Consider the following 72,089-nt stretch of genomic DNA (forward strand, 5'->3'; position numbering starts at 1 on the left):
TTGCTTTCTTGTAAAAAAAGTTTTTTCGTTCTGTCCAACAAAGATGTAGCCCCTGTCGTTAGTCCTCTTGTTACTGAAAAGATGAAGCTGCGTCTCCCAATGGCGTGTTTTTGTTGCTTCTGAAGTTAGCTCTTTGTTGTATCCAAAGACTTACGTGATTAGTTTATATGAACGTTACAGAATAGAGAGGAGTGTTTTCCAATTATCTCCCATGTTTTTGCTTTTAATAAACACGCTGCAGCTATCATTGTCGTAGTTTTCATCTTCAATGTATACCATTGAAAGAATTTGAGGGATTCGGAAGAGGACAAGACTCTAGGTTCATGTCTACCGATAAATCCTCTGATGGGGAAGAAATCCCTTCAGGTGAAGTACGTGACAACAGTAGTTGCAGTCCCTTTCGTAAAAGTGAAAAGTTTTGAAACCTAGTAAACAGAAACGAAATGTTAGGAAACGACGAATGATTGAATACCAGATGTTCAAAATCTTAAGTGAATAAAAGAAATTATGCCGAGTTACCGGCTGTGATAGTGTGTGCGAGTATTAGTTTTTCGATGACAGAGATCATCTGTAAGGGCACATGTAGACTCGGCCCATAATTTATTGGTAATGAACTGTAGATTAAATCAGAAGAAACTGCAGAAAGATAGAAAATTAAGGAGCTCGGACATAGATAAGAAGAAATTATGTGAGTGTCGTGAGTTTCAAAGGCAGCATTAGGCACGGATGGACTGAAACACTGGAGAGGAATACAATAAAAAACGAATGGGTAGCTTTGAGAAATAAAATACTTAAGGCAACAGAGGATCATACAGGTGAAAAGCAAAGACCTGATAAAATCCTTGGATAAAACAAAAGACACAGAATTCAATAAAATAGAAAATATAAAAATGTAGCAAATGAAGCAGGTAAACGGTAATAGAGACGTTCAAAAATGAAAAAGTGAAAAATTACTATGCAGGAATGGCTGGAGGACAAACGCGTGGCTGTAGAAACACGCTTAACTAGGGGAAAAACAGATACCATCTATATGAAAATTAAAGATACGTTTAAACATTCTTTTGAATATTAAGACTTCAGGTGACAAGGCAGTACGAAGTTAATAAGAGAAATGTGGAAGGAGACAAGGCACTAAACAAGGGAAATGAACTTTAAGGCAATATTATACAAAGGGAAGATGAAGTACATGAAGATGAGATGGCAAACGTGATGCTGTAGAAAGAATTTGACACAGTACTGAAATACCTAAGTCGAAAGAAGGTCCCTGGAGGAGACATTCCCTGAGAATAATGAGATCCTTGTGAGAGCCGGCCATGACAAAAATATTCCACCTGATCCATAAGAAATTCGAAATATTCTCAGATTTCAATAACAATGTAATAATTCCAGTTCCAAACAAGACAGGTGCAAATAGATGTGATTATTACCCAACTATCAATTTAATAAGTCATTGTTCCAAAATACTGATACGAACTGCTTACAGAACAATGGAAAAACTGACAAAAGCTGACCTCGGGGTGGATCAGTTCTGGTGCCGCAGAAATATATGAACACGCCCGACAATGGTGACGCTAAGACGTATCTTAGAATACATGTCCTTTAAAGAAAGGCAAGCCTAATTATACAGCATTTTAAATTTGAAGTTTTAGATGAGGCTTTTGATAATGTTGACTGGAATACATTTTATACACTGTTCACCCGGAACACTATGACCACCGACCCACTATCTATATAAACCCGTCCAGGCGATAGCAGCGTCACCTAGCGAGGAATGAGCATGGTGCATGTAGTATCAGTGAGCATGCTGTCCTTTTGTAGACTTGGAGGGCGCGAGATCTGAGTTTGAGGGCAGATTGTGATGGCCTCGAGACTCGGCACGAACATTTCGGAAACAGCACGGCTTTTTGGGTGTTTGAGTGTGCTGTGGTGTCTTCAACTAAGGTGAAACCACGTCCAGACGTCGTGAGTTTCTGAGACCACCCCTCATTACAGATATAGGAGGTTGTAGGCTGGACAGACTGGTAAAATAGGACAGGCAGCGAACTGTGGGGGAATTAAGATCAGACTTTAATGCTGGGCAGATTACAAATGTGTGAACACACAGTGCACCGAACACTCCTTACGATGGCCCTATGCAGCCGACGACCCATGTACGAGCTAATGTTAACACCACGACATCGGCAACTACGACTGAAACGGGCACGTGACCATCGGCACTGGATGTTGGTGCAGTTGCAAAGCGATGCATGGTCCGATGAATCCCTGTATCTTCTTCATCATGCCCAAGGGAGGACGCGAATCCGTCGTCTTCCAGGGGAACCGTTCCATCTGTACTGCGGGACAGACACAAGCTAGTGACGGCTCCATTTTGCTCTGGAGAACATTCACGTGGGCATCCATAGGTCCAGTGGAGCTCATGCAAGGCACCATAAAGGCCTCCCCGGAATTAGGTGGGTGTGTGTGTGTGTGGGGGGGGGGGGGGGGCGCAGATGTGGTGTCAACCCGATAAAATGCAGGAAGCGAAAATTATTCACAACTTGTACAGACACCACACTGCAGTTTTAACAGTCTGCGAACATGAAAGGGAAGCAGTAGTTCAGAAGGGAGTGAGATTGGGTTGTAGCCTACGCCCCCCACTCCAATGTACAGTTTCTACATCGAGCAAGTTAAAGAAGACAAAATTAAAACTTTGAGGTTTGCCAATGGCATAAAACTGTGAGATGGGAAAGGACTTGGAAGAGCAGTTGAACGGAAATAGTGTCTTGAAAAAGAGGATATAAGATGAACATCAACAAGGGTAATGGAATGGAGTCAAATTAAACCACACGATGTTGAAGGAATTTGATTAGGGAATCAGACATTAAACACAGCTGAGTTTTGTTATATCTGATGACGGACGAAAGTAGAGAGGACATAAAATACACACTCGCTACCGCAAGAAAAGCATTTCTTAAAAGTGAAATTTGTTAACACTGAATACACGCTGCCAAAAAAAGAAATCTTATACCTGGAAAGAGGAAGTCTATTTTGATTCGAAGATGACAAATGCCACCTGGGGATAGAAGTACTGATGATGATTTCAATGTCTTCCACCAACAGATAGCATAGTGGCATAGCTACCGGTGTGCCAGCTATGTCTGCCTTTTAATATGGAATGCTCACGGCAAACAGGCAACCATGAGTATTGGAGCTAGGCCAGTTCTATTCCAAAGTCTCAAGATTTTAAAAATGGCTGAAACAGCAACTGTTCAAATTCTTCACGGTAAATGATGATAGCCAATCCAGTCGCAGGATAAAGACTTATTAAAACTCTTGACCACAGTTTCGGTATATCTAAATATACCTTCATCCGAAGTAAAATACCTAAAATTACATCCTGCAATGGAGATTAATAAAATAATTGTGCCAAAGGCGTTGTTTTATTTATCTCCACTGCAGAATCAAGAATTTTAATAACTCTTTATCCTGCAACTGTTTTGGATGTCATCATTTACCGTAAACTATTCCGAAGTACCGTTATCCATGATGGCGGCCGTGACGTCACAGAGACACCCCCAGTGACATCATCCAAGATGGCGGCCATGACGTCACAGACACACTTGGCGCCGGTTCCTAGGAGGAACTGGCGGTCGGGTGGCTGAGGTTAGTAAAAGTGTGCTTTCTTTCCCTCAATTTTCTTAGCTTGGTAGCGAAAGCGCAAGTGACCTCTCTTCCCGCGATTGTCTTAGGTGTGACGCATTATCATGCTGGAATTTGAACTTCCCGCCATTTTCTGGGGGGAGGGAGGGGGGGAGTTAGATTGGTGGAGGTAGCCCAAGTGTCGTATCTTCCCGCCAAAATTCACCATCTTGGATGATGTCACGGTGGCACTCTGGTGACGACGATATGAACTAAGCCAGTTGGAGCCCAGACCCAGTGGCGAACACACATGCTTGAAACTGGTTACATAAGAAAGAGAAGCCCATTTTTCCCGCCATTTTACTAGGTGTGACTCATTATGATGCTGGAATTTGAACTTCCCGCAATTTCCTGGGGGTTAGGGAGGGTTACGTTAGTGGAGGTAGCCCAATTGACCTTCATACCACCAAAATTCAAACTTCCCGCCAAAATCAACCGTCTTGATTGACGTCACTGAGGGTATCTGTGACGTCTCGGCTGCCATCTTGGATGACGTCACTGGGTGGGGGGGGGGCTGTCTGACGACTCGGCCGCCACCTTGGATAACTGTACTTTGGAATAGAACTGGCCTAACTCCAATACTACCACGCCACAGACACACACATTGTTTACTGCAGCCAACTGAGGGAGTCTGAAAGGGGCCAAGTTGTGGCCTTCTGTGTGATGGGGTGTCCTTTTGGAGAACTGCCACCCAAGTTGGATGTGCTGTGTCATTTGTGCAACGATGCTGGTATCAGTTGCCACGTGACCATTCTCAACCCATAGAAGAGGTTCTGGACGCCGACGCAGCACAGACTCCCGCCAGGGCAGCAGTGGCAGATCGTACAGCTACCACAGCACAGGTAAGAGGGCTTGTGATCCCATACGTGTCAACACGAACTACTGCGAAACAGTTATTAGCAGTAGGGATGCGGGCATGCACACCTATAGTCCGTCTTCCACTCACGCGACGGCATCGACGTGCACGGCTCGACTTGTACCGTCAGAGAATCACTTGGAAGATGATAACACGCGCGCCATTGTCTACAGCGATGAAAGCAGATTCTGCCTGTATGCAAGTGATGGTTGTTTGCGCATACCACGTACACCTGGTGAGCGATGTATGGTAGAGTGCACTCGTTCAAGACACACTGGCGCCACCCCAGGCCTCAGTCTGGTGTTCCATAAGCTGCAACTCTCCTTCACCTTTGGTGTGTCTGGGGAGGGAGTGCGGGTGGGGGCGCTCGGTACATGCAGAATATTGTTAGACCCGTTATTTTGCCGTTTTTGCAACAGGAAGGTGATGTGGTTTCCCAACAGGTCCACACACTGCACATGAAACTCCATGTGCTCTGCAAGATGTGCAGCAACTTCCCTGGCCAGCATGATCTCCGGTCTCCACTTGAGCACGTGATGTATATGGTTGTACGAGAAGCGACTAGTGCGACTTGTCAACCGACAACTCTTACAGAACTGTATGAACAGGTCGAGCAGGCGTGGAATAACGTATCCCAAGACAGCACTCGTCATCTGTACGATCGACTGGATGCCATAGTCAGTGCCTGCATTGCGGCCTGTGGAGGATACACTATGTACTAATATGGGTGTTTCAGCATGGTGCGATACCTGGTAACACAGAGCCGCTTGCGTTATTGATCTGTAAATGCACTCCATATGCACCGTTGTAACAATAAATCATAAGTGAATTGGAAAGCTGTAAAACGTGTACGGATTTTTATCCTGACTGTATACTCAAGTGCTAGAAAGTCTCTTCTGAAAAGTCTCTTCTGAATGGATTTGTCTAGAGTGTAGCCTTGTATATAAGTGGTGGATAATTGGCAGCTCAGAGAGAACAAAACAGAAGCTTTTGAAGTGTGGATACAGATAATTTTCACGATCGGATTGGTAGATAACGTAGCTCATAAGGAGAAACTGAATCTTATTGTGGTGAAAGATTTATAGCACGACTTAAGAAGGGTCAGTTGATAAGACACATCCTAAGGGAGGAAGTAATCATCAATTTGGTATTGGAAGTAAGTGTGAGGCTAAAAATTGTACATGGGGAGCAACGGATACGTTGCAGTAGTTATTCAGAGAAAATGTGTTTCACAGGATAGAGTACCGTGGAGAACTGCATCGAACCATCGTTCAGACTGAAGAGCGCAACATAACTGATCATGAAAAAAAAAAAAAAAATGTTCAAATGGCTCTGAGCCCTATGGGACTTAACATCTGTGGTCATCAGTCCTCTAGAACTTAGAACTACTTAAACCTAACTAACCTAAGGACATCACACACATCCATGCCCGGGGCAGGATTCGAACCTGCCACCGTAGCAGTCGCACGGTTTCGGACTGAGCGCCTAGAACCGCGAGGCCACCGCGGCCGGCGATCATGAAAAATTATACCTACAAGATTTTTTATAAAAACAGAACCAAAGTAATGTCAATGAGTTGCAGGAACAGTGTTCCACGATCCCAAAAATGCACTAAAGTGGCCAGCAGATTTGCGATGCTATTCGAAGTGTTAAGTGGAAAGAGCTTTGTCAGAACTGATGGCAGACCAAAAATACTAATGGATAGCCGACGATTTAACAAATTTAAAACTACTTAAGTCTTTTTTTACAGACACCATCGAACTGATGAAGTGTGATAGTCACAATGAGGGAAACAGCGACCCAATATTTACAATCTGTGTAATTGAATAGTCTCTGGTTTGTAGACTTGAAATTAGTCTTATCGCACAGATTAACTCCGCGATCAAACAGAGCTTTCAGTTTTACAGAATCATCGAATCACTGGAGCGAAGAGAACATTTTCAGCCAAGTACATCTGGTATCTGTTATCAGCTACCTTTTTCACGTCCGTACACACTGCATAACAACTATTAAATAGTCAATTTTAGCTGCAGAGAACTTTATTTTTTAATTTGCGTAAGCGGCCGTTTTACGACTTTCTTTCGTATGGATAAATCAACTGGCGTCACAAAACCCCTTGTTCCAGTCGGCTTATTGCAAAGGAGATACATTTAAAGTTTTCAGAAAATATAATCACATCAAAAATGTTATGTAATTTGAATCTTTCTGGCAGATTAGAACTACCTGCTGAATCGGGACTCTAACCTGGACCTTTGCTTTTCTTTGGATCTGTTTCTTCATCGCAATGTCCTCAGTGATTCTTTGCGCATGTCGCACGAAATATTTCACATTCTATAGATGAGAACTGCACCCTTTTTTTATCATTACATGGGGAGTCCCGTGACCGAATATGCTGAGCTACCGCGCCGGCTGCCAAGTATCAAAGCAAGACTCACGGCCCGCAGTTACAGCTGTACTTATATCTCCCAAACTTCACAGAACTCTCCTGCATACCTTGTGGGACTAGCTCTCCCAGAAGATATGATATAGCAGAGACATGGCTTAGCCAAGGAACAGGAGGAATTGCTTCACTTTAGCAATTTCCCGTGAAAGGCAAAGGTCCCATGTTCAAGCCTCGGTCCGAAACAGTTCTGGCAAGAAGCTCCAAATCAGTGCACATTACGTTGCTGAGTGAGAATTCATTCTAGATTTTTTTTTCCCTTTGCAGTCCTGGAACGCACTTATATCGCAAGCGCCACAGTACTGTAGCAAGTCGCTAGATGAGCAAAAGCAAAATGGCGCAATCCACCTCCATTTTCTCAGCTACGCCATTTTGTTTGGCTCCTCTAGCGGCCTGTTATGGAACTGTGGCGCGAAGATTCCAGTGAGTACCAGGACTGCAGACGTATACCTGGAAAGAAAAAATTAATTCTATACATATCTTAGTGGTGTTTGTTCTATCGATCCTGTCTGACAGAGATATCGTGATGACACGGCTGGTGCTAGGCTACACGTAAACATGAAATGTAGGAAGGGGAAGCAAAGGGAAAGGATGGGTGGGCACTTTGGCGATGCAGTGGCGAAAGTTGAAAATTTGTCATGGACCGGGACTCGAACCCGAATTTACCGTTTCTCCTGAGCGGTTGCCTCAAACGCTTCGGCCATCTGGCCAAGGACCCTGACCGACTCAAATTTCCAGCTTATCGCACGCTGCAATGCAGTGTGCCTCTTCCATTCAACTCACTACTTGCAGATCCTGATTCCCATAGGCAGTCTGACGATATTTGTGCATTCGCAATGAAACAAACGTCTAGGAGCCGTCCCCTTCTTTTTTCAGAAATGTATAAATCTGACTGGTGTCTCTTTGGCGACTATGTCCGACACAACATACATCACTCGGAATAATACGGCTCGAAGTTTCTGTACCAATGCACAAATATTGTCCGAACTCCTACGGGAAACAGGATTTGCGGGTAGTGAATTTAATGGACGAGGGACGATGCATTGTAGCGTGCAGTTATTTGGAAATCTGAGTCGATCAGGACCGTGTCAGGATGGCCGTAGCGGTTAAGGCAATTGCTCATGAGAAATGGTAGATCACGGTTCCAGTTTTCATCTGGCCTGGCACAAATTTTCATTTTTCGCCACTGCATTACTACAATGCCCCTTGCGGCTAGCCTTCATGATTTCCCTTTCATTCTTGACCTTTCCTTCCTACATTTCGTGTTTACAAAAAATTACTAAACCATTTTTTTCGAGGAGGTAATTAAAACAACACGACTATCCCTCCTACATGAAGAATTAATAATGTGAAAGTTTGGCGCCTTGCTCGTTCATACGAACCAAAAGCAAATGCGAACAAGTTTTTTTGTCAAATCTGATCATATTTAATACGGTTGATTTTGTTCGCCGATCTGATATTGCGTATGAGACACGAATCCACTAATTCACACGACTTCATCCCAGAAACTAAACAGCAAAGTGTAGTATGAAAGACAGTCCCCTTTACCAAAGAATTTTACCTAATGAAAATGTTATGGCCAAGATTTTATGGTATGCGTACGGGATTCTTCTTAGTTACGTTGCAGAAGGTAAATGATTTCTTCTGGGTCGAATTGTAGAAAAAAATCCAGGAGAAACCCCTCCAGCACAAAAGAAAAGTGTCTTTCACTGAAGGCAATACTGTCAGACGCGGTTTAGAAATAGGAAAGTTGAGGTATTTGAAGTAGCAAATATGAATTATTATAATATTTTGGTCAATGGTACTTGGTATGCTCTGATTTAAATACCGTAATTTCAACATTTAGAGAAATCTGTGGCTGAGAAACCTTCGAGTTCGGTGTAGAGCTTATAGGATCCCAACACGATAATTCTGCAATCCTTTCAGAATCGCACTGCAAGGATTGAAAATTCTGAACGAAATGCGCTGATCTGAAAAGGGAGTACGTAGAAAATTAGGGGCAGTTCTGACTTAAAGTATAAAATACTATCACTGACACGCAGGGAAATTTTCTGCAGGATGGCGCACGAAAAACTGGTCCAGAGAACAGACTTCTCGCCAATTACGCACGAATTGTTGCCCGTCACGAAAAGATGCAGCAAGAAATGGATGTGTTGTGTCTAGACCATACAGCCTAGACACAATGCTGTAGCCGATAGGGCACGCAAGGCTAACGCAGACGGGCGTGAAGTCTGGAACATGAGAACTTATAAATGAATAAGAAGAAAAGTACGTAGATGCTTGTTACTTAACTTTTAATTAGTCCTTGGAATACATCTCTCTTGAATATTAGTAAGCTATAGGCACTGATACAAATGGCGCCTTGCTAGGTGGTCGCCAGTTAACTTAGCAGAGGGCTATTCTACTGTCTATCTCTCGGCAAATGAGAGCAAGGCTTAGCACGTCCAATCGCTAGCTATGTTGTCCGTACAACTGGGGACGAGGTCTCCTCAGTCTCTCGAGACCTGCCTTGTGGTGGCGCTAGGTTTGCGATCCCACAGTGGCGACACGCGGGTCCGACATGTACTACAGGACCGCGGCCGATTTAAGTTACCACCTAGTAAGTGTGGTGTCTAGCGGTGACACCACAGGATGAACATGTAATAATTAGACTTCCGTAGTGACAATACAAAACCTAGTCGCAACAGCTTCGAAACAGATGACAAGTGGCGGGCGACAATTGGCAGTCTATAGTCTGTTCATCATAAGAATAAACCTGATGTAAAGAAACACAAACGCGATGATTGGTCAGCAGCCGCGTCAGCAACCGTAACATACATACGCTCGTGTAGTGCAGCTCTTGGAAGTAGGTCCTACTTATGTATTACATGTCTTTTACGGTGAAGTAATCTTTAATATACTCTTATGTGTTAACAGTCATCAATGTCTGTCTTAATCATACTTCAGCTATTGAGATTTTATTTTTAGAAGCATGTCTAATCGTAGTGTCTGTACCGTTGTGCTCTGACTGTCGCGCTACTGATACGTAGTGGGAAAACTGCCGACGCTGCTTTCCTGCTCCGTAGTGAAACACGCCGTCGAACACTGTTAAGAAGCGGCGAGAAACTGATTGCTCGCAAAGTTTTTCACAAGTTTACAGAAAAAAATTGGCTTTTAGTTTCCCCAAGGGCGTTTTTTACTAAATTTAAGGTTTTGTTGGACAAGCGATGCAGAGCTGAATCGCTATCGATATAGATTCGTAATATGGGATAGCCAATAGATCGCAAGCATGTCCATTATTTTATACCACGTATGTAGTCTCTCACGTAGCAGAGTGACAAGCGTCGTAGAAACAATTTTCACATCTAGCATTCCATATAAATGCCACAGTATCACTAAAATATGAACCAACAGAATTGATCTGGAGCCAAGTTAAGGGATACATCGCGAGTAATAACAAGACATGTAAGCTGCCTGACGTACTGGAACTAACGCAAGAAGCTTTGTCACACGTCACTGCCAAACAAACGCACGTTATAAAAGGAGACAAGGCGGTGGCCTCATGGATTCTATTGTTGGTCGACTTAACGTCAACGTGGCAGATGCTTTTCAGTACTCAGATGCATGTATCGGATTCGTTTTGGAAGCAGTTCAGAAGGCGAAGACCGTAAGCAATACCTACAGTGGCTTCAGTATTTAAATATACAATGAAATCATTGCAATACGCTTCTGCATCTCACACAGTTCGAGCAGAAAAATTAACGTGTATTCAACTTAGGCATTTTCATTACTCTTGTTTGTAATTTCAGTACTGTGTTAGTTAAGAACAAGAGCATATTACGCTTTCCGTCTGCTTCCCTAAGAAGCGTATTACCTGAGTTTTGGCGTATATCATTTAATTCTGTTTAAAAATTAAATGACATTCAAAGCTATATTATTTATATGCTCGTTTCTTTCTACGTTGTAACTGCAACTGCTGACATCTGCAGGTTAGTTGGTGGACCAGCTGGCTGGCCAATGCTGTTGAAGTTAAAAGCGCCGGTGAGCTGTTCTTACATATTATGGCTCAGACGATGTGCGCGTAATTACAACATAACCTTACAACAGTACTTGACTGTATTCGAGGCAGCTTGGATCCACATGAAACGAAATCTAATGAGATTCCAGCAAACGCGGAAGAAAACACGGTGTACTGCTTTCTTCCGATTTACTCTTACTATGAACATGGTCTAGTACTCGGGGCCGGTTTTTCGTGCGCCACCCTGTACTAGGGGAACAAAGCACGGCCGGTGGTGGTCCCGCTAACAGGTCTGTGCCTGTCTGGCCGGGGCGAACTCTCAGTACGGCACCTTCCCCAGCTCCGCCGCAGCAAAAAAATATCCTGCTCCGGTTGTCTCAGTCTCCGTTTAGGCGCTATGTGACTCCGCAAAGGTGAAGGACACCGCTTTCTCAATCGCAGGGGACTCACCACGTAATAGGATGTAACGTGACCGCTTTCACCAGCGCGAATCCTTGTCTGCCTGGAACAGAATGATACGGGAAAGGTAGAGGGGGTACTGGGTAGGAGGGATAGCGGGGAATGGGAGAGGGAAGCAACTATATGGAGAGGCGTGTCTCGGCCTTCCCCACCATCTTCCAGTCATGTGATTCGAGCGCGACATCCGTCAAGACTAACCTTCCCGTGACTCACCGGCAGCTGAATTGCCTTATCTGTATGTCGTATGCAGTTCCGTGTCCCCATTTCATTTAGTCCGCTCTGACAAGAACAATGGTACAGACAACAAAGACATCGTGAACTATAATATATATTTAAGGAACGTAGCATGTAATTTACATCAAGTCGCTTGTTTCGAGAGTTCCGCATATACACACACGAGGCGACTCAGCTATAAGAACAATAAATGCAAATGCTTGGCGTACGCAGTAATGTAACTGATATTGAGAAAATGCTGATTCATAGCAGGTTAAAACTGTCCCAGCACGGGACTCAAACGAAGGTACACCTAGCCATACGCAAAAAAAAAAGAGGCAATAAAAGATGACCGACTTGTTATTCACCTGCCCTAACATTGTGTTAAATATACTTCAGAGCAGTAATGAAATTCACTCTGCCTACTGTACCACCGATTATCATTCAGTCATTAAAAAACACCTCTAACTTTCCTATGAACTAAACCAACGTTTTTACTGTACCTTTAACACATACAGTGCCCAAGAGACGGACAGAATTTGATCGGAGACTGATATGCCAAGAACCAGTGAACACCCGATTCTTTAAAGAATCAAACTCCCATGTATAAAAATGCTTCAAAAGTGTGATTATTAATGTGTTACATATTTAACTTTGGGCACAGAATCGAGAAACAGTTTAGGGAATGCTTGAAATAGTGTGTAAAGTTTGCTGGAAGTCGCGAAGTACTTTCGTTCTCAAATACTGGATGAATATAGTCAGTGTATTTGTGTTCCGTAAGTTCTGCTGCCTCAGCACACGCGGTTTGTAAGTGTAATACTTGTCTTATATCAAAAATAATGCGAAAAACACAAAATTTTTTGTTGCCCCCGGAAGCCTTCAGGCAACATGCAAACTGATACAGGGTTTCGGGATAGCGTTATATCAGTATACATCAAAAATCATATCCATCGTTTTCTTTTCGAACAACCCACTCCGGCATCTGCCATAATCGGTTAGCGTAAACCGGATTTGGAGGACTGAACGTAGATTTGAAGGGCTACCTCCTCTCGACTGCAGCAATACTCTAATAAGCAAGTTAGGTCGACACACAGCCCTACTTCCTACTCTGCGACACAGCTTCTGTGCAGACACTACACTCCAGAGTCCCGCCGCAATGGGGGACCATTCATTCGACGAATTTTCAACCTGCAGAGGATTTAGGTTGGCCACCTGTTTAGACACACTGAGGCATATCAGTTACTAGATCACTGGTCATTTGTCCTCATATCAGTTCCATCCTATAGCCTCATTAGCAGTATTTTGTCTTCCAGCTGTACTAAAACTGAAATACTTCGGGGGATGGAACTGAATACACTTACGCTCAGTGACAATGTAGTGTCCAGCGTCTACGATGTCCGACAGAAATATGCATCAAAGACCACCTTTTTCCCCTTATCAGAGGTTACTGGTAAGCTCTCACGCTGTCGAATGTAGTTGTCAGTATTCGTAGTATTACAATCTTAGCATAAATACTTTTCACTCGACGGCAGTAATCTAGCGTGCTGAAACTAGCCAATTAAGGTTCGGCTCCTCAATCAGTAAAAACAGAATCATTTCAGGATCATCTGGCTGTTTGTCCGTCTTTCTGACTGTTAAAAGCCTTTTTCTCAAGAACGGGTAGTCGCATCAGTTTGAAACTTGTGCCACACATGTCTAACAATCACTGGCGGAGTAAAAATTGAAGCTTAAGAGGAGGAGGAGGAGATTAGTGTTTAACGTCCCGTCGACAACGAGGTCATTAGAGACGGAGCGCAAGCTCGGGTGAGGGAAGGATGGGGAAGGAAATCGGCCGTGCCCTTTCAAAGGAACCATCCCGGCATTTGCCTGAAGCGATTTAGGGGAAATCACGGAAAACCTAAATCAGGATGGCCGGAGACGGGATTGAACCGTCGTCCTCCCGAATGCGAGTCCAGTGTTGAAGCTTAAGTCAATGAAATCAAAAGACGTAAGCATTTGCGTCATATTTTGATATTCGCATAGTCACTCATCAAAACTTATAGGGTACTTCCCTTTGGGCTACAATAACGAAATTAAGGTTTCACACTACAAGTAGAAGACTCTGAAAATCATTAAGTTGAAATTACATCACACACAAAATTTGTCATTTGCTAGCCGATTTAACTTAAAACATTCTCGAAAGTCTTGAAATTCATGGGACCAATATCATGCCATTATCAATGTCGATAAGAAAATGTCTGGATTCTCGATTCCCAGGATCGATGAACTGTCTATATACGTAATTAAATTCTACGGAGTCCCCAGAGCGCGTTTCCTACTTGCACCTGCCCTCTTTTTTAATTCTCTTTTGCAAGTAATAGTGCGGGTTGTTTTGACATTCGGCCCCTTTGCAGAGTCTCATTCTTTTCGGAAAAAATATCCAAAATGGGCTGGAAGGGTGGCACAGGGAATTCCAATTATGAATATTTGGAAGAGACTTCGCATATTTAGCATGTGTCTGATTAAGGGAAACTCCCAGAAACTTTGCTGGAAACCATGAGATTGCAATTTAAATTTAATGATTTGCTGTCTACTGAACCAGACAAAATTGTGTATACCTGTGCACAGGAGCGTGTGTGTTGTATGTATGGAAACCTGTGAGATCTTAAACGAAACTTTATAACAGGCGGGCTTCAGCTCAACTATATGCATTTCATAATGTTTCACCCGTTTTCTAGCGAAGGACGTCACGAGCCCCAGTGTAGCGTTTCAACCAGTCGCTGGCGTATAGTTAGGTGTAAGAACAGACGTCAAATTTCCAGCTCACTGATAGCTTCTGATGCGTCAAATTCTCGGTATAGCTTTTAGCAGTTTGAGAAAGCGCTCGCACTACCTGTCAATACTTTGCGTTGCAGTCTAATTAAGCGATTCGCGTAAGGTTTCCGGAAGGAAGATTGAGTTTGACGTCCCGACGACATCGAGTTCATTAGAGACGGAGCACGAGCTCGGATGTGTCATGGATGGGGAAGGAAATCGACTGTGCCCTTTGAAAGGAAACATGCTGGTATTTGGCAGGAGCAATTTAGGGAAATCACGGAAACCTAACTCTGGGTGGCCGGACGCAGGTCTGACCGCCGCGCCGTCTTCCCGAATTTGAGTCCAGTGCTCTAACCACGGCGCCACCTTTCTCGGTGCGTAAGGATTTCGTAGATTTTCTACCGCTGGGGTGCTGCGAAGGTGGCGTTACCTGGAAGAGAATTTTGTGACTGTTGTACAGCGCTGCATAGCTTTTGTCGCTAAGTAGTGAACAAGTTTTACGGTTTCGAGTCTTTTCGGATATCGTCTGGTCATAAAAAATTTGGCACTGCATATATTCTGTAATTTCAATACATATTACGAAACTAAAGCCATTAAGTACGCAGTATTGCATGGAAGTCCTTCGACAACTGTATCGGGTCGCTACTCGCTGCAAGATACATCGTGGTGCACTTGTTTCATCCAGATGTTCAAAGAAGGCATTACTGCAAATTTTCTGAAGATACGTCGCATTTAAAGTAACTGCAACGGAAGAAGTTTTCCGAAGCACAGAGAATGTACTTATTATAACATGCAGAACCAGAGTGTCTTCACAGGTTCCAAATGTAGTTTATGCACTCTTTCGTAACTCCGCTTTCCTATTCCTCAATCGACACAAGGCTGAAAACTACTAATCTATGACATTTTTTTCCGGTTGCGGGAGTTCTTTGCTGTCATAATATTATCGTCAATAATTACTGATATATATATATTGCAACAATGTATCCGTCATTGATTGTATCGAATTCGAGTAGATGAAACATTTCAGCGTTCGTTACCTACCCTCTGTGGTTCATCTTTATCTTCGTGGATAAAGGGGTCCATTATGGAAGCAGAGCCAAGCTCACGACAGGAAGCAACTTGCTTCCTCCACAGCCATCTCTACAGTAGGTTTACGTAAACGGGTGCGCAATGTATTTCGTTAATTCACTCAACTGGTTGTTGAAAACGTTTCTACAGAGTCAAATGCAAAATACATTTTGCCATTTTAACAGCAACCGTTATTTCATATCTCGCATTCCAAGGACAGTTGTATGTTGTGCATCTTCCAAATGTATTCTAAACACAAAAACGGTTTCAGCGAGTCTCTGTGTATTCACATAGGGTGTCAACAGCACGTCACGTCGCACAGCTGGGCTTTTACGTCGCTTACAGGGTGTTTACGCAGTGTACAGTTTTAAATGTTTCAAAATGCAAAGAAACAACAGACTTTGGATGCCAATGAACACTGATTTAAATCAATGGTGAAACTTGAAAATTTGTGCCGGGCCGGGATTCGAAGCCAGGTCTCCTGCTTACTAGGCACACTGACGACTATGCCATCGGGACACTATAGTCATCGCAACTGCACGGACTACCCTAGCATGCCTCCTGTCAGACCCACTATTCTCATTGCTCGCGGCATTTCGCCAATGGAGGTGTACTCTTTCGGACACATATATTAAATGTTTCTATTCTGTCGGGTACCTATCGTTGAAGGAACTGTTAAATATTCGCACTGACATGAAAACAAGGAAGCATTAAACAAGATTTAGACGTCACGTCACGAACATCAAACCATGAATAAAGGCAACGAGAGCAAATTAACCTGCGCATGTTGAGCTGTTAGAGACGCGCCAGTCATAGATGAGGCAGTAACGCGAAGCCACCGGGACCGTCCGCAAATGTCACAGCATTCTTATAATACTCTATATGGCGCCCCGTTGAAAGCTGGAGTGAATGGCATTCGGATTACGTTGCGGTAATACGTACTGTGTGAACCGACTTCATAACTTACGTACGTATTACGGGAGTCCGTGTTACACGCTAACGGCTGGCAACACTGCGTGACGCATCGCCGAAAAGGAGTACCGGTATGGTGTTTGTGTTGTGCCAGTCGGCGTACTGGTATGTTTGTAAACTAGGATTGTAGTTGGAAGTCTCGGATCAGAAATCGTGTTCCTGTTAAAGAGGACTCCGACAATACTATCAATTTAAGGCACCATTATGTATTTATGCCTTTAGATATCTTTATATACAAATGAAGTGAACATGACCTAACCTGAGCAGGCCTTTATGGTATAAATCTCATGCCACAGAAGAACCTACGATACAAGGTACGAATACACCTGCGCGTTCTTAAATTTATACGCACCTTCATACTAAGTCAGCAAAATATCAGTTTTTTTCTCATAAATACTACAAAAATACATTACCTGATATGACATGGACAACAAACCCTCCCATGAAAGACATTAGTTTTAGGTACGATTGTGCAATGTTACACTGGTACAATAGACTTCTCCCCCCTTGCCACGAAGTGAAATTTTGGTGGCACAACGATATGTAGCGTAGACTGCGGTCTACCTTCATTGCACATTTAACGCGTGTCTCTCCATACATAAAATACAAGGTGCAGTCAGAAAAGCTTCACTGTCCCGAGACAAATCTCCGACGCGCATTTTGGTTCTAATATACATATATGGAAAAATAATTTTATGGGCCTTTTTTTACGTCTATGAAATCACGACAATAAATAAGAGACTTGTTGAAATTTAAAAAATACACTCTGTGGCGTAATTAAAGATAGTATCTCCGCTATATTAACGTAATCAACTGGAAGAGTGTTTCTTTTTTTCACCAGCTGAAACCGGAGTGATGTAGGCCGTGAATGAGAAGCGGGGTGCTACAAATGTAAGTACGTTTGACATTTCACCATAGTTTCCATGGATGATATGGCCATATTAATTTTGTACCGTAAGTACAAGAAATGCTCTGCAAAGTATTCCAAGAAAACATGAAAATTTCAGATCGACGTTTAATGTTACAACCAATATACATTACGAGCCCCAGGTTACAAATTCACATAGAATGCTTCGATAGGTCCTCCACATCTCACTGTCAGAGCGTATTTTTTGGGTAATGAAAGAAATCGGAAGCAAGAAGGGAAAATTAAAGTATTACTGACCTGGTCATAATAACTTCTGAGTGTTCACAATTGTTTCCAGAATCTTTTCAACCTCGGCACGCTCCTATTGCAAGCACCAACTCCACAGTCAGTCACAACCACCTGTACGATCTCTTCCCACCGGTCCACACAAGCTACTGCCGAGTGCCGATGCTACCAGAGACATCTACAGGCAATAGGCACTAGTTGCTCTATCGATGCCACCTATACGTACAAACCGAAAGTAGCGTCGGAGGTTCAACACTGCTCGGGTTAGGTGGCGTTGGGTACAGACATTAAAAGCAGAGATAATCTTGAAATTGAAGTGTTCAGAATCTGTCAGTATCTTGCGAACAGAAGTACGGAGTACTATGTTGAATATTGCATTAATGATCAAGCTTTTGAGATGATTTTGTACTTATTGACTTCATCATAAGAAGCCAATTCAAAAATGTAAAGTAACCATTTACGTCGTTTGTATTCGACGTATCACGGCAAAATGACGTCGATAGGTCAACTTGCACTAAACAAAAGTGAACATCAGCGGAACTGGACGTGTTCACGTGTTGTCACACTGTGGCCTGTAACACTTGACACCACATAGAACTTAAATCCAACGCTTCATCTAGCCCAGCACCAAACTGTGACAGTCAGATAATGAGTAACGTCCGTGATACGGTATCAAAATTAGGAAACTAGCAGTGGCCAAAGCAAAATGTGTACCAAAAGTTCATTGATAAAAGTTGTATAGTATACTGACAAGTGAAAAAAAAAAAGAGTAAAATATAGCCGAAAAATTTAAAAATCATGAATACTTGGTGTTCCGCAGTTTTCAGACATGAACACCTGTACACCATGGGCTGTATTAGAAATGCTTTATTTGCCAAAACCGATTTTCCGGTCTATATCTTATCGTCTGTGACATCTGATACTGAGAAATAAACAACTGTATGTACATAAATTTCCACAAATCTATAGATGTACATGCAGTAACAGTAATTTGTCTACTTACATTATGTACTTCTGTAGCAATGACATGCTTGTTAGTTAACAAGATAGGATCTGAAATCTGCCCAATAACAAAGTACACAATGTGACAGCAGTAACATACATGACAGACTGCGTACCATCGAAAACCAGTTTTGGCAAATAAAACTTTTCTAGTGCAGTTCATGGTGTACAGAAGATATCCAAAAATTTATGTCATAGAGAAAATATATAAAAACACAACCCACAATATTTATAAGGCAATACATACAGCCTTTTTTACCTTATTCATTGTGACTGTGTTTTCTTTATAGCCTAAGTACGAAATGAATTCAAAACAACTGTTTTTCTCCTTGAATATAGCTGATTTTTTCCGGTGTTAAGGATTACTTAGTAAAAATTGTTTCATCAATTTACGTATTTATTTATGCAAAGTATGTATTTTTTTCTTTGTCCAGGTATTGCGAAACTTAAATCATTTTTTGCTTTGAGAGGAAGACTACCCACTGACATACATGTCTGCAGAAATTATGCAGAGAGAAGGGGGGGGGGGGGGAAGTGGTGCAAGACTCAAAAACTGCCATTTTTTAAATAAATGAGTATTATTTCACTGCAGTCAGCGACATAATGGTGCAACTGGTTAAATGATGTGCTTTGCAGAATCATAAAAAGCCACTTTTAGAAATGGATGAGAGTTCTGTAATGTTAAAAATACTGTACTTCATCTTGCCACCTCCCCTCCCCTTACAGATGCCAATGATCAAAGAAAAAATAGATGCCTTCCCATAAACCCAAAACCCATTACAATTTCTCAAAAATAAAAACAAACTATAAAATAATGATTAAGTAGAGAAAGATGCACAAAATCCATACTGTACCTTGAGTCAATGCAGTGAGAAATTAGCAGTATGTTCCCTCTATTGTACTCTATGTGCCTCGAAGAGGAAGATGACAGATGAAGACTAAAAAGGACAGAGGTGTTATAGCTGGAGTTAGGTATCTGCAGTATAAACACAAGAAGGTTAAGACTATGAGTATGGTGGAAAATGCGTGGAGACCTTGGGAAGTAATGGTACCATCTGTAAAAGAATTTAAGGTGGCGTGGTACTTTTGTATCGAGACAGATTTCCAAAACGAAGGTGTCCCGACAGGAAGATATTCGAAGCAATTGATCGGCGTCTTAGGGAGCACGGAACATTCCAGCCTATGACCATTCCAGCCTATGACTCGCGACTGGGGAAGACCTAGAACGAGGACACCTGCAATGGCCGAGGCAATTCTTCGTGCAGTTGACGATAACCCTAACGTCATCGTCAGAGAAGTTGCTGCTGTACAAGGTAACGTTGACCACGTCACTGTATGGATAGTGCTACGGGAGAACCAGTTGTTTCCGTACCATGTACAGTGTGCTGGCACTATCAGCAGCTGACTGGCTTCCACGGGCACACTTCTGCGAATGGTTCATCCAACAATGTGTCAATCCTCATTTCAGTGCAAATGTTCTCTTTACGGATGAGGCTTCATTCCAACGTGATCAAATTGTAATTTTCACAATCAACATGTGTGGGCTGATGAGAATCCGCACGCAATTGTGCAATCATGTCATCAACACAGATTTTCTGTGAACGCTTGGGCAGGCATTGTTGGTGATGTCTTGATTGGGCCCCATGTTCTTCCACCTATGCTCAATGGAGCATGTTGTCATGATTTCATACGGGATACTCTACCTGTGCTGCTAGAACATGTGCCTTTACAAGTACGACACAACATGTGGTTCATGCATGATGGAGCTCCTGCACACTTCAGTCGAAGTGTTCGTGCGCTTCTCAACAACAGATTCGGTGACAGATGGGTTGGTAGAGACAGACCAATTCCATGGCCTCCACGCTCTCCTGACCTCAACCCTCTTGACTTTCATTTATGGGGGCATTTGAAAGCTCTTGTCTACGCAACCCCGGTACCAAATGTAGAGACTCTTCGTGCTCGTATTGTGGATGGCTGGAATACAATACGCCATTCTCCAGGGCTGCATCAGCGCATCAGGGATTCCATGCGACGGAGGGTGGATGCATGTATCATCGCTAAGGGAGGACATTTTGAACATTTCCTGTAACAAAGTGTTTGAAGTCATGCTGGTACGTTCTGTTGCTGTGTGTTTCCATTCCATGATTAATGTGATTTGAAGAGAAGTAATACAATGAGCTCTAACACGGAAGTTAAGCGTTTCCGGACACATGTCCACATAACATATTTTCTTTCTTTGTGTGTGAGGAATGTTTCCTGAAAGTTTGGCCGTACCTTTTTGTAACACGCTGTGTGTGCCTATGTTTGTGTGTCTATCAACATACCATCGCTTTCGTTTGGTAAGTTACATCATCTTTGTTTTTAGATATATTTTTCCCACGTGGAAAAATATATATATATATATATATATAGTGTGTCTGTAACTCCGCCAAAGCCGGTCCCAAGCCCGGTTGAAAAAGGAAGAGGGGGAGGAGTAATACCTCGTTAAAAAAACCTTGGTTCACCTGGCCCGGGTGATAGTACCTCGTGAGGGTCCCTAGCCAGGGAAACGGTGAAGACCTCAACGGCAGTGAAGGCGGCGATGAAGATCATCAGAACGGCGGAACTGGCGGAAGAGGCAGGCTTTTATATAAAAGCACCAGACTGTAGCGTCTGTTCCCACAGTGGGCGGCTGCAAAAGGCGTCTGTCCCACATGTTAGTGGCGGCCTCACTTATAATTCTAAGCTAAATGCTTGAATTTTTATCATCGAAAGGTTCAACTACCTTTCCCCAAACCAAACTTTAACCTAAGACATGATGGTAAATTTCAAAATGGAAACTACTCCAGGAAGTAACCAATCTTCCATCGCTTTTCATAGCGGTGCAACTAGGCCTTTGGATTCTGGAGAGCCTAGAACATCATGTAAGGAAGAGTCGGAGCTTCCTAGTACTTCTTCAAAGATAAGACCCAAGAAAAAACATCTACTGGGGACTCTGAATATCAACACACTTATGAAAGTTGGAAAACTAAAACACCTAACGGACGCTCTAAATCAACGCAACATACTTATATTAGCTCTTCAAGAAACAAGGTATCTGGATGAAAATGCATTTGAGTCAGGTGGATACAGGATCTACAAAGGAAAACCAGCCATTAAAAATTCCAATAATACGACTATATTAGGGACTGCATTTATGGTCAAACAGCAACTTACGGAATCAATAACTAATTTTAGCTCCCCATCAGAACGAATTTCATTTCTGACGTTCAAGTCAGGCAATAAACGCTACACTATTATAAATGCACATGCACCTATTAACCAACATAACAGAACAAATGTTGACAAAGTGGAAGATTTTTGGGAAATGCTTGAACACGAAACATCCATATTACCAAAAGAACATATAAAAATTTTAGTGGGAGACTTTAATGCACAAGTTGGCAAAGAAATAAAATTTAAATCAGTAGTTGGAGATTATCCAGCACATGCAAGAACCAACAGAAATGGGGAAAGACTCATAGATTTTTGTAGACAGTTTAATCTAAAATTAATGTCGACATGTTTCAGGAAACTTGCAAGAAAGAAAAAAACGTGGGTATCACCTAATCCAAATCAAGGTGAATATCAGCTGGACCATGTGGCAATAACGACTCGCAACTACAAGGAAATCTTGGATGTCAGAGTGAGGAAGGGCCTAAACATAGACTCAGATCATTATCTGACAGAAATAAAGACCATGTTCCAACCAAACAAACCTAAACCAAAACCAAGAAGATTTCCAAGAGTAAACACTAAATTTCTCCTGCAAAAGCAGGACAAATTCTGTCATATACTAAACACAAGAAAAATGGATAATTGGGAAGAAATTAAAGAAACAATGATAGAGTCAGTTAAAGAAATGGGACAGCCACGAAGAATACCAAAACACAGATGGTGGAATGAGCTGTGTGATGAAGCAATTGACAATCGACTAAAGGCATGGAAAAAATGGAACAGTAATAAGAAACACGAATACTGGGAAGAGTTTAAAGAAGAAAGGAAAAAGACAGCAAAAATCATCAGATCAGTGAAAAGAAAATATGACAAAGACAGATTAGAAGAAATGGATTCTGATTTCAAAAGGAACAACACTAGAGACTTCTATAAGACTTTCAGAGAAGTTTTAACAGGATTCCAGTCACCAAGCTTGCATTTTAAAGATAAAAATGGAAAAATGGTTTTAAGCAATAAAGAGAACTGCCAAATCTTAGCTGAATACTTTGAAAATCTATTAAATTGTGAGGAGCCTAATGACAGGTTACAATTTCAAAAACCACAACATGAAAATCCACCGTCGGAACCACCTACAGTAGAAGAAATAGAAAAGATTATCAAAGCATTGAAGAATAACAAAGCACCAGGTGAGGATGGGATAGTGGCAGAAATGTGGAAACTAGGGGGCTTATCCGCATGTCAGAAAATTCACAAAGTAATTAAACACATTTGGACAAAAGGAATCATACCCAGTGACTGGAAACAAGCATTGATCCACCCTCTCCATAAAAAAGGAGATAAAACAGACACCAACAACTACAGGGGCATATCCTTGTTACCAGTGACATACAAAATACTTTCTAAAGCACTTTTAAATAGAATAGAGGAACAAGCAGGACCTAATATAGGAGATTATCAAGCAGGATTTAGAAAAGGTAGATCATGTGCAGAACAGATTCTTAATTTAAAAACAATTTTGAGAGTGAGAGCTATACAAAATAAAAATACAGTAGTTACTTTCGTAGACTTCAAGAAGGCCTATGACTCAGTTGACAGACAAACACTATTCCAGATACTTTATGAATCAGGGATAGATGAAAACACCAGAAGACTTGTTGAACAAACGCTCACAGATACAACATCAAGAATTAAGTTTCAAGGCGAAATTTCTGAACCATTCAAAATCAAAACAGGAGTTCGACAAGGTGACGGACTGTCCCCAATTCTCTTTAACTTGGTTTTAGATAAAGTAGTAAAAACATGGGAAAACACATTAAAAAACAGAGGCACAAAGGGTATAAGCATGGGCCAAGGAAAGAACAAATTTGAAGTAAAATGTTTAGCCTTTGCGGATGATATGGCATTGATAACTGAAAACCGAACAGACGCAACAGTTATGCTTGATATGTTACACGAGATTGCTGAAAAGACTGGGCTAAAAATATCCTACGAAAAAACCGAGTATATAGAACACAAACATCATACAGAAAAGTTCATGAAAACAAAGTATGGAAAAATTAAAAGAGTTGATAGATTCAAATACCTGGGGGAGTGGATCCAAGCCAATGGACTGGATAACACAACAAATAAAGAAAGAATAAAAAAGTTGGAATTTGCATATAAATTAACACAAAATTACTACAATAAGAAATCAATATCCATACAAGCAAAGATTAAACATTATAATACAGTTATTAGGACACAAGCAACATATGGATCAGAGTGCCTAACATTGAATAAGAAAGGCGAATTAAGAGAACTAGAAAAAAGAGAGAGAAAAATATTAAGAAAAATTCTAGGTCCTGAGAAAAACAAGGAAAACAGGTGGATTAAAAGGAGAAATGAAGACCTATACAAAAATACAGAAAAGATCACAGATACAATGAGGAAGAGACGGCTAAAATTTTATGGACATTTAAAAAGAATGGAAGAAACACGGACAACAAAGAAAATTTTTAATTACGTTAGTAAGCTGAAAAACACTGTAGGATGGATAGAAGCAGTAAAGAAAGACGCCAACAAAATAGGTGTTACAGAAGAAATAATACGTGACAGGAATAACTTTAGGCTACTTATAGAAAACGCAAACTATGAAGAAGATGCGCCAAAACCTCGACCCAAGAGAGTGTGGACAGATGAGCAGAGACGAGCAGTTGGCGAGAAAATGAAGAAGTACTGGGAAGAACGGAAGAAAAAGAAACACCATAAGTCTTAAGTTGTATGCGGTCCATAGCTGGCCAAATTCATAATTAAAAAAAAAAAAATAGTGTGTCTGTATATGTGCGGATGGAGATGTGTGTGTGCGCGAGTGTATACCTGTCCTTTCCCCCCCCCCCCCCCCCCAAGGTAAGTCTTTCCGCTCCCGGGATTGGAATGACTCCTTACCCTCTCCCTTAAAACCCACATCCTTTCATCTTTCCCTCTCCTTCCTTCTTTCCTGATGAAGCAACCGTTGGTTACGAGAGCTTGAATTTTGTGTGTGTGTCTATCAACATACCAACGCTTTCGTTAGGTAAGTTACATCATCTTTGTATACTTTTAATTCTAAATTCAGTGCATTAGTATTTGTAAAATGACTCTTTCATATAGTGTTCATTCAAAAATGACGATCATTCCACTTGGGACCTGTGGAATGGTACATTAGCTTATTTGTTTTAGTTGTAAATATTTGTCATGTATTGCTGTTTTTCTGACATGTTCCACGTCCTGGAGGACCTTCTCACTATGGATCAATTGGAATGAAAGTAAATATAATCTAATTTAAAACCTACTTGATGCTTCTTGCAAAATAACACCTTGTCCACTTCTGTCTGCTTCACTTCCCTATGACTTCTTCCATCAGCTTGTGATGGCAGATTAGATTAGATTAGATTAATACTTGTTCCATAGATCATGAATACGACACTTTGTAATGATGTGGAACGTGTCGGTTAATAAAAGATGTCTGTACAAGATATTACATTACACAAAATATTGCATGACACTTTTTGCCCCCCTTAATTTATATCTAAACATTCAGCCAATGAGTAGGAGTTGTCATCTAGAAATTCTTTTAACTTATTTTTAAATGTTAGTTGGCTATCTGTCAGGCTTTTGATGCTGTTTGGTAGGTGACCAAAGACTTTTGTGGCAGCATAATTTACCCCTTTCTGTGCCAAAGTCAGATTTAACCCTGCATAGTGAAGATCATCCTTTCTCCTGGTGTTATAGCTATGCACACTGTTATTACTTTTGAACTGGGCTGGATTATTAACAACAAATTTCATAAGTGAATATATACCGGTATACAGTGAGGATCCCTAGATCCTTAAATAGATGTCTGCAGGATGACCGTGGGTGGGCTCCAGCAATTATTCTGATTACACGTTTTTGAGCAATGAATACTTTTCTACTCAACGATGAATTACCCCAGAATATGATGCCATACGAAAGCAGTGAATGAAAGTAGGCATAGTAAACTAATTTACTGATATTCTTATCACCAAAATTTGCAATAACCCTAATGGCATACGTAGCTGAACTCAGACGTTTCAGCAGACCATCAATGTGTTGCTTCCAGTTTAACCTCTCATCAATGGACACACCTAAAAATTTTGAAAATTTTACCTTAGCTACAGACTTATGTTCAAAGTCTATATTTATTACTGGAGTTGTACCATTTACTGTACGGAACTGTATATACTGTGTTTTATCAAAATTTAAAGAGAGTCCGTTTGCTGAGAACCACTGAATAATTTTGTGAAAAACATCATTTACAATTACATCACTTAGTTCTTGGTTTTTGGATGTTATTACTATACTTGTATCATCAGCAAAAAGAACTAACTTTGCATATTCATCAATGTGGTATGGTAAGTCATTAATGTATATCAAGAACAGTAAAGGACCTAAGACCGAACCCTGTGGGACCCCGTACTTGATAGCCCCCCAGTTTGAGGAACCAGCTGTTGTTTTAACATTACATGAACCACTTATTTCAACTTTCTGCATTCTTCAGATGTCCACTTGATTCGTAGTGGGTTACAAACACCAAATAGCACAGAAGTGGTACAGCATAACAATAAACTTATTACTACACTGCTTAATGGTATTCATGTTTATGCCACCTAAATTTGAGTAAATTAGAAAGAGCACAATGCCTCCTCATTTTTACTATGTAGCTGCTGCTTATCTGCAATTAATAGTTTAATATTTACTTCATTATAATGGTATTCTTCAAAAAAAAGTATTAGCTACATCTGTAAATACTGAGTCCTGTTTTCAGTGTGTTAATACTTGTCATGCAGCTTCATAACAAACACTGATACTTCCCAAATGGCTAACAAAGCTTTTGAATCCGTGAATGCCGATAATTTTTAGAAAGAGTAACTAATGATGAATGTTTTTAATTTTGTTTTTAACTGTGAGGGATACCAAATTTCTTACTTTTTGTTAGGTAGGGGTTTGATGAAAATCTTCCCACCACAGAACATAACTCTGATGTGAACTCTCGACAAGCAGGCGAAGTCAACGTGAATATTACTTTTGTCTCCTGTACTGTGTGAATCTAAAAATCACAGTGTAGCTGAAACTGACTCTCATCATCAGCAACAATAACCTGTAAGGAGCAAAATTTTTGGTAAGTAATTGTAAGCATTCCAAGAGTCTTAAAATGGCTTCTGCAAGATGTACAGTTATCTACTTTACACAATATCTTACTTCTGCTGAATAATCACTTTACATACTTCATGTGCATTGCTCAAGAATATAATTCAATAAGGCATGGGGAGTAGAACTGTGCAAAATATGCCAACACACTTCATCTTTAGGTCAATAGAATGAGATACTTCGAAGGGCACTCATTCATTCATTGCGTTCCACAGGTCCCATCAAGGAGAATCTTCATGGATGTCGAATGAGTCAAGGTACATGTAACATGAGACAATGATATCACAGAAACTTAATCTGCATGCTGCTGTCTATAATACTTACTATCATTCATCTAAATTTAATTGAGTGAGTTAGTAAGGAAGCTGCTACTTTGAAAGAAGTTGCTGCTTCATCAGTTTTATGCTGTTTATCTGCTATTAGTAGCTTAATATCTACTTGTCAAACCGTTTTACAACAACGCCTGAGCACTGTGTGCCACAAAGCTGACAAATTTTCTGTCTCTGAATCTAGATATTCAGATAATTTGTAGAAAGTGTGTTAATGAGATATGTTAAATTCATTTTTAACTGCATAACATGCTGACTTGAGCTTCTTGATTCAATTTTTATTGATTCTGTTTTAGCTTGTTATCCAATTGGACACCAAGGAATTTTACGCATCGTTATTCATTTAGTGTATGACCATTAATGCCTACATCTGGTGCTAATATAGCATTTTTCTTCTAGGCATGTTGAGCCATCATCTGAGCTGTGTCTAGTAAGGGTGAGTTTGGATCCTTGGTTTATATACGAGTACTTGTATCATCAGCAAAAATTACAGTTTTTGAGTTGCCTTTAAAGTCATTGCAAGATCATTTACATACGTTAGAAACAAGAGAAGGCCCAGCATCAATCGTAGTGGTACTTCGTACTATATGTTCTCTCATTCAGAGGTGTTTCATACCTGAGACACAGTCTGTTAAAGAGGTCTTCTGTTTACCATTAAGAAGGTACAATTTCATCGGCACAAGAAGGATGCCACTGATCCCTTAACAATTTAATTTACTAAATAGAATTTTGTGATCCACACAATTGAAGGTTTGTGCAAGGTCGCAGAATATAGCACCAGGATGATTTTCCATATTTAGCTCTCCTAGCACTTCATTTGGAGGCTTTGCATTGCTTTCTCTGTTGAGAATCTATTAAGAAAGCCAAACTGTGAGCCACTTAAAAGTTCTACCTACTTAAATGAGTCAGTATCCTATCACATGCCACTTTCTCAAATACTTCTGAAAAGATTAGAAGCAATGGTTTAGGTCTGTAATTAGAGGTGTTTGCTTACCTCCAGCCTTGCATATGGGTATTTGGTGGTGCATTTGAGTTAACGTAAATATACTGATAGTTATTGTCTACCCAAAGCCTCAATTTAATTGGCTGAACGCAGTTGCATGCTATGTATATTCTTCTTTTTTTACCACATCCAGAATTGCACGTCATTATCATCAGATGTCATAATGATTACAAAACATTGTACAGAAAGTTTTTCATTCCAAAATGGAGTGTAAATTCAATTGCACCAATCTCTAGCACTGATTACATTTTCGATAAGAAACACATACTGCTGCTTTCCTATGTACAGCTAGTTTGTATGACCACCTTGTCGGTATCCCAGTTAATGTTTAAACTATGTACTTGTCATTAATTTCAATAAGCAAATAGTGATAATGTTATTTATGTGAGGCACTTGTTCATCCTGACTACTGGACAGCTAAGACACTAGTTTGGGGATATCATCATATATAGATAGTATCCCAGTTAATTTTTAAATGATGTACTTGTCATTAAACAATGGAAAATCCAGGATGGAATGTAACAATACTATGAGAAGGAAAGTTGCTACTCACCATATAGAGGAGATGCTGAGTTGCAGAAAGGCACAACAAAAAGACTCTCACTATTAAAGCTTTCTGCCATGGCCTTCGTCAACACACACACACACACACACACAAACTGCAGTCTCAGGCAGCTGCTGGAGAGAGAGAGAGAGAGAGAGAGAGAGAGAGAGAGAGTGCATACCTGTGTATTGTTGACAATAGCCAATGGCTGGAAGCTTTAATTGTGAGAGTCTTTTTTGTTGTGCCTATCTGCAACTCAGCACATCTGCTATATGGTGAGTAACAACTTTCCTTCTACTTGTCATTAATTTCAAAAAGCAAATAGTGATAATGTTATTTACCTGAGGCACTTGTTTTCAGGGCCAATTTAAGGCACAAGCTGTCACATGGGTTGCCGAGGTGAGAGGGGCACCAGAGATGCCACAACTGTAAGATGTATACAACTAGTAGCAGACACCTGGAAAGCCAAGCTGAGAGGAGCATCAGTGACACCCAAGTGCAAGATTTGTATACAGAGTATTTGTATGAGTGTCACAATTAGTCACAAAAACTGAAACAGGTGAAAGTTTACAAGGGAGAATGGGGGAGCCAAATGATAATCACTTGCATGGAAAACTGTTTTTGATCTGAACCTGATAATTTTCCACCTGAAGGTTCACAGCGTCCTCAATTTTGCTCCTAGTTTGTATCAACATTATTATGGGTTTAACAGTGCACATTCAGTTTCTGGGTAAACATTTTGTCAAACTCACCATAATTCACTGCTCTGTGTTTGTAAAAACCCAGCTAGATACATGAAACACAGATAAAACAGAAAGAGTCTGTGATAACAGAGTGTACCGCAACCATAAAAGGAACTGTGCAGGAGAAGGTTTCAACTATTACATAGGATCCAAACCTTTATTTACTTTTGGATTGAAATCTGGTTGTCCTGATGTCATTTACATAAAACTGAATTGCAGAACTGCTTCAGTTCAGTATGCACTCATTCTACTATGTAAATGATGTACAGAGTAACACATATCAAAAAATTCATTTATTTATATTTGTATTTCTTCATTCTTCCTGTAAATCATGATTAAGTACATAGTTTGTACAAAAAATGTAAAAGAAGTCAGATTTGATATACTACATACAAGTTTGTGATTTATAAAGCAACAGTCGATACATGTTGAATACTGGTATAAAAAATAGAGGGAAACATTCCACGTGGGAAAAATATATGTAAAAACAAAGGTGATGTGACTTACCGAACGAAAGCGCTGGCAGGTCGATAGACACACAAACAAACACAAACACACACACAAAATTCAAGCTTTCGCAACAAACTGTTGCCTCATCAGGAAAGAGGGGAAGGAGAGGGAAAGACGAAAGGATGTGGGTTTTAAGGGAGAGGGTAAGGAGTCATTCCAATCCCGGGAGCGGAAAGACTTACCTTAGGGGGAAAATAGGACAGGTATACACTCGCACACACACACACACATATCCATCCACACATATACAGACATAAGCAGACATATTTAAATATGTCTGGACGAGGGCCTCGCTGCGATGGATCACCTGCCACCCTACCTAAAACCTCTTTCCTCATTACCTTAGCCAGCTTCATCCTGACCCACAACTTCTTCACTTTTGAAGGCCAGACATACCAACAATTAAAGGGAACAGCCATGGGTACCAGGATGGCCCCCTCATACGCCAACCTATTCATGGGTCGCTTAGAGGAAGCCTTCTTGGTTACCCAAGCCAGCCAACCCAAAGTTTGGTACAGATTTATTGATGACATCTTCATGATCTGGACTCACAGTGAAGAAGAACTCCAGAATTTCCTCTCCAACCTCAACTCCTTTGGTTCCATCAGATTCACCTGGTCCTACTCCAAATCCCATGCCACTTTCCTTGATGTTGACCTCCACCTGTCCAATGGCCAGCTTCACACGTCCGTCCACATCAAACCCACCAACAAGCAACAGTACCTCCATTATGACAGCTGCCACCCATTCCACATCAAACGGTCCCTTCCCTACAGCCTAGGTCTTCGTGGCAAATGAATCTGCTCCAGTCCGGAATCCCTGAAGCATTACACAAACAACCTGACAACAGCTTTCGCATCCCGCAACTACCCTCCCGACCTGGTACAGAAGCAAATAACCAGAGCCACTTCCTCATCCTCTCAAACCCAGAAACTCCCACAGAAGAACCACAAAAGTGCCCCACTTGTGACAGGATACTTTCCGGGACTGGATCAGATTCTGAATGTGGCTCTCCTGCAGGGATACGACTTCCTCAAATCCTGCCCTGAAATGAGATCCATCCTTCATGAAATCCTCCCCACTCCACCAAGAGTGTCTTTCCGCCGTCCACCTAACCTTCGTAACCTCTTAGTTCATCCCTATGAAATCCCGAAACCACCTTCCCTACCCTCTGGCTCCCACCCTTGTAACCGCCCCCGGTGTAAAACCTGTCCCATGCACCCTCCCACCACCACCTACTCCACTCCTGTAACCCGGAAGGTGTACACGATCAAAGGCAGAGCCACGTGTGAAAGCACCCACGTGATCTACCAACTGACCTGCCTACACTGTGATGCATTCTATGCGGGAATGACCAGCAACAAACTGTCCATTCGCATGAATGGACACAGGCAGACAGTGTTTGTTGAAATGAGGATCACCCTGTGGCTAAACATGCCTTGGTGCACGGCCAGCACATCTTGGCGCAGTGTTACACCGTCCGGGTTATCTGGATACTTCCCACTAACACCAACCTATCCGAACTCCGGAGATGGGAACTTGCTCTTCAATATATCCTCTCTTCCCGTTATCCACCAGGCCTCAATCTCCGCTAATTTCAAGTTGCCGCCACTCATACCTCACCTGTCATTCAACAACATCTTTGCCTCTGCACTTCTGCCTCGACTGACATCTCTGCCCAAACTCTTTGTCTTTAAATATGTCTGCTTGTGTCTGTATATGTGTGGATGGATATGTGTGTGTGCGAGTGTATACCCGTCCTTTTTTCCCCCTAAGGTAAGTCTTTCCGCTCCCGGGATTGGAATGACTCCTTACCCTCTCCCTTAAAACCCACATCCTTTCGTCTTTCCCTCTCCTTCCCTCTTTCCTGATGAGGCAACAGTTTGTTGCGAAAGCTTGAATTTTGTGTGTATGTTTGTGTTTGTTTGTGTGTCTATCGACGTGCCAGCGCTTTCGTTTGGTAAGTCACATCATCTTTGTTTTTAGATACACTCGCACACACACATATCCATCCGCACATACACAGACACAAGCCATCAGCATTCAGAATAATGTGTGGGGTCCATCAAAGACACTCTTGCAGCACTTGTTTCGAAAGATGGGTATCCTAACAACTGCCTCACACCTATATTTTTTTTCTGTGCTGACCTTTGCGTGCAAAAATTATTCTGTCTACCAGGACAACAGTAAATTCCATGGCTATAACACCAGAACAAAAACAATCTACATGTCGAAATAAAACATCTCACTCTGGTACAAAAAGGAGTTTACTACTCCAGCATTAAGCTGTTCAATGCTCTCCTACTATATATCAAATGTGCTCATACAGAACTGCCAACATTTAAACAAGTTGTCAAAGATTACCTGACAGAGAAATCTTTTTATACTGTGGATGAATGTTTGAAAGAAAATGTATACCATCCCATTCCAGCACTACATAGCCATCATTCCACCATCACACTCAGTCTTTTAACTTCCCTCCTTTTCCACTACTTCCCCCCTCCCCTCCCCTCCCCACCCCACCTCTCCCCTGCCCTCCGCCTAACCTGCAGCACTTCACTTCACTGTCTGCCAACCCCACCATACTATCCCTCCCCCTCCCTGCCTCAGCCTCCTCCTTACCCCCACTCAGTTGCCACTCCCATCATGCACTGGTGCTGCTGCTCGCAGTGTGATTTCTGTTGCCTGAAACTGCAGTCGTGTGTGTGAGTTGCATTTCCGTGTGTGTGTGTGTGTGTGTGTGTGTGTGTGTTTGTGTTTTTGTTGTGCCTATCTGTGACTCAGCATCTCCAGCATATGGTAAGTATGTGTGTGTGTGTTTGTTTTTGTTGTGCCTATCTGTGACTCAGCATCTCCAGCATATGGTAAGTAGCAACTTTCCTTTTCATAATACTGTTACATTCCATCCTGGATTTTCCATTGTTTAAAAATGAAATAAATAGTGTTTTTGTAATAATGATACGAACTTTCAGAGATGATGTAGGAGGGCAAATATATCAATTTGAAACAGGGAACCTGAGTCTTTCAGCAACTTAAAGTCATAACTGAAAGTAGATGTATTTCAGTTTTACCATTGCTCTGCTGACAATTTTAAAAATTCAAGGAGATATATTTTTTTAACTATTTTATTTATATACAACAGTTGTTCAAAATGGCATCCTCCAATTTCCAAGCAGTCATGACATCTTTGCACAAAGTGCTTTTTCTGCCTCGTGATGACTGGGTGTTGTGTGATGTCCTTAGGTTAGTTAGGTTTAAGTAGTTCTACGTTCTTGGGGACTGATGACCATAGATGTTAAGTCCCATAGTGCTCAGAGCCATTTGAACCATTTAGAGCCAAAGTGCTTTTATACCCTACCACACAGACGAGTTTTCAAACAATGTCAAAAGCAGAAAAAGTTTTTTGTCACTAGGTAATGTTAAGTTTTGACATGCTTCTTGTACGCTTTTAATATGGCTGAGAAAGGTGAAAGTATAAGTGAAAAAGCTAGCTATCAAACAGAACTTTCTTCTCCTAATATACCTTTCAGGAAATGTATGCTGCATGTGTTAACATCAAGGTGTGCAAACAGAGCTGGACCTCTATCACATTGGAGCCAGATAACATGGACACAGATGAAGTGAGATAATTTCTAATAACAGAGAGAGTATGTTGCTAAAAACATAGTGTCACTGGTACAGTAAGCATGGAGGAATCCATGTGATGTGCCACTCTCTGATTGTATAGCCTGGAACAATGTGTGCTCATGAAGAAGGTTTGTAGTTTGGTCTAAAGGTGGATCACACTTCTTCAAACTACATTCTAGCTGATATCAGCATTCCAGCTGTAAGAACTGTTGATAAATTACCATACACAATGTGGCAAATTTAAAGTTCAGATTATATATCAAAGTTTGTTTGTGGGCCTATTGACTTCAATGGTAGTTCAGAATATGATAATTCAAACGTTCAGTCACATGGAAGTGCAGCTTAATTCAAGGCCTAACTTCTGCTTAGGCTAAATACTGCCTAAGTCCATGAAATATCATAGATCTTAACACTCCTAATTTTGCTATATTTGCTAAGTCCTATCAGTAGCAGTTTTGTAGCAACTGCTTTCAGAAAGTTAGTCTTTTGGAATAGTTTGTTGAAAAAGTTTGTAACAAGCAGGAAATAACTGACAGAAAGGGTTTTGAATCAGGCAAGCCTTGGAAAGAACACCTCTGCAACAGTGTAGGTGGATAGAAAGACATTTGATGGAATGATAGTTGTATATTAGCTGTGATAGATCATACGTGGATAGGATTATGTTAGTAGTGGGTATCATACATTTGTGCAATACCTTTCTTGTTGCTTTGGTCGTCATAAGATGTAATGCCCCCCCCCCCCTCTCCACAACACCAGCTTCTCTCTAGTTATACACATGTAGATGAGAACTGTCCTTGCAACATATCCTTTGATTCTTCAATCTCTGCAAGCCACTGTCCCACAATAACCTCCACCCCTACCCCAACCCGTAACTTCACTCATCCTACAGTCAAATGCTATTCTCTGCAGTTTCCCTGTTCCTCTGTTTATTTCCCCTTCCAATCCACTCCACAACACTGTGCACAACTTCCCCTGCCTGCAGCCAGTTTAAGCTCACCAGTGTCGTATTTCTACGCCCTGTACCTGCTGCATTCCCTCTCAGCCATTAGCCACCCTTCCCTCCCTGCACCCCACCTCCTTACTTCGCTCAACACAGACTCTCAACCCAGTCAAGTTGCTGTATCATCGCAATGTAGTCGGCTGCATAGTTTTGAGTTTCTTATACTGAAAGAAAATATAAAAGCTGCAGTCTTATACAGTTCTCCATTTACACTTTTAATAATATTTAATAATAATATTCCATCTGTTGTTCATTCTTGCTGCAGCTTGTAATGTTACATCATATGTAGGCGAGCTAATCAGCTGCCTATATTTGGTACAAGGTAAGGTAAATTTGTGTGCGATGCTGTGCAGCCCCAGGGCTGAGAGCGCATTGAGGCCAGGTGGGCCATCATGGCCGCTCCAGGAGGGCAAGATGCGTCAGCAAAGGGCCGGATGTGAGTAAATCTCAGTATGGGGAATTTTGGCAATAGATGGTCACTTTGGAGGGCACACAATGCTCCAAGAAATGGTGGAGTGTCAGAAAATCTTATAGAAGGCTAAGTTACAACTCTATGAACTTCAACAATAAATCACATTTACACATGAAAGCGAATCTGAATACATTTACGACCTCAGAAAAATGACACTTATGTGGACGTGGTGTCTGTTCTTTCGGACATGTCCGAAAGAACAGACAACATTGGTGACCTACACATGTCTAGAACGAAATTAGAATTATATTAATACCTTCAGCTGCTAACGGGCGTTGATATATATCAACAGAGACAGGTGAAAATGTGTGCCTGACCGGGATTTGAACCTGGGATCTCTTGCTTACATGGCAGATGCTCTATCCATCCGAGCCACCGAGGGCACGGAGGATAGTGCAACTGCAGGGACTATCTCGTGCACGCCTCCCACGAGACCCACATTCTCACCTTGTATGTCCACACACTACATTCGTAGTGTCCCACCCCAACACACTCATTACTCCTGGAAGACATTCTTACCAATCCTGTAAGAGTTCGGAGAATATATGTGCATCTGGACAGAAGAAGTCATGGCCGGTATACCAGAACTATACACTTACATGGATATGGTGTCTGTTCTTTCTGACATGTCTTCTAATTCAGAAAAATGAGGCGCATCCAATGACACAACAGTATTGCAGTATCTTTAAAACTACAGAAGTTAATATTTCACGGCGAATAAACTTTTCACAATGAACCTCTGAATTAACAACTTATAAATCCTTCAGACAATTTCAACAAATGATATATCAGATGATAGCATTGCACAATAGCTATCATCCCAGAAAGCCACAAGTGTGTCTATTTTATTTACTGACTTATTGCATCTTTTATATATTTTGTTATTACACAAATGTTTGTCAGAACATCATATATTCCACAGTTACACAGTTAATGAATGCAGTATGAATGCCTCACATATTGTCAAAGTTGTGCAGTTATTTAATGAGCAGATTACTATTCTGCCAGTAAGTCAGTAAGTACTATTAAAAAATCTGTGGTAATTTAAAAGTGGTCAATCACACATATTTGCGAATCCATCACTGAAAAGAGGACCAAAAGACACTACTGTCAAGAAGGCATAAACAATTGTCTAAACAGTGTTTAACAACAATTTGTTGTCATTTATTATGAACACACTTGCACATGAATACTGGCTTATTTATTTATGAACCAACTATTACTTACATTTACTTTGAATGGTCTGAGTGTGACCGAATGTCTATAACATTCCTTTATTTAAATATTGTTGTAATACATTAGTTTAGTCTGAGAAGTGGACAAGTTGAATCAAATTATCTCTGCAGGATGTAAGAATGATGTATTTATGGTGGGGACAGCCTTCAGCCAAAGGAAAAGCAGACAGTAGCAGAACACTATGGGAGTCAATTGGAGACTGGGACTTTTCAAGTGAAGAGCCCAAAGGAGCTCCTCCACTTGTTTTACAGAACTGAGGATAGATAGAGTATGAGTTACTATTCTTTGTGTCACATGTGTCAATCTGTAAATCATAATGTTGGACCCCGAACTGTTTTGAGCTGGTGAATTTATCATATACTGTGATTACAAAATGGACTTAGTTTTAGCATATCTTTGACGACTATTTAGTTAGGGGATTTTGCTACAATTCTCGTTTAGTCTCAATGTCACTTTATTGCATTTGATAAGGGTATTTTCTGTCTGTATTTTAACTGAATATCATAGGATTCAACATAATTTTCTGCTATCTACATCAATTACAGACTTTAGAATTGAACCCTTATTATTAAATTATTCACTTAACTTTTAACTCACAGATCTAGCCAATTCATAGACTATCTGACTACAGGATCACAGCTACAGGTTATTATTTGCAGTGAATTATATGTGGTGCATGAAAGCAGATATGCACGGCTCAACCCTCTGACTACATCGAGCTATTTTTAAACAAAGCCATGCATAGCCTAAGTACCTAAAATATGATTAACCACCGGTAAAGACGCAACTGGTTTGCTTGTATGGCATGCTGTTTTGGAGAGAAACTAAACTTAGCATTAAATGTTCGGTATCGACACGAACTCTTTCATGTCTACGTTCATGTTCCAACGAATGACAACCAATGCTACATCACTTAGGGCCCTTTGCATCTTACTCTTGACTGGATACTCACCAAGTACATTTGCATTTTTGTTGCTTGTTTACTCGGGCATCTCTCGTAGTCTTAATAAGATATGTGACTTTTGCTTTTTTTTTTTAAAATATACAGAGTTGCCATATTGTTTGTGTTTCATCACTGTACAGGGTCTATTCTGTCATTTATTTATTTTACTAAGTTAAGAAGTTTTCTCATATGATCTAATCACTAGAAATGTTTGTGTTTGGTGTTGTATATTCCATACAATTTCCATAAGTAGTTCAGAAAATAAAGATCAATCCAGACAGGCCCTGGGTTATCTGGACAAGCATAATGCAAATGGGCTGTGTATGCTCCAGCTGTTAACTGATAACTGTTTAATTTTGACAGCAATCCAATCCTATAGGACACAACACATCTTGAGGTTGAATATTTTGTACAGTTCTGCCCCAACTTCATTATGTAAGTGGTTAAGCTGTGATTCTTGCACTCCAAGACAAATGAAATTTCGTTTTCAAACACAATGGTAGTCACTGAAGCATGCTCAGAGCTTAAGGTAGTACATAATTGGTGCTGGCCAATTCTTATTTCAGGATATTTGCAGAAGGAATGTCTAATGTAACATGTTTTTAATAATATGACATAATATGATCAATAAATGTAAGAATTAATAATTATGGGGAATGCACATGAAAAAAGATGACTGCTTTGATGAGACATGGCCTTTGAATGTAATTACTGCCAAATCTTCTGCCTCTTGTAAGAACAGAATATAAATAAAACTAAAAATAACTAATAGAAAGTTGGTGAAGCAATGAAGCTTTGGAAGGGGAATACTCACAGTAAGCATTGTGAATTAGCTGCAAAAAATACTTAACACAGTATAGTTTAGTTCCTTTGTATGCTCAGTCGATCACATTTGTAGCAACTTCTTTCAATGAGGAACATGTTGATAGGTTTACGAATAAGATATATTCCCCCTAAGAACATATGACTACATGCTGCCCATCGATGTAACTGGATTCAAAAAAATGTTAATCTACAACCTAATTTGACAAATGTAACCCAAACATTGCAGACGCTGCCTATTTAGAAATTTATCTATGGAGCAAATGATGATATCAAGCAGAAATGATTTCAATTTGCTTCTTAGACTAGCATTATATACCTTTATTTGTAAGAGTGACAGTCTTTTTTTTGCAAGAATAAGAGTGTTGTAAATAGGGAAAACTTTATAATTTACTCCTTATACTAGACACCTTATTTTTCAATTATTGCTTATTTATGTCTGAACTACCCACACTTTTCAAACAATGGAAACTCCAGGTAGGAATATCAACGATATAGGAAAGGTGAGATTGCTACTTACAGTAATGAAGAAACATTAAGTTGCAGACAGGCACAATTAAAAGACACTTACATAAAGCTTTCGGCATTCCAACCCGAGGTGCTGGAGTTGGTAGTCATCTGTGCATGAAATGTGCTTGATTGTGTGTATGAATTGTGTGTGTCTCTTTGTTATTGATGAAGGCTGTGCCGAAAGCTTTATGTAAGTGTCTTTTAATTGTGCCTGTCTGCAAGTTAATGTGTCTTCTTAATGGTAAGTAGCAATCTGTCCTTCCCTACATTGTTGATATTCCTACACACACTTCCCTTCAACAAGTTCTCAATGAGAAAATCAATGGCTCATGAAATTCAAGATTCTGTGATTGTTTTTAAGATCATATACCAATGATTTGGCTTTTACATCTTATTTGTGAATGAGCTATTGGTGTGAGTAACTTTTCACAATGTATATTCATACTGTATTCATCAAACAGTTGAATAAAATTCATTGAACCGTAACAGTATGCAAGTTTTAAAAAGTTAAGTTGCATATGATACCCAAACTGAAAATAAATTAACAGTTCACAGTATAGTGGGGAAAAAGGAAAGTGTATCCAACTAGGCTAAATAAAACTTAAGACATATGAGTACAGTTTTAGTTGTCACATGCCTTTGAAGGAAAAGTAATATTGACTATATGCAGAAGTGTTAAGTGACTTAACCAACCCTCAAGTAGACTAAAGCCCTAAGACTAAATATTTATCTCGGGACCAATATTTTTTCAGTCTGGAACCGCACAACTGCTACGGTCGCAGGTTCGAATCCTGCCTCGGGCCTGGATGTGTGTGATGTCCTTAGGTTAGTTAGGTTTAAGTAGTTCCAAGTTCTAGGGGACTGATGACCTGAGATGTTAAGTCCCATAGTGCTCAGAGCCATTTGAACCAATATTTTGTTACCAATTTACAAACATCAGCATCTTACTAAAATAGTCCTCACACTTCTAAAACTGAATATTGGATTGGATAGCATATAATGTACTTACTGATTCATTAAAGTGAAATGTATCGGCTTATTTCACTGATTACTATAAAACTCAAATGCTACATGTATGTTATTTTATTAATGGCTACTTTCCTTTTTTACAGTTGTATCATGCCACCTTAATAGAAATATGGAATTTAAAACAGCAATATCACAGTTACCATTCATCTGAAAGTTGCTATGGCCATGCGTTCTGCACCATAAAAAAATCAAATCTAGAGTCTACACAGGATACAGTGGCCGATGCACAGTGACCAATTTTCATCCAAAGCACTGGGCAAGTTTGTTCATTTATTCAGAAGGGGAGACCGACATTGCTCGACAGCTGTGAGCCAGTTTGATATGCACTGCGATGACAGAATCGAAGCACACATCCTGCAGTCTTGTTCAAATGATTTTATAGAAATTATTTGGTAAAAAAAAATAATTTTTGCATTACTTATAGCTTTATATGTCAGCTTCATGATGACATGCCCGTCATTTTGTTAATAGTCACAGTTATTGTGATACTGAATTTTAGTAAGACACTGCGCAAAATTAGAGAAACTTTGCAGTGAAAAATAGGATCATTATGATTTTGCATTTGGTGCACATTATGTAACATGTTGCTGCATATGAAATTAGGCTAATATATTGAATTTATCTTTAAACGTAGGTGGAGGTCTCTAACTGGTACCAATCTCAAGAAAATTGATCTGATGTAGCAAAAATAGTGATAAGGCCAGAATCCCTAATATTTCATAAACGGTTTGAGATATCGACATGAGATTTTAGCAAATGATAGCATGAAACGAGGAGAGTATCTTGCCATTTGGTTGTTATACAAAACTTCATTATCTAGCGTGTTATTCCACTAACTGCAGACTTTTTCAATTAAAGAATGTTTAGGGCCATCGATAGCTAGTTAAATGAGAAATGCTGTGGGTTTTGGAACAGCATAACTGAGTAGGTATTAAAATCCATGGAGAAGAAATAAAAACTTTGAGGTTCGCCGATGACATTGTAATTCTGTCAGAGACAGCAAAGGACTTTGAAGAGCAGTTGAACGGAATGGATGGTGTCTTGAAGGGAGGATATAAGATGAACATCAACAAAAGCAAAACTAGGATAATGGAATGTAGTCAAATTAAATCGGGTGATGTTGAGGGTATTAGATTAGGAAATGAGACACTTAAAGTAGTAAAGGAGTTTTGCTACTTGGGGAGCAAAATAACTGATGATGGTCGAAGTAGAGAGGATATAAAATGTAGACTGGCAGTGGCAAGGAAAGCGTTTCTGAAGAAGAGAAATTTGTTAACATCGAGTATAGATTTAAGTGTCAGGAAGTCACTTCTGAAAGTATTTGTATGGAGTGTAGCCATGTATGGAAGTGAAACATGGATGGTAAATAGTTTGGACAAGAAGAGAATAGAAGCTTTCGAAATGTGGTGCTACAGAAGAATGCTGAAGATTAGATGGGTAGATCACATAACTAATGAGGAGGTACTGAATAGGATTGGGGAGAAGAGGAGTTTGTGGCACAACTTGACAAGAAGAAGGGATCGGTTGGTAGGACATGTTCTGAGGCATCAAGGGATCACCAATTTAGTATTGGAGGGCAGCGTGGAGGGTAAAAATCGTAGGGGGAGACCAAGAGATGAATACACTAAGCAGATTCAGAAGGATGTAGGTTGCAGTAGGTACTGGGAGATGAAGAAGCTTGCACAGGACAGAGTAGCATGGAGAGCTGCATCAAACCAGTCTCAGGACTGAAGACAACAACAACAACAACTGATGACAGTATAGGTTTATTTTTGTACTAGAAAGTGCTTTTTTGTAAGCTATTGGCCTTACTTTTCCTCAGTTCCTCACTTAATAAAATTAATAAACTATTACTTCAGAATTCTCTCACACTTGCACCTGCACAACATGTTAGTGGGGTGACTGTGCAAATTGCGCTGTGTTTTGGCAACAGAAGCAAATTTTAACATGGCAACAAGAGGAATGTAAATTTTACTCAAAATTCACCACTCACGACATTTCTCTGAAAGTTACTAATGGTTAACGAGCCAGGCGAAAATAAATTGCTGCTTTCATCATATTTGTAGTAGAATTCTTTCTAGATACTAACCAAAGCAGAGTTGACAGTAGAGTTTTGAATGGTCACCAAACAAGTGTGGTCATGGAGGGGCTCCACTTAATATGTATTTACAAAAAATGTGAGCACAGGCTTGAGTTTAGAATGGCATTTCCCCTTTAGCACTTGACATTTCCCCTACAACACCTGCTCGCAACCCTCACCACTACCGCTCTCTCAATATGTACCCGGCTGACTACACATCTACCAGCCACGGTATTCTGCCCACAGTCTACCTGCAGAACTCATTTATCATGCGAAGTCCAGATTACTTGGCAGTAATGCTTATATTTTTTTATATTTGTGCCTAGCAGAGATGCACAGTGTTGGATATTCTGTGTTGTGATGAAAACTGATTCTCATTCAACCACAAAAAACTTCTTTACGCTCCACTCCACAGCAAACATTCATGACATGTGAAATGAACTGGGGTTCAAACCTGGTTCACTGTCTTTCATGTGAAGTGCTCATCCAGGCTGAGCCTTCTGAAAACATCCCTTAAGTCTGTGTGTCAACCTGTTACTGATTTTCTCCTCCTCTTATAATGACCCATACAGTTTCACCTGAAAAATCTGTCAAACTGTCAACTCTCTGATAAATACTGTTTCTTTATTAGCTTATTGCTACTATTAGTTAACTATAAAAAATGTTAATATAAAAGTAATGTCTTGTCTGTGGTGAAACCAGTATATTTGTCATTCAGAAACTTTAAGAAATATTTTAAGTATTTAATTGATTTGGATTTCCATTTACACTCTTTTTGTTTTATATGTCTTTCCTTTGGGCATACAAACAAATTAATGTTTTCGTGAAAAATGAAAGACTCGTTGCAATGATTTAAAAAATGATCTTTTTGGTTGTGAATTTTTTGTTTTTTTACTTTTATCAGAAGTACCCTCTGAAAGTAATTTTCCAGAGGGTGACCTGCCTTTTCCTAATAGATCTGTGGAACCCTTTACATCAGGTTCAGTTATGAAAGAAGTATCCTCAGTCCCATCAGTTATGTCTGATGTGGAGCTGTTGGTGTTTCCAATGTCTATAATTTGATCTCTTGTACTTTTATCATCATATAGAGTAAAAGACTTTTTGTCAGCTTTTGAATCTTGTGGTTCGGTCAATGTCATATCAGACTGTCCTGCTACAGGCAGAATATTTGAATCAATCAGGTCTTCAATGATTAGTCCCACAGAGCTCCAGTATACCTTCTTATTGGAAAATGTATTACTTGAGTTTTTGTTTTGATATTCATCAGCAGCTGTATTGACATATGACGTACTGATGCTGTTACTAACAGCAGTATTATTACAACTAGCCCCATTGTTCAAATGTTGTTGAATGTCATTAACTTGATGAAATGTCTGCAAAACTGGTTTTCTCCCAGATACAGTTTCCTTCTTATCATTCAAACTGTCACTTGAACTGCTCATTATTTGGTATCTATGTTCCAATACACTAGTTTCAGTTTCCTCATTTTTATCCACAATGTTTTCTTGGATCTGTTGTCTGCTTTGATCTCCAAGTGTATCCTCTAATATACAGTCTGGTACTGCATTTACCTCATGAATACTTTTATAATGTGTAGATTTGCAGCCAGAAGAGAGATTATGCTCAAGCAGCATCTGGATGTTATTCTCATCTTCCGGCTGAATGAAATTTTGAAAGTGATACTCTGCAGTATTTCCAGAGAGTGAAGAATATTTCTTGGAACTGCCTCTAGTCACATATGTTCTTTCACCCATAACATGTTCTAAATTTATAAATTGTGATGGTGAACCTGCTACTGGGTGCAAGTGAAGCTGATCATTAGTCACAAGTATTTTATTATTAGGACTATTACCTTTTGATGCCGAATCCACTGAGTTGTTGTTATATGATTTTTCTTTCATTCTGTACAGCTCACAAACACTTTCAGAATCTGTTACCTCACTGAGAGGCTCCTTTTGTTCATCTGCCACTGGCCTTTCTTGCATTTTGTTGTAGGTGTAATCTCTTTCATTTTTATGTGACATCCAGGCTAAATGTTCAGAAGAGCTATCTGCACAGATAACCGAATAAGTAGGGTATAAATTAGCTCCTAAGGGCTTTTTCTCCCACTTTCCACATGTTTCTGGGTGGTAATGCTGTGACACCTTTTTAACAATCTGGCTTGAGGTTTGTTCATCATAGTGAATGCCATTGCCTTTTGACTTGCATGTTTGCAACTTCTGATTAGTATTATCACACAAACTGCTAGAGGTACCTCTATTTTCACTTTTATTTTTGGAGTACGCACACAGATGATCAGAGCTGCTTTTCTTTAGTACATGCATATCATGTTCGACATACTGAGCTTCTTCTTCTTCATCATCATCATCATGTAACTTACTGAATTCACCATTCTTTGTGCTTAAGAGGTTTACATCACCATATTCACTTTCATACCGTGCTATTAAATATGAATTATAATCATTTCTGTAAGTTGCAGTGTCTATATTTAGCTCATTTAGCTGTTCACTTTGGTGGCCTTTGGTTATTCCTTCACTGTGGACATTGAAAGTAAATGAAAATGGACCACTGTTCTGTCCTCCACCTGCATCATTGTAAGTGTTGAGGAGATGACTTTCTTCAGAAACTTCATGCATTTTGCTTGCCATTCCAAAATGTTTCACACCCCATTTGGTATTTTTAGATTTTTTACTTACTGTAATTTCACGTCCTGTCTGATGATCAGTATCATATAAGCTTACTTTGTATGGATCTATCACTCTATTATTTTCCCTAGTAATTTCCAGTGGTGCAGTATTAGTATTCGTAAAGCGGCCAGTAAGCTGCAAAGCATGAATTAACTTCACAATTTCAGCCCTAAAAGGGTTAACGCTGTCCCCTATGTTAACTTCCTGTATAAGTTGTACCTTTCTTCTTTGAGAGATATAGTCATCCACAAGAGGCTTCTGCATCTGTATTATAGTCATCAGCTTTCCCCATGATATCCCTGTAAACATACAAGAAATGCAGCAGGTAATAATACATAAAATAACACCAAATAACAGATAGTACTTAGTATTAAATAAAGACTGAAAAATACATAACTGTTGGGCAGCAACAACCGCAGCATCATGCACACACATAAACAGGAGCTGACACTAATGATAATCTTTGTAACCAGAGGATGCTTCACTCAGTAAGGAGAGGAAAGAAGAAAAAAAGGAGACTGCATAGGATTAAGTAAGGACGTCATAATGATCCCCAGTTGAAAAAAGACAGAGCAGGGCAGGGTGAAGGAGAAACCAGCAATGAAATTCCAGAAAAAGACAAGTTTTTTTCAGATTTGAATGAACTGAAAAGTAGAGGCACTCAATGGTCAACAGGTACATAAAAATTTAGCAATTGATTACAATATTGTTTACGTGTCTGTCTACTGCTCAATGCTTCAACTCTGGGACGAGTGGCTCTTTTTCCATTATTTAATCTTGGGTGAATTGAGAAGAAAATAGTTAACAAGTTAAGAGATAAATGAAGAGTGAACTGAAACCACAAGTAAAGATAAGCTACAGACTCTGTGCAGCAAAGAAAACTAACATAAAAGGTAAATTGTGTAGAACAAAAGTGGGGGTGGGAGATATTGGGGAACTTGTGTCATTCCCCCTTCCCTAGGAACTGGAGCACAGAATTTTTATCCGTTACAGAATTCTCATACACCACGGATAGTCAACAGTTATATGGAACACAGTCAGTTTTTTTGTGTCTTTTGAAATTTATTTCTTGTGACATGAACTTCTAGAAACTGACCAACTCCTTTATTTTAAATAAATGGCAACTTAAGAGTTTGTCTCCCCCCCTTCTTGGCTGAATTTCTTGGACTCCCACGGTAGATGTCAAATAAAAGAAGGGATAACAATAGAAGGAATAATAAGCGAAACTACAAAATATGAGACACATACCCAGAAATGGGTAAAAAATTAAATATTGAATTGTAAGAAGCTGATCACAAAATGAGGAAGATGTGAAAATAAAAGGTGGCTAACGGTAATAGTGAGTGTGGAAAGAATTAAAAGTAAAGTGTGGTTCCTTTACAGGAATGAATTTGATAGCTCGTAACTGCTGGATTGCCAAACAATAAATTTATAGCCAGTATAGGATTTACACTCAAGAGCAATTGAATAAAAAGGTACCTACTTTACTAGACAGAGAACACGCACCACCCTTCGTTCATGAATATTTCAGTGTATCACATGATGAAGGTTAGTCAGTTATACCACTGACATGGCAGTTATACACAGTTGGGCATGATGCACAATATTAGCAAAAATGATTATGACAGATCGTTGGTGCCCTACATTTGGGACACTTCAACCCCAAGATCATGCAGCACTGGACATCTCACATGCCACAATATCATGTTACCACGATTACCTTGTTGGCAATGTTTTAACGACACAAATCACCATCATAACAGTGGATAAGCAGGACACAGTACAGTTAATCGCTTGTCAATTCAGTGCTGGGCAACAAAAACTAGTGAGCAAACACCAGACGGATGAGTCATGGTATATACCGGTATTTTCATATAGCAGGTAGGAGTATGTTGAAAACCACACAAAGTGCTATACTCCAGTTGCCGACAGAGTACTGTTCGGGCAAATGGGAGTTTTTTTTAAGTGAGGTTGGAGAGTGGAGGGGTAAGGAGGGAATGAATTGGGGGCCCCGATGTGACTGCATTTGTCTCACGCCAGTGAATAGTACAGGAAATTACTGTCCAATCAGTTGAATTTGTCCATCTTCGCCACCTGTCATGTAACCTGTACCTTCGTACCTTCAGTAAGTTGTATCACGCTCAGATTGTTTCACAACAATTGAAGAAGATTAGGAAAACTCCTCCAGGTCACCTCACCAAAATTATGTTGAGCACATCTGGGATGACACTGAGTGAGATGTGGGTTTTTTAGACACAGCTCTATCCAATCTATATGAGCTGTGGACAGCTGTAGAGTAATAACGTCTCATGATAACTTTCCAGTGTTTGTTCCTTGATGTGTCATTACCATTATTAGCCCATCCAGGGGGGCCACAGCTATTTTGTGGGTACATGTGTGGTGCGCACATGGACCCAAGCTATTGCAGCCTTGGGTGGATTCCCTTCCTCATATTCATTCCTTCCAAACCTAGCTCCTAAGACTATTGCTCCCCCCCCCCCCCCCCCCCACACACACACACACACCCCTACTCCCTCTGTGTTTCCCTGTATGAAGATACAGCTATTCCTTTGGTTCTGCTGCTGTTCCTATTCAGTCTTGTGTCTCATGTTTCCACTTTCCCATTTTCCGGTCCCCCTTGGGGTTTGACCTCACTTTCTAAATTTTTAGTGGCTATCTATGGTCTGGTGGCACCTGCAGGACCTACTCTTTCTATGCTGATGATTTTTGCATTTATTTTTGTTCATCCACAATGGGCATTGCTGAACACACTGCGGGGAGCAATACACTGACCATAAACTTGGGCTCTCCTACAAGGCATCTGTTTTTTACCTGCCAAGACCTGTGTTACATATTTCTGTCATGATCATTCATTCAGATCTCTACCTTAATGGCCATTCCCTGAATGTGTTGGACTCTCATCATTTTTTGGGACTGGTCTTTGATGCCCAGTTGACATGGATTCCCTATCTTCGTCAGCTAATGCAGTGATGTGTTGGTTGCACCTCAGTGCTCTTCTGTGCCTCAGCAATCCAACTGGGGCACGGACCACTCTATTTCGATACAGCTCTACACAGTCACGTCTAGTTACAGTAGCCCCTCTTATGGCTTGGCATCACCTTCGATGTTACAGATGATGGACCCTAGCCCCATGATCAGCCTCCTAATGGAGACAGGGTTACACCATTGTGGGTTCTGTGAGAACGATACTTGATCCCTTATGTCTTACACATCTGCCTCCTCTTTCCAGATATGGAGATCCACCTCCTACACTGGCAGACAGGGGATTATGATCACCATCCACACCAGGCCCCTTTTCTCTGAACTCCAATTTTCCCTTCTACAACCTCTTCTCCAGGCCCACTCACGTACACCTCCATGGTGCATCCCCCATACACATGTCTGTCTTGACATATCACAATGTCTGAAAGACTTGGCTCAGCCTGAGGCCCTCTGCCACCAATTCTTCTCCATTCTCAGTGCGTTTTGGGATTCAGAAGTAGTCTATATTGGTAGCTTCATGGCTGCAGGTCATTCTGGCTTTGCTTACATTCATGCACATTCTGCTCCTTGCTGGATGGTTGAAGTGTTTTCACTGCAGTTTGTAGCCATCTCTCATGCTCCTTAGCATATCTGTTCCTGCACTGATGAGTCCTTCTCACCCGTGGTGACTCTTTGAGCAGTTTATAAGCTCTTGACCAGTGTTATCCTCGCAGTCCCTTGGTTCTGACTACCCAGGACTTCCTTTTTGCCATCAAACAATGAGGACACACAATGGTCTTAGTATGGACCCTGGGTCATTCATGTCGGGATCCTGGGGTATGAACTCACTAAAAGGCTAGACAAATTGGCTACCACCAAGCCAGTTCTTGAGATCCAGTTTCCAAAATTGGACCTACGATTGGTGTTATGCCATCAAGTTCTAAGGATTTGAAATACGAAATGGCATATTCTGACTTTGGCAGACAAACTACAGGCAATACAGGAGACCATGAATTTGTGGAGATCCTCCGTGTGGGCCTCTCGCAAGGAATCCATTGTCCTTTGCTGACTCCACCCTGGCCATACTTGACTGACTCGTGTTCATCTCCTTCGTCATGAGGACCTGACCACTGTTGTGGTGCCCATTCGACAGTAGTCGACATTTTGCTGGACACCCTTGTCAGCCCATTGAGAGATTTGCACAATACCCTGTTGCTTCCCCTTCCCCAAATTGATAAGCTCTGTATGTTAGAGTTTTAAGCACACTCATAGTTTGTAATGTGTGATGACCGCTCAATGTTTTCAAACACAAATTGATATGATTGGGCTTACCATAAATTGAACTTCCCAGATCCATCATTCTTCTGCCTACCTAAAACCTCCAAGAAAGACAGACAACCATTTTTCTCTATTTCCATAGTGAATTAAATGATCTTATGAGTGCAGTTGAGGTGATAAAAAAACTCTATTAATCTATTTTGTCGATGAGACTACACTTCGAAAATACCATCTACATACCTCCCAAAATACATTGCCAATGTGGTATGACTTACAAAAGCCAGGTGTAGCGAGCTGGGATTTGACCCATATGCTGTGTTCTCTGGTCCCTAGAGTAACTAAAATTCTTTCACTTTTTCATGCTATATACAAGGTGTCCCCTTTATCTTAACCTCCCTAAATAACTGTTTGTCCAGATGCAAATTACAAAATGTTTCAAGTAAATGTTCTTTAGCCATCAGGGGAACATCAATGAGCATGAATTCCTTCATTGTAGCTTTGTTTTTTACAAAGATATGAACAGTGGTATGACTTTTTTAAATGGCACCCTGTATTTTTTATTCGGTTATTCATTTCCTCTCCTACTGACCTATTCAAAAATGTATCACAGTGCACCATTCACTGAAACACAACATTGTTAATTACATAACACGTTGATGCTCCCAGTGCTTAGTGCAGGTACTCAGGTAATGGAACACATTCAAGTGCTGACATTGACAGAGAACAAATGTAAACAAAGTAGAATGCACACCCGTCATTCCGTCAACCATCATCAGTTGAAGAGTTATGTGAGCAGAATGTACACTAATGAAGAGAAGGTAGAAATGCTACTCATCTATGGGGAACGTAAGTTAGCAGAACAGTAATTTCAATACTGTTTTCTTATGTACGGGTACATTTAGTACAGTAGTTTAATCCTTTTAAATACTGTTGTGTAGAGCAGGCATACAGTAAAGGCTGTCCTTCCTACAAAATGCATTGACATAACGTTTTTTTTATTGTTTTTGTTGTTGTTGCTGCTGTTGAAGGTAGGTGAAATGCTATGCAGCCAGCAGAACTGTACAGAGAGCGGTATACTGACAAGAACCCACCTTCCCGATGGATGTTTTCTCATCTTGTTGGGATGCTTCCAGAAACAGGAAGTTTCAACTAATAACAACGCAATTGTCATAGCACTCGCACAGACGAAGCTGCCATAGTTACTGTTCTCACTTCCGTTGCTATGAAAACGCATATGAGCGCACAACAGGTTGAACACGAGATTGGCATGCCTAAAACCTTCCCGATGGATGTTTTCTCATCTTGTTGGGATGCTTCCAGAAACAGGAAGTTTCAACCAATAACAACGCAATTGTCATAGCACTCGCACAGACGAAGCTGCCATAGTTACTGTTCTCACTTCCGTTGCTATGAAAACGCATATGAGCACACAACAGCTTGAACACGAGATTGGCGTGCCTAAAACCAGTGTATATTGTATTCTTACACGTCACTGGTTCCATCCTTACCATGTACACCTACATCAAGAATTGCACGGGAATGATTTCCAGAATCTTGTACAGTTCTGTCAGTGGACACAGCAGCAAATCCTCGCCAACCCGAACATCTTCTCTGATGTTCTATTTATCGATGAACGTTCCTTCTCAAACAAAAAACAGGTAAATACAAGGAACATACAGTATTGGTCCAGCAACAACCCACGATGGCTTAGACAGGTGAAACATCAGCGTCAGTGGAGGGTTAAGTCTGGTGTGGGATGCTTGGTACTACAATTATTGGCCCTTATTTCATCAATGGTAGTCTAAAAGGCAGAGCATACGCCAACATCCTCAGACGAATTCTTCCTCCTCTTCTGGATGAAGCGCCGCTAAGAACCAGAATGCTTATGTGGTATCAAGATGATGGATGTCCAGCACATAATGCCTTGCATGCACTTCGTGTTCTGAACCGAAGGTATCCTGCCACATGGATTGATCAAGGAGGAACAGTTACTTGGCCTGCTAGGTCTCCTGATTTAAATCCTCTGGACTTTTTTCTTTGGGGCTGCATTAAAGACATTGTCTATCACGATATTCCAACAATTCCAGAGGACATGCAGGAACGTATTGTGCTTGCTTGTAATTCTATTCTGCAGAAAACACTGGAAGCAATAAATAATTCTTTCATTCAACAAGTGCACCAGTGTACTGGTGTCCAGGGTCACCACTTTGAGCACTTTTGAATGCTCTACTCCTGGGTAATGGTACAAGAGAGTCAATCAATTTTGTGTTACATTTTTACTTGGTTTTCATTTGTTTTCTGACAACTCCAGCAAGTGGGCGAGCTTGTGATCCCGGGCTCAAAGTCAGTGTTATGTAATTAATAACATTGTGTTTCGGTGAATGGCACACTGTGATACATTTTTGAATAGGTCTTTAGGAGAGGGAATGAATTACTGAATAAAAAATACAGGGTGCCATTTAAAAATGTCTTACTGCTGTTCATATATTTGTAAAAAACAAAGCTACAACAAAGGCAATCATGCTCATTGATATCCCCATGACAGTTAAAGAACATTTGCTTGAAACATTTTGTAATTTGCATATGGACAAACAGTTTTTTAGGTTGGTCAATATAAATGGGATACTCTGTATATCATCTGTGCAGGATTATGTAAATTATTATCTGTGCAAAATCTCATGTAAACTTATACCTCAATTGTTTATAGTTATGTTCCTTATTAAAATAATACAATTAGTGTTGCTGAAAGCTTTGACAATTAAAAGATACAGATCATTATAATTATGACATCAGGCAATAGTAACACATGACATGAGAAGCAGCAGGGGAGTTATTGTTACCAATCACCTCGAAAGTAAGCATCCCTGACTTTCCAAGAACACATTTGAAATCCTCTGATATTAAAAGTTCAAATCCTCCAATTTCAGTCACCTATTTTGTTCTAAAGACTGCAAGATTCTGAACTTTGATATAATTTCATTGTGGTACTTTTTGTAAATCAGTCAAAACCTCTCATTAATTAATTCAGTTGATAATTAAGATTTATAATAATTTAGAATTATAAAACGTTTTTCAAGCTGGATACTATATTTGTAAATAGGAGATTCCTAAAACCGCCTTATAATAATGGTTCACGTACTGTTGTGAATTGCTGACCTGAAAAATTTTATTAGTTTGGTGCATAGTGCATAGTGGTTCATGGTGTGGGTTCCTGGTATCATGTCCTAGTTCATCCACCACGGGCAACGTATAAGTGGCAAGTAAGTGGTCCTGACAGTCGGGATACCAGTTACTTTGGAATAAGGCTGGGCATCTTGGACATATTCCGAGTCGTGGCCACCTTTGTGCTCAGACGGCAAAGACTACCAAATCCACCGGTTAGTCCCTCAATCGTTAAGGGTAAAACTCAATGGGACCCAGGGCAAGTAAGGCTAGCAACCTGCTTCCCTGGTACTATAAATATGATGCTGGCAACAATCAGAGCAAAATGCCTCGGACCTTTGGAGGTGACGGAGTCCCACCTCTAATTGGCAAACCAGGGACTCCTAAGATATGAGAGGTGGCATGAGCCCCCTCTCATATTTCTATCTTACGACTCTCCTCTCTATTTGCATGCGGTGGAGGGCTGCTATTCCTTCACACGCGGACTTCCCACGCAGCGTCTCTCGTCACCTGGGTGGTCCGGTGACAGGCGGGTTAAGCCGACGTGTGTGAGGCAGTCGAGTGAATGCTTTGCAGACGCCGACATTGTCAAGAGACACGCCCGCTGGGGTGTGAAGTAGCGGCTGGGCTAGAGGTTCCGTTACTTCGGAGAAACTTAGCGAAAACACTTTCTGGCGGGCTACCAGCGAGGCGTGGGAATGACTTGTGTACCCTGGCAGTTGTGGCGGGAAAATTCCCGCACTTTCTGCAAAATAGTAACGGTGATTGGTTTGCTCAGGGCATAGCGCCGTGACATAGCAAAATCAGCACAGAAATTGGCGCCAAGAATCTCCATTGGTGGAATGGTAGTGCTCCGGCAATGGAGTGGAATTTCCGCCGGTTTTCGAGTTGCTGATTGGAACGTTTAACCTCGGCCACTGTCGTGGGGGCGGAAATGTTCTGTGTTCGGCCTGTACGGGTGCTCTTGTGAAGAGTCGGCAGTCGCCTTTCGGTCGAGGACGTCGAAGCAACCAGCCCTCGCCTGCGGTACGCCAGATCGTGTTCTGGGAGATAAGAAGACCGTTTGGTAATGTACGTCCGCAGCACCGGCAGACAGGGATTTTCCTAGGTGACAATCAGAGCTCAGCAGAGCGCGCCTGTTCATCCTTTTCTAACTTTGTTCTGTTTCGAGTAGCAGCAATTACTGGTGGGTTAGCTGTGTGTCTCTCTTGAGATTTGAGTGGAAAGGAATTGGCTCCACATACCACTACGTCTTAAACCTCACGATCTAAGTTAGGGACAACTTCACCTTTATAGTGTTTGTATGAATCTCCAATTTTAGCCAATTTGATGTTTTATAAATATTTCCTGTATCTCTTTTACTATTCTGTGTTTAATCTTAATAAATCATATTGTTATTTTGGACAGAACTTTCATTCTGTTAATCGATAGAGCAACCCTATCATTCCTCACTATGCTAATGAAACCTTGGTTTATTTAACTTATTTATCAAATTAAATTATTGCAGGTGCCAAACTCTCTTCTACTCCACTAGCAGGGTTGATTAGAGTCAGTTCGCGTATTTCTTTTATCCTTGTGCAACAGCAAAAGTCGGAGTTAGAATAGGGGGGGCTTAGAGCATGATTTACATATGTGGATTCTAGTAGAACTTAGTGATAAATACACTGCTAGCCCCGGCACCTCGCAGATACGACTCGGCAAAAGAATGGTAACGAGATGGGGAGCTATTAATATCAATGGGGGCTACTCTGGGAAGAAGGTAGAGCTGGCAGAGGCTGCAAGTAAGATGGGATTGGACGTTTTAGCTGTTAATGACATTCGGGTAAGGGGTGAGAAAGAAGAGGAAGTGGGAGAATACAAGGTCTACCTGTTAGGAGTCAAAGCAGGAATAGCACAATGGGGTGTAGGGCTTTTCAGCAGGAAAGAAATGGAACCCAACGTAGTTGCAATAAGGTATGTAAACGAACGACTGATGTGGATAGATTTGACAGTGTCTAGCAAGAAAATTAGGATTGTGTCAGTATATTCGCATTGTGAAGGGACAGATCAAGATAAGATGGATAGTTTTTATGACACAGTGATGTAGTTGTTAGAGTAAAGGACAAGGACAGTGTTCTGCTCATGGGTGATTTTAATGCCAGGATTGGAAATTGAACAGAAGGGTATGAAAAGGTTATGGGTAAATTTGGAGAGGATATGGAGGCCAACAGGAACGGGAAACAACTCTTGGATTTCTGTGCCAGTATGGGCTTAGTAACCACAAACTCCTTTTTTAAACATAAGAACATTCACCGGTATACTTGGGAAGGCAGGGGAACCAGATCTGTCATTGATTATATAATAACAGATCAGGAATCCAGGAAGGCTGTGAGGGACACACGGGTATTCAGGGGATTCTTTGATGACACTGATCACTATTTAATCTGCAGTGAAATTGGTATTGTGAGGCCGAAAGTGCAGAAGGTCAGGTCCATGTGTAGGAGGATAAGAGTGGAGAAACTTCAGTATAAGGAAATCAGACACAAGTACATAACAGTGATCTCAGAAAGGTACCAGTTAGTTGAATGTAGTCAATTGCAGTCACTGGAAAAGGAATGGACAAGGTACAGGGACACAGTACTAGAAGTGGCCAAAGAATGTCTTGGAACAGTAGTGTGTAAAGGTAGGATGAAGCAAACAGCTTGGTGGAATGACACAGTCAAGGCAGCCTGTAAAAGGAAAAAGAAGGCATACCAAAAATGGCTACATACTGGAACTCAGGTAGACAGAGAAAGTTATGTTGAAGAAAGAAACAAAGCCAAACAGATAATTACAGCATCCAAGAAGAAATCTTGGGAAGACTTTTGAAACAGCTTGGAGACCTTGGGTCAAGCTGCTGGAAAACCATTCTGGAGTGTAATTAGCAGTCTTCGAAAGGGAGGTAAGAAGGAAATGACAAGTATTTTGGACAGGTCAGGAAAACTGCTGGTGAATCCTGTTGATGCCTTGGGCAGATGGAGGGAATATTTTGAAGAGTTGCTCAATGTAGGTGAAAATACGATCAGTAATGTTTCAGATTTCGATGTACAATGGGACAGGAATGATGATGGAAATAGGATCACATTTGAGGAAGTGGAGAAAATGGTCAATAGATTGCAGTGCAATAAAGTGGCTGGGGTGGATGAAATTAAGTCGGAACTCATCAAATACAGTGGAATGTCAGGTCTTAAATGGCTACACAGGATAATTGAAATGGCGTGGGAGTTGGGACAGGTTCCATCAGACTGGACGAAAGCAAGTGATCACACCAATCTTTAAACATCGAAACAGAAAAGATTGTAACAACTACAGAGGTATCTCTTTGATCAGCGTTGTGGGTAAACTCTTCTCAGGTATTGTTGAAAGGAAAGTGCGAGTATTAGCTGAGGACAAATTGGATGAAAATCACTGTGGGTTTAGGCCTCTTAGAGGTTGTCAGGACCAGATCTTTAGCTTACGGCAAATAATGGAGAAGTGTTACGAGTGGAATAGGGAATTGTATCTATGTTTTATAGATCTAGAAAAGGCATATGACCGGGTTCCTAGGAGGAAGTTATTGTCTGTTCTACCTGATTATGGAATAGGAGGCAAACTTTTGCAAGCAATTAAAGGTCTTTACATAGATAGTCAGGCAGCAGTTAGAGTTGACGGTAAATTGAGTCCATGGTTCAGAGTAGTTTCAGGGGTAAGACAAGGCTGCAACCTGTCTCCACTGTTGTTCATATTATTTATGGAGCATATGTTGAAAACAATAGACTGGCTGGGTGAGATTAAGATAGGTGAACACAAAATAAGCAGTCTCGCATATGCGGATGACTTAGTTGTGATGGCAGATTCTATTGAAAGTTTGCAAAGTAATATTTCAGAGCTAGATCAGAAATGCAAGGACTATGGTATGAAGATTAGCATCTCCAAAACAAAAGTAATGTCAGTGGAGAGAGATATAAACGGATTGAGTGCCAAATAGGAGGAACAAAGTTAGAACAGGTGGACAGTTTCAAGTACTTAGGATGCATATTCTCACAGGATGGCAACATAGTGAAAGAACTGGAAGCAAGGTGTAGCAAAGCTAATGCAGTGAGCGCTCAGCTACGATCTACTCTCTTCTGCAAGAAGGAAGTCAGTACCAAGACTAAGTTATCTGTGCACCGTTCAATCTTTCGACCAACTTTGTTGTATGGGAGCGAAAGCTGGGTGGATTCAGGTTACCTTTTCAATAAGGTTGAGGTTACGGATATGAAAGTAGCTAAGATGAGTGCAGGTACTAGTAGATGGGAACAATGGCAGGAGGGTGTGCACAATGAGGAAATCAAAGAAAAACTGGGAATGAACTCTATAGATGTAGCAGTCAGGGCGAACAGGCTTAGATGGTGGGGTCATGTTACACGCATGGGAAAAGCAAGGTTACCCAAGAGACTCATGGGTTCAGCAGTAGAGTGTAGGAGGAGTCGGGGTAGACCAAGGAGAAGGTACCTGGATTCGGTTAAGAATGATTTTGAAGTAATAGGCTTAACATCAGAAGAGGCACCAATGTTAGCACTGAATAGGGGATCATGGAGGAATTTTATAAGGGGGACTATGCTCCAGACTGAACACTGAAAGGCATAATCAGTCTTAAATGATGATGATGATGATGGTTTGGTGCATAAGTTTATAGCATTTTTGTTTTCCATGGCAGTATTCTGGTTGCTATGGGTTTATTTATAACTGTCATTTTTTATTTGTAGTTCACTATTGCTATTTGAGTTAACATATTGTCATTTTATCATTTGGAGGCAGTGAATGGAGCTGTAGACACTAGAAAATGGAGTACAAAGTGGAGAAATCTGAATATTTGTGACATATTCATCTTTTTGAGTTCAGTAGAGGCAGCCAGAAACATTTACAGGGGTGACAGCAATGGAGCCAGCCAGAAACATTTGCAGTGTGTATGAGGATAATTCCAAAGGAGAGAGCATGACAAGAAAATGGTTTTCTCGTTTTAAGGAGGACCTCTTGACATTAGTGACCCTCCACATTCAGAAAGACCTTCAGGGTTTGATGAAGACCGTTTAAACGCATTAATCCACAATGATCCACATCAGTGTACTCAATAACTGGCAGATGTGGTGAATCATGATTGTTCCACCATCTTGCAGATGCAGTCTAAAACAACAACTAGAAGGAATAGATGAAGTGATGGTACTTCACAATAATGCCTGCCCATATTCTGCTAGGTTGACAAAAAACCACTACACAGGAGTTGGGTTGGGAAGTCATTCCTTGCCCACCTTATTCGCCTGCTCTTGTGCCCTCAGACTTGCACCTTTACTGCTCTCTATTGAATAACCTTCAAGGAAGTTCCTTTCTGGATGAAAATGCACTCCACACATGGCTTGACAAGTTCATCATCTCAAAACCATATGATTTCTACTGTCACAGAATCGAAAACTTACCCTAGTGTTGGCCGACTGTTGTAAATAGTGAAGGAGAATATGTTATTGATGACTAAAGTCTCTGTTATGCTCCCGTCCGCTGTGCGCTAAGTCCGCGGCTGGCGCGCTGCCACGATTACGTAAGCCAGCGTCGAGCGCTGGGGTCAAAGTTCAAACTGATAAGAACTTTAACATTGCACACGCTGTTACCTCCTCTATGCCAACAGATTCTAGATGTACCCTTGTCCGTTTCTCAGCTACGCTACAGATCACTTTATTTATGACAATAAAGTATACGTCATACACCACCTTTGATGTGGTCACGTGACCTGCACTTTAGCTCCACATACAATGACAATTTGTTGTTTTGCATAATTGTTTATGATGTTTTGTGTAATTGTTTATAATGTATTTAGTGCTTTGTCATTGTTTTAATTTCCATTTGTTGTCACGTGACCTATTTCCTTCGTACTGACACGTATATATGACACTATTTGCAGTACATGTGTTATGGACAAGGGTACATCTTATAATAGTAACAACAATTTAGCCATTGTTGATAAGCGTATTAGTACGAATAAAGTCCATGTTATGCACAGGCCTTTAATCCAAATGAATACAGACTCATTTACAGATATCTTACGTCTATTACGGGTGTAAAGGGAAAATGGGGAAGGTGACATATAAGCAGATTTACCAAAGTCTTTATTTGCATGTTCAGTCACGTGATATGTACGGTAGGCTATAATGTCTCTATCGACGAAACTCTCAAGGCCACCAACAGCTGGAACACCAGTACCACCTCTTACAATGGCTACAGTTAGTCATCCATTCCCATGGGTAAAGGCTACGAACTTATGCACCAAACCAATACACAATCTAGTCAATAGCGAAGACTTTGAGTTTATGCAAAATATTAGAATGTAACGCAACACAATTTCAATTTCAAAGCATTATGTAATTTCAGAGTTCACATCATGTTCTTATGCCTGTTTTCATATAGCCACTCCCCTCCCAAAACTGACAGTTTGCGGTCAGCCAATGTGCAGTAAACATCCGTATGCTAGATGGCACAAAAGTCCACATCCGACCCGTACACCATTAACATATCTATGTCAGATCGTGTTAGGCTAGTATATGGATAAATTATATACATCAGTTTGCATTAAAAGTTTGTGACTGGCACTTACTAAGATAACATCAATATGTTGAGCCCTGTGAAAATCTGTATATTTTTAACCTAAAGCTCACATTTTTGCGTTAGTTAAAGTGACATTTAGTGCCTCAACATAATATGTGCAATAAGTACATTGTAATGAGTATGAAACTAGGTAAAACCATTTTCCTAAACATCTCAGGTAAAACTGTATACTTGGGACATCAGTGTGCTAATATTCCACTACCAATATTCACAAGGCAGGGTTATTAGTTATGTGATTATTGTACTATTTCATGTGCACTTTTCCAATCATATATACATTTATTTTGCCTCTGTGAACTTTAACTAAATCCGTGTTGTTGCTTGGAAGTTGGATGATTTTCCTCCTTTATCGGACTACAAAGAAGGAGAGATGCTTTCATCTACCTGTGAACTGTGAAACCAGAACTAGCCACCAACTACAATATAGCACAAATATATTGAGATAAACAAGCTTCAAAACTTATTTTGTGTCCAGTTTACATTATTTGAATATCTTCTTCCTGATGTCTGTCCTCAGTACATTCTTTCAGTTCCACAAGAAATAAGACTTCAAGATTATTCAGAATCGAATGTGACAAAGAAACAGGAAAGCGGGATGTCACACACGCAACAAAAGAATGCTGTTCTAAATATCAACACTGCATTCGCCTTACACAATCAAATCTGCTACTGCTGAACATAGTATGTCCATTGGATATTCAATGGAGTATAATAAAACAATAATTGTGGCCTGTCAACATAATTTTGGGGCTCCATTATTAAATAATCCATGGAAATATGCATGGCAGATAGTGGCTAACAGTTAGGTAACGTATGGAACACTATCATTTCCATGAAATATTAATAAGTGAACACAAAAATTGAAATACCAGTTTTTTTATTAATTATGCAAGGAGGCCAATGAAACTTACACAATTTGAAAGGTACTTTGCTATAGATGTGCGCAAGGAAAAACTCGTGTCTGCACTTAGCCATTAAGAGTGGTAAAAGAACATAAATACTTTCATATTCATAACTCTGATGATATCTTCTCTACCAGGCATTAAAATCTTCTGCACGTGAACACTGAAAATTTGCCCACATACCGATCAGAGGCTATGGTAGAAATGACACACGAAAGTAACAATGTTTCATGAAATTGCATTTTGAAGATGTTCATGTTTACATGATTCATTTGCAGCAACACACACGTACCGGGCAGCTACAATGCAATAATGCTCAACGATGTTGTCAGCAGTGGAAATCAAAATATCATAGTAATGAAGTCTGCAAATAATGTTGTATATTGGCATCGTTCTTTCACTTACTTTTCAGGTAAGAGTAACTTTGTGGTCATTTTCTGTTTCTACCAGAAAATTTGCAGTTAAGTTCTTAATTTTTAATTTCTTCATTTTGAATAGCTACCACTACTGATTTCCTTTATTATACTGAAACTATATTTGTTTTAAGCTATGCTTAGTTTAAGTGAAACAATAATGACGTGGAATGACTCTGCTTACACGCTATTAAATAAATTTGTGACTAAATCTTCTGACCAAATACTGGCCATCCACAGATGAGTTCAGATAATAACAGAAGCCTGTGACAGTGTTTGCAGATGATGCACTTACGGAGAGGGAGGGTATGGCATTTAGTAACATGTTAGAGGCTTCCAGATGGTCAATGGATAGTGTAAAAATTAGCAGGTGATTCTAAATAAGAATAAATATAATGTACTGCAGTTAAGAAGATGAAAAATCCAATATCATTTAACTACACCATCATCAGTGTTTAGCCACTAGAATGAGCCGCAACCTTCAAATTCCTACGAGTGTCTGTCCAGAGGGATTTAAGGTGGAGCGATGGCAAACATTTTGCAGTCGGGGAACTCATAAGCCAGTCATATTTATTTTAAAAAATTGAGACAGGTTTAATTCATGCTCAAAAGAGAGCATGCGCAAAAGCTGATCAACTACTGAGTATTGAGTGTCCTGCTCTGATCCTTATGAAGTTAGATCAGCGGAAGAGTTACACAGTCAGTTCTGTAAGTTCTTGGGATGAATTTATTCACCAGAAACTACTTCCCATGATTTGCTCAAGACTAGGAAGACAGAATACAGGGATGGCTTTAGCGAGTGGCAACAATCAGGGTAGCTGAGTTCCACAATTCCACTGCTCACCAGGTAATGTGGTCAGTCTGCCACCACTATATTTAAGCTTGTGCAGAATAAATTGTGGAATGGGGAAAGCCTTCTTCAGTCTTTGATGGATCATCTGAAGATGACTGACGGTGTCCAGTTGAAAAATTGTGTATTTATTAAAGGCAGTTGGCAGCAGGCCCAAAACTTCTTTGAAAATTCGGTTCACCATAAAAAATTTAAATTCAAGTTCACCATAAAAATTTTAATTCATGTCAAATGTCCATCTGATTGCATTTATGTAGAAAATTTTTGAAAGTTTTTCTATGCTGTTAGTCAGAGAAATGGAAGCTTAACTTTGTTTTGAATGATTAAGGAGAGAAGCAGATTTCTGGAAAGAACTTAAACCCAAAAAGTGTCAAAAGATATACTGAATTTGAAGATGGATTTTAAGCAGTGTTGTTTACAAGAAAGATAGATGAGACGTACTAAAGTTTCTTCAGTTACCTTCATGAATTTATGGAATGACTATGGAAAGAAAGTACTTATTTGGCTCAGCTCCTTGAAGGAAGCTTGTGAGGAACTACAACAATTGCTTCAGGCTCACAGTTATGAGAGGCAAGGAGGACCACATAAATAAAGAAGCGATGAGATAAAGAAAATGTATGGATGGTCAATTTCACCACATAATTAAAGAAAGAAGAGGTGATGCATGGATATATGAGCAATTGTTTTAGATGGGACTTGTCAAGAGTATAAAGATGATAAAAAGTGAAATGCTACATAGAAACCAAATAGGTGTGAAAGAAACAATGTCCAAGTTAAAAGTGGATATTGAATGTTTGACAATAAGACCATTGCTCAACTGAGGAAGAATTTTATAATTAACTGTTAGAATATTACGGAAAAATCCCATGTTTCCTTGTGTCAGTTTCATCGTTTCAGGTACGGATACTGTCAGTAGTAAACCAATCCACAAGCAAATATCATTAAGAATGAGGGTAGTGGAAGATGCTTATAATGTGCTAACATTGGTTGTACCTGAACTGATCTGAAGATGAGTCATATATTAGGAGCCAAATGGCTAGTGGAGAATAAGGTGGAATAAGATTTCAGTGACAGATGCATTGGAATTAAGAAGGGTGTGGGAAAGAGTGTATTCAATTTTAAACAGTAGCCAATGGTGTGGATAGAGTACATCTGATTTATAAATATACAAGATGAGAAATTTTGTGAAGACAGCATAGCAGGAATCAGAGAACAAACCAAGATCATTTTTAAGTGATGATAAACATGTCAGCATAGTACAACACACAAGTTTGCAAATAGTGACAAAATTAATGTTACCTTCTCATTTACATATGAGGACCAGTCACAAAAACAAACAAACACACACACACACACACACACACACACACACAACACACACTCTCTTCATGCTATCCTGTTTATCTGTCTAAAAAACGGAGTCTGTATCTCTCATTAATGGCAGGGATGTTTAGCTCAGGAAGACAAAAGGAGGTGAGAAAATCTTTAAACAGATTTTCAACATATTTTCCAGTAACAAGCATTATACTGTGTAAATCTTACCTGTATAATCGTTTTGCTACGTGGTAAGTATTACTTAACAGGTACAACTTTTTAAACATTTGTAATTTCTTAGGGTTCCAGAAATGAACAGAAAAGTTAACAGAGCTGTGCAGTAATTTAAAAAAAATGAAAAATTTGTTAATTGGGATGTTGATGAAACAATGAGACCACACCTTGCTTTTTATGACTTATTACACTATACCGAGCATGAAAAGAGTGACAGTGCAGTGAGAGTCGCAATGCATGTTGGATCTAAAGCTCACACAGAGGGTGAACAAAAGATAATGGCAAAATGCACTTGGTATTAGAAACAAGGAAAGCCTAAGTGTAATACCATTTATTACCAGCTCTTCGTCATTCACCAGCCATGGCTGAACAGACTGCATCAAAGTTACAATCAAGTAATTTACAATATAATGAATTACAGAATAATATCTAAACTTTATACAGGTAATGTATATAGACTATGTCATGTTCACTGTGTCCATTCATTTTCTTCACAGTCAAAGAATTCTTGGACCGAGTATAGTGGGCATTGTTTTAAGCCTTCAGCAATTTGTTTCTTGAAGTTGTCCAGTGGAAGGGTCTGCAATTCAACAGATAGTTTGTTGAACATCCTCACAGTGATCGCCGGAACACTGTCTCTTGTTTTGGACAGTCGGCAGGTTGGTAGATTTATGTCTTCTTTCCTGCGGGTATTATGTTTATGGACGTTATGCCTCTTGCTGTAGGTGTCTAGGTTTTCCCTTGTGTGGATGAGGCATAATAATACATAGCGCCTATAAACAGTCATTATTCCCAATGTTCTGAATAACAGTCTGAAGCCAGCTGGAGTAGCCGTGCGGTTCTAGGCACTACAGTCTGGAGCCAAGCGACCGCTACGGTCGCAGGTTTGAATCCTGTCTCGGGCATGGATGTGTGTGATGTCCTTAGGTTAGTTAGGTTTAATTAGTTCTAAGTTCTAGATGACTGATGACCTCAGAAGTTAAGTCGCATAGTGCTCAGAGCCATTTGAACAGTCTGCAGTGTTCCTGGCTGTTGCTCGATGTAATCACTCTTATTACTTTCTTTTTCAGTAGAGAATTGCTTTGAAATCTAATGATACTCAAGTATTTAGTGGCTTGGACCTTACAATGTGATCCTATCCACATATCACATTTATATATTGAAGATAATAGAGGGAAACATACCACGTGGGAAAAATATATCTAAAAACAAAGATGATGTGACTTACCGAACGAAGGTGCTGGCAGGTCGATAGACACACAAACAAACACAAACATACACACGAAATTCAAGCTTTCGCAACAAACGGTTGCTTCATCAGGAAAGAGGGAAGGAGAGGGAAAGACGAAAGGATGTGGGTTTTAAGGGAGAGGGTAAGGAGTCATTCCAATCCCGGGAGCGGAAAGACTTACCTTAGGGGGAAAAAAGGACAGGTATACACTCGCACACACACACATATCCATCCGCACATACACAGACACAAGTAGACATTTGCTTGTGTCTGTGTATGTGCGGATGGATATGTGTGTGTGTGCGAGTGTATACCTGTCCTTTTTTCCCCCTAAGGTAAGTCTTTCTGCTCCCGGGATTGGAATGACTCCTTACCCTCTCCCTTAAAACCCACATCCTTTTGTCTTTCCCTCTCCTTCCCTCTTTCCTGATGAAGCAACCGTTTGTTGCGAAAGCTTGAATTTCGTGTGTATGTTTGTGGCTCAAATGGTTCAAATGGCTCTGAGCACTATGGGACTTAACATCTATGGTCATCAGTCCCCTTGTATGTTTGTGTTTATATATTGAAGAGTTTGATATCAATACTGAGTTCCACTGCTTGGCCTAAATGCATCACAGTCAATGTTTACCAGTAATTTAGACCAAGAGCTGACAAAGAAATTGGCAAGCAAAATCATGATGTATCATAAGAAACGTGAGAAGATTATCTGGGGAAAAAAACTGAATTGGAATGGAAGTTAAGTTCCTGGGATACATAATTACCATGGAGGGAATTCACTCTCATAAGTTAGTTCGTCAATTATTTTAGTGATTATGAGCTGGAAAAATTGAGGAATTTTGGGCCTCCAATGTCCATACCAATGGACAAAAAATTTCAGGGAAATTACACTCCTGGAAACTGAAATAAGAACACCGTGAATTCATTGTCCCAGGAAGGGGAAACTTTATTGACACATTCCTGGGGTCAGATACATCACATGATCACACTGACAGAACCACAGGCACATAGACACAGGCAACAGAGCATGCACAATGTCGGCACTAGTACAGTGTATATCCACCTTTCGCAGCAATGCAGGCTGCTATTCTCCCATGGAGACGATCGTAGAGATGCTGGATGTAGTCCTGTGGAACGGCTTGCCATGCCATTTCCACCTGGCGCCTCAGTTGGACCAGCGTTCGTGCTGGACGTGCAGACCGCATGAGACGACGCTTCATCCAGTCCCAAACATGCTCAATGGGGGACAGATCCGGAGATCTTGCTGGCCAGGGTAGTTGACTTACACCTTCTAGAGCACGTTGGGTGGCACGGGATACATGCGGACGTGCATTGTCCTGTTGGAACAGCAAGTTCCCTTGCTGGTCTAGGAATGGTAGAACGATGGGTTCGATGACGGTTTGGATGTACCGTGCACTATTCAGTGTCCCCTCGACGATCACCAGTGGTGTACGGCCAGTGTAGGAGATCGCTCCCCACACCATGATGCCGGGTGTTGGCCCTGTGTGCCTCGGTCGTATGCAGTCCTGATTGTGGCGCTCACCTGCACGGCGCCAAACACGCATACGACCATCATTGGCACCAAGGCAGAAGCGACTCTCATCGCTGAAGACGACACGTCTCCATTCGTCCCTCCATTCACGCCTGTCGCGACACCACTGGAGGCGGGCTGCACGATGTTGGGGCGTGAGCGGAAGACGGCCTAACGGTGTGCGGGACCGTAGCCCAGCTTCATGGAGACGGTTGCGAATGGTCCTCGCCGATACCCCAGGAGCAACAGTGTCCCTAATTTGCTGGGAAGTGGCGGTGCGGTCCCCTACGGCACTGCGTAGGATCCTATGGTCTTGGCGTGCATCCGTGCGTCGCTGCAGTCCGGTCCCAGGTCGACAGGCACGTGCACCTTCCGCCGACCACTGGCGACAACATCAATGTACTGTGGAGACCTCACACCCCACGTGTTGAGCAATTCGGCGGTACGTCCACCCGGCCTCCCGCATGCCCACTATACGCCCTCGCTCAAAGTCCGTCAACTGCACATAAGGTTCACGTCCACGCTGTCGCGACATGCTACCAGTGTTAAAGACTGCGATGGAGCTCCGTATGCCACGGCAAACTGGCTGACACTGACGGCGGCGGTGCACAAATGCTGCGCAGCTAGCGCCATTCGACGGCCAACACCGCGGTTCCTAGCGTGTCCGCTGTGCCGTGCATGTGATCATTGCTTGTACAGCCCTCTCGCAGTGTCCGGAGCAAGTATGGTGGGTCTGACACACCGGTGTCAATGTGTTCTTTTTTCCATTTCCAGGAGTGTATTAAAGATATTGGAAGGGACTGGAAAATGTTGAGATTATAGGACATCTAGAACTTTCATCAAATTTTCAAATGCTGCACGGTCATACAGCTATGTCTGAAATTAGAGGGAAGGTATGAACCACATCTAAAGAATATAATGCTTAGAAGCCTTGACAAAGTGAAAAGAAGGAAAAATGGCCGATCTGTATAGGGTGGTGTAGATTTGCTTCTATTTTGGAGATTAAATAACATAGTCATCATACACCACAAGACAACATCACTGCTGTTAATGAGTAAGAGTAAGGCACAATCACTTAACAAGTTGGGTGCTGATGTCACAATAGTTAAAATTTGAAATCACATATTGGCTAGGTAAAGAAAACATAGTGTCTGATGCAGTTTTTTTCTGATGCAGTGTCATGGGTGCCAATGGACTTTGAAGAACACAATGCAAGAGAGGCACAAGGGAGTGAGGTACTTGATTTGCTACATAAGAATGAACAGGAAACATAACGAGAAAATTAATCAATATCAGAAGGCAGCAAACACAGATGAAGGATTATGATTGGTGAAATGGAGTTGTGTACTGAAGAATAAAAGCTGCAAAAACTGTTGCTTGTTGCATTGTGGAATTCTGTATATAAGGATGGATGAAAACAGTGAACATTTTTAAACTATGTAAATCATAGTGTGTGATGCATTATTAGGTATTGTATACACAGCTAAGTAATGTGCACTTTGATGCAAAGAAGTAGCCTGACATTACATTCATCATAAAACATAGATCCCGTGGAGAGCTCTCTGGGATGTGGAAAGAATTCAGTGGTGTACATTTTATTTATTCAATAAAACTAAATGCCTTAACATTACTAAAAACTAGCGTATTACAGTGCTAATGTTAATTATAAAACAACTGTAGCATTAATTTTAAGAGTTTCTATGAAGATATTCTTCAATGGAGTATAAGGAGTTGCTTGTTTTATATAGTTTTTTTTATTCAGCCTTAAGCTCCAATACAGTATCTACAAGGGTATAATATGCTCTGGCATGTTGTTGAATACATGTGTACCCATGTCTCAGATGCCTTTTTGTACTAACGTCAGCACTTTAAAGTCTTTGTAAAGACTGGTTTTTTGGTCCTAGTGTTACATTCATGCTTTTCACTCTTTTTTTTAAAAAAAAAAAAAAAAAAAAAAGAGAAATATTGGTGATGACAACAGTTGTCAGAAAACAACATTTCTTCATTTTTAAATCACCTACAGTAGTAACAAATGACATGGTGACATATTTTTATAATATGGTGCTCTGAATCTGCGAAGTGTTACCAGATTGTAACTTATGCCAGAAAATAAAACCATGACCATCACACATCAGTAATTACCCTGCAACAACTTGGGCAAACAGTAGCTTTAGAAACACTAAGGTCTCTATCAAAATCCACAAGAGAAGCAACAGAAGTATTATTGTCCAAAATATTAACTTACAGTTTGTGTAATTTCATACGCTACAGAAGACACAAAAGCAGAATTGTGCTGCACAAGAACAAGTGCAGGCCATATCATGAAAATCTTACAGCCTTTCAGATAGCAAGGACATAAAGTCATCATACAATTTTGGAGAGCAAAAAAACTGTTCATGAATTACATCAAGCATTCCACTAAACCAACCCCTGTGCAGGAAGCCATTACAAGGATTTTAGGGTGAGGTGGGTGGTGTTGTATTAATGCTATAATGAAAAATGGATGTCTCCTGACCATCAAGAGCAACACTGCACAGACAATGGCAGAGCACTTTGCTCAAATAACTATCCATGCCAACCAAAGTAAACCTTTCTGTTGTTATAGAATGTTCCCTTAGAGGGGTAGCTGGCATATTAATTCCACAAATAATTATGTTTACATCTGTCCCTTCTTAATGTGGGAGCTGGTTTCAGCATTGTCTGCAGCATACAACACTACTTCTGATCATGAGAAAATCCATTACAGCATGTTGTGCCACCTCATTTAAACTGCTCATGAAATTGTCCTTGAATTTTGGAAATTAACATGGAAACTGGACAATTTCCTGACTCATGGAAGGACTCTATTTTAACTCCCCTTCTTAAACCTAGAAAGGGCTGGAAACGCATAAGTATCCATCACATTGTTGTCTTCTCATAAACTGTGTGGGAAATACCTTGGAGCAGACAATCAACCACCACCATATCTTTGTTTAGTACCCAGCTCATTAGTCACTTTCTGTATGTGTTCAGGACATATTGCTCAGCTATTGATACTCTAAACCTTGGCACCTCCAGGAACATGTATCTAATTTTTTGGTCCATCCCCTCCTCATACTAGTTTAGATAGTGAGTCAGAGATGCCCTATCAGATAATTTTGTACAAGAATTTGATATCCTGAAAGGCTGCATTTTTAATAGTTACGAGTGGCATTATGTCCATAGTAAGGTATCCTGTCAACTGTTCTTTATTTGTAGGCAACTTGCCCACTGCAGATAACAAAAGGCTGGAGAAATGGGCCCTAGAAAGTGGTTTTTAAGTTTTTAACAAAAATGTGTGACAGTCATTTTTGGCTGTCCTGTGATGTTTTCAATCTTCCATAATTAATGCAAAGATCTGTATTTTAGAAAAAAGTGTAGTGAGTATTAAACTTTTATGCCAAAGGTGGAGTAAGTCACGAACTTGGCTTCTTAGCCCAGTCGTATCAAACAAATGATGAGCTGTAGTTGCATGAAGTTGCAATGCTATTTAAATCATATGATGAGCTCTATGAAGTTCAATTTTTAGCCAATTGATGGCTCTTAAATGTATTCTAAATCACATATCACAGGATCAGTGGAATGAAAAAAAGCCTGCTACACCAACTTCAGGACCAACATTGCACAGCAACAGCTAGAGTGTGCACAGCTACCTGAGTATGTATCCCCACCAGAGAAGAAAAAAGTCTCAAAAAGGTGTACTGTAAGCAACTCAAGAGGAAAAAGAAGTGAAAGTGCATGACAGTGTAAAAGGTGTGGTGTTTCCCTATATTTAGAAGACTGTTTTGAGGTCTCCCTTACTCAACAATTGTTAGCTGATATGTGAAAACCATACTAGCTTATATTGACTTCACAGCTATCAATGGGGTATTCAAATATGATCTAACTGGGTTAAGGGGCTGAGTTTAGTTTTTATATTTGATTACATTTCAGACAAGCATCATGACTTTTTTTCAGTCTCTCTGCTCACTGTGATTTGAAATTAATCTTTGACAACAATCGTCTTCATGAGCATGTTATAACCAATTTCTTTTATGGAAGGGCACTACTTTCTTTTAACCTATGCAATGATCTGTAAACTATTATGAAATTCAGTTGCTTGCTTCATAACTGAGTGGCATTATCCCCCAACTACAAATCTCTCAGTCCCTTTTGGAAAATGAACAGTTCATTTCTGTATTGAGTAATGACATGTTGAGTACATGTGGGTGTTTAATGGTTGCACTGATGTGTAATCTCCTTTAAATTGCTGCTACAGACAGTGAATCCCACTGACAGATTAAAATTGTGTGCAATACTCTAATCTGAAATTGTATCTCCCATCTGTGTCATCATGGCCTGTCTAAAGGATCATATCTACTGCTATATTTCTGCTTACTATAACAGAGCTAGTCTGTCAAAGTTGAAGGACAGGAGATGGCAAATAATGGTATAATCATAATATAACAAGATGGGAGAACTTTCTCAATGAGAAATTTAATACAACATACATAATAATTTTATCAGACTGTTAAACTTGAGTTATTCATTGTCTGCACTATTCTGTTGCACATCATGCGTTGTTAATTGTTTTGCATGTTTGCATTTACCTGGAGTGGAAGCAGTGACACAGGCACTAATAGCTTCATCCAGTATTTTTCTCACTTCCTTCTCGGCATTTGATAGTGGCACAGTATTAGCAGTCATCTCATATATTCTAGTGGGATCAGAAGAAAGAATTTTTTTTCTTTTGCAAAAACATTATTTAGTCCATCTGTAAACAAAGCACACCATCATGTGGGATCACTTTGGGAGTTTCAGGTTACGAAAATTACATAACAGAGTTGGGAACAGTAAAGAGTATATATCAAGCAACAATTTACATTGTTTGTGAGGCAAATAGCAGATATCAACATGCTATATAACATGCTCCATATGAAACAGGATGTAAAACAGTCTTATACGTGTACATCATGTAGCAGTGCAAAGATGGTGAAACTGAGTGAAGGACCATATATTGACCTGTGAAATACACCATGTGTACCCTAAATCTTTGTTATGGTTTGTAGTGTGACTCAAAGGCAAATTTCAATGGATCTATTTATGCGTTAGATAGTGGCCTTTTGTGCATGATGGGTAAGTTACAGGTATTTTTTTTTTGTGTATAACAAATGACATATGCTCAGAGAGATGCCTCAAACTAACAAATAGATATAAAGTGCTGTGTATGAGACATGTTGTGGTTAAAATATATTCAGTTTGTTGCTTACATTGGGAAATCACAAAGTTTCAGCTCAATAAAAGAGATAATCAATGTTTCAGAGTCTGCTATACCTCTACAGGTCAACAGGTGCTTCAGTGCAAAACATATGACCATCCAATGTAAGAAGTCAATCAGATAACTCGATGATCCGTGTGCTGCACACCAGCAGGGATAAAATGTTTGAGTAGGTATGGCCACATTCCAGTTCAATGAAATCAGAAAAGTGATAGTGGAAAATGTCCTTCATTGGTTGGAGCAATGGCTTGCAGGTAACGTATCAACTTTAGTGACAATGAGAAAGAAAAAGGAGAGAGAATGCTGACATAGAAAGTGACAGAATGTGCAAGCAAAATACAAGGTGTCCATAAAACATATTTACAACTTCTTTAATAACTTTAAAACTACACTCCTGGAAATTGAAATAAGAACACCGTGAATTCATTGTCCCAGGAAGGGGAAACTTTATTGACACATTCCTGGGGTCAGATACATCACATGATCACACTGACAGAACCACAGGCACATAGACACAGGCAACAGAGCATGCACAATGTAGGCACTAGTACAATGTATATCCACCTTTCGCAGCAATGCAGGCTGCTATTCTCCCATGGAGACGATCGTAGAGATGCTGGATGTAGTCCTGTGGAACGGCTTGCCATGCCATTTCCACCTGGCGCCTCAGTTGGACCAGCGTTCGTGCTGAACGTGCAGACCGCGTGAGACGACGCTTCATCCAGTCCCAAACATGCTCAATGGGGGACAGATCCGGAGATCTTGCTGGCCAGGGTAGTTGACTTACACCTTCTAGAGCACGTTGGGTGGCACGGGATACACGCGGACGTGCATTGTCCTGTTGGAACAGCAAGTTCCCTTGCCGGTCTAGGAATGGTAGAACGATGGGTTCGATGACGGTTTGGATGTACCGTGCACTATTCAGTGTCCCCTTGACGATCACCAGTGGTGTACGGCCAGTGTAGGAGATCGCTCCCCACACCATGATGCCGGGTGTTGGCCCTGTGTGCCTCGGTCGTATGCAGTCCTGATTGTGGCGCTCACCTGCACGGCGCCAAACACGCATACGACCATCATTGGCACCAAGGCAGAAGCGACTCTCATCGCTGAAGACGACACGTCTCCATTCGTCCCTCCATTCACGCCTGTCGCGACACCACTGGAGGCGGGCTGCACGATGTTGGGGCGTGAGCGGAAGACGGCCTAACGGTGTGCGGGACCGTAGCCCAGCTTCATGGAGACGGTTGCGAATGGTCCTCGCCGATACCCCAGGAGCAACAGTGTCCCTAATTTGCTGGGAAGTGGCGGTGCGGTCCCCTACGGCACTGCATAGGATCCTACGGTCTTGGCGTGCATCCGTGCGTCGCTGCGGTCCGGTCCCAGGTCGACGGGCACGTGCACCTTCCGCCGACCACTGGCGACAACATCGATGTACTGTGGAGACCTCACGCCCCACGTGTTGAGCAATTCGGCGGTACGTCCACCCAGCCTCCCACATGCCCACTATACGCCCTCGCTCAAAGTCCGTCAACTGCACATACGGTTCACGTCCACGCTGTCGCGGCATGCTACCAGTGTTAAAGACTGCGATGGAGCTCCGTATGCCACGGCAAACTGGCTGACACTGACGGCGGCGGTGCACAAATGCTGCGCAGCTAGCGCCATTCAACGGCCAACACCGCGGTTCCTGGTGTGTCCGCTGTGCCGTGCGTGTGATCATTGCTTGTACAGCCCTC

At 40.7% G+C, this 72,089-nt stretch overlaps 1 long non-coding RNA gene across 2 annotated transcripts; it reads left to right on the forward strand.

Moving 5' to 3' along the window:
* The first annotated feature begins 24,767 nt into the window (after positions 1-24,767).
* On the forward strand, positions 24,768-29,945 carry LOC126259591 (uncharacterized). Of its 2 annotated transcripts, XR_007546535.1 has the most exons (4): positions 24,768-26,987; positions 27,232-27,273; positions 27,745-27,781; positions 29,253-29,945. It is a non-coding gene; the product is annotated as an uncharacterized LOC126259591 (long non-coding RNA). The 2 variants fall into 2 exon arrangements; XR_007546534.1 differs by lacking the exon at positions 27,232-27,273.
* Positions 29,946-72,089: the final 42,144 nt, after the last annotated feature.

Source organism: Schistocerca nitens, chromosome 5 (assembly GCF_023898315.1).
Source record: "Schistocerca nitens isolate TAMUIC-IGC-003100 chromosome 5, iqSchNite1.1, whole genome shotgun sequence".
In the NCBI taxonomy this organism is placed as follows: Eukaryota; Metazoa; Arthropoda; class Insecta; order Orthoptera; family Acrididae; genus Schistocerca; species Schistocerca nitens.